Raw genomic sequence first — 72,089 nt, forward strand, 5'->3', positions numbered from 1 at the left:
TAGATGCGATGAGATGTGAATGGATATGAATGTGACGTGATGTAAATAGATGTGAATGGATGTGATGTGATATAATGTGAATCGGGATAGATGTGAATGGATGAGATGTGATGTGAATCAGGATAGATGTGATGTGGATGTGATGTGAATCAGGATAGATGTGACGTGGATGTGATGTGATGTGATGTGAATCTGGATAGATGTGAATGGATGTGATGTGATGTGATGTGAATCGGGATAGATGTGAATAGATGAGATGTGATGTGAATGGATGTAATGTGATGTGATGTGAATCGGGATAGATGTGAATGGATGAGATGTGACGTGAATGGATGTGATGTGATGTGATGTGATGTGGATCGGGGTAGATATAAATGGATGAAATGTGAATGAATGTGATGTGATGAGATGTGGATATGGGTAGATGCAAATGGACGAGATGTAATGAGGATAAATGTGAATAGATGTGATGAGATAGAATATGATGTGATTGGATAAGAATGGATCAAGGACGATGGGAATACATATGAGTGGACATGGATTAAGTAATGTGGATTGATGTGGAACAATGTGAAAAGATGATAGTTCGTTAGAAACTGTATTTATGACTTGTTTTTAAATGATTGTTTTATGTCAAGAATGCTGGGGAAGCATTTTGACCATCTTGTGAATGAGGTCGTGGAGACCTAAGTGATAAAGTTGCAATAGCTGATGGAGAGTCAATGGAGGATGTCTCGCGTAGCAAGGTCAACCGAGGTCTTGACCAGCCTCCGTTCGATTTAAATGGTGAGCTTCTGATACGGTGGATGAGCGACCAAGGAAGCGGCCTATGAGTGAAGCGCAAGTGACCTATGAGGGATTCTATAGGGTGCTGACCATACAGTGCTCGGGCTCTGGGTCGCCAAAGATACCTACACGTGTGTCGAGAAAGAAAATGGAACAAGGTGTTAGAGTTGTTTTTCGAACTCGGGCATGGATCTAGTTGATTGACCTTGGCTGGTCCTCAACAACGGATGAGTTCATGGCTCTTTTATATGGATCTGTTGGTTGATCTTGCTGATTTTCAACGGAGAGTCCATCTGGATTTTCTTATGTGATTATATTGCCGGGTACTATGAGCTAAGAACTATTGAAAAGGCCCCTGAGTGAACAGGTGGTGAGTATTCTGGTTACCAATGATACCATAGGTACACCGATGAAGGAATAATTGGAAATTAGAAATCAACTGGATATTTTGGAGGATTATGATACTATGGTTTCATTAAAAGATTGTTTTAAAGATAGCTAAATCTGTGAAAAAGGCGATTTCATATTGGGTGTGTAAGTGGCAATTTCATATGTGACTATCTTGAAGTTTGCATGAAGCACCAGCTAGGGGACCTGGGAACTCTTTTCCCTGGTACCCGGGACAAAACATAACCAATTTCTTAAATGGATCTTATCACTACAGTGGTTGGGCGGTTGGCTAACCCATGGTAGGCTGGACTGATGGATCCTTAAAATGAGACTCAATTTTGTTATGGTACGATAGATGAAGTAAATCCCGAATAGTTCTTATTCTATGGAAAAGAATCAACAGCTGTGCCTCTCGTGATGAGGAAAAAAGCATTGGTCTCTACGATCCAAGTACAAGTCTTTTCCTTGATCTGACCATGTGACTTACGGGTTCAGTCGGATCAGCTCGGTTAGTTAAGGCTCTTGACTACGTTAGAATAAAAATATCCTGGAGGAATTGCCCATGCTTTCTGGGTAGGGGAAGTTTTTTCGGGTTCGATTTTGGAAGAACCGAGGGATTAGTCTCTTGTTCGGATATCCATGGGTGAGGCCTCGAGTGAGAGGCTCTGCCCTGTGCAAGAAGTGCTACTTCCGCTGCTAGCACCCCGAATTCGTTGCGCAGAGGGGGCAGGGATCTTTCAAGTGGTATCAGAGCAAATTGGCTAAAGTGGATCAACCGAGAAGCCAAAAATGTCAAAAATTTATGAAGTAGCAGTAAAAGGTTGTAATTAAGTGATGAATTTCATACAAATTGATATTCAAAATGAAGATTCATAAATAGGTAATTGGGTCTTCAGATGGAAGTATCGCAATTGTATGGAATCCCTCACTTGCTTGAGGCCTAGACATGATGGTATTTACCTTATAATTCCAAGGACCGTGACTACCCGTATATATTGAGGGTATAACTAGAGCTCTTTACTGGTAGTATATACCGAGGGTATAATTGGAGCTCTTTACTGGTAGTATATACGAGTAAATCTAAGACCTTGAAATTATAAGCAAAAATGCTATCCAGATGATGAATTCGAATGCTGGTCGATATGATTTTAGAATTCTGCTTGTGAGGTGATGAGTTGATTTGGATTCTTATTGAAAGATAATGATTCCTGAATTCTAGTAAAACGAAGATAAGGTTAACAAAGCCACAACGAGGATGAATGGGACGAATCCTAGTGATGATGATAGTAACTAGAATGATGATTGTGACTTCAGCAAATCACTATGAGTGCTGACAGATTGCTGCTGTTTGACCCTTGATCCAGTGGATCTAACTAAGGCATGCCAAATTGAAAACCTGTATCACTGAAATTTCCATGGAGGAATGATCAAATGGAATTTTTGGTGTGATGGACCATTACTATGTTAAAAATATGAATCAATTATTCTCTCATAACGAGTTTTGTATGTTCTTTTGTTAGAAGGGATCTTTATCACATGGTTCTGTGGGGGGCTGACCAATCTAAAGAACCCCAGAATCAGTTGGATCTAAAGTCGGATTTGAATTATAAATAAAGAAACTTAACAAGAATTTTCGTATTGATAGGATCATGGATCGAGGTCGTCGTGATAGGAATGATAACCCCCAACTCGATGAGGAAGAACTCGACTTGGATGTTTGTAAAACTCTTCATAGATCACAGTCTGGACCTTTCAAGTGTGAAGGGGAAAACTTGGGTGAGGCTGTGGAGAAGTGGATCGAAGCAATGGAAGAATACTTCGATGTCATCGGGTACAACGAGAAAAGTAAAATGGCTCTTGTAAGGTTGAAGATAGATCTCTATTATTCTCAATGTTTTCACTTCTCAACCCCTCTCAAGCTTGAGAAGTTTCTAAATTAAGTGTTTATAATGTAAATCAAGCTTTTCTTAAAGAGTTGTAATGAATAATTAAGAAAAGTTTACATTTATGCTTAATTAGGATGATTTTTATGTTTATCTCTCTCTCCCCAAAAGAATGGTCATTCCTATGACCAATTCTCTATTCAAATGATGCTTCTCATTGATAAATTCTCAATTCACAAATCAAACTCTAGGCTTGTGAATCTAGAGGTTAAGAAAGTGGCTTTTTATACTTTTATGCTTCTAAAATTATGATAATCTTATGATTTGAATCCATAAATTGGATTTAAGTTTAGAAGATAGTTATACAATTAAATTATATTACTAAGTTTATCCTTTTCAAAAATATTAAAAATTATCAGTAATAGCAGCAGAGCTATGGCAAAATTTTTAAGAAGTTGATACATAATTCATTCTTATGCATAACGTGAAAAGAGGACTTCCTACCATATTCTAGGATTGGTCCTATGCTAAAAGAAAGATTTTCATCACATTCAATGGAAAACTAAATTTTAAGGTTTATGCATAATTAAATAATTAAGAAAAGAGAAAATTATGGTAATTTTATTTAAATGATAAAAGAGAAATTCCCATGACATTTGGAATTCAATCATTTAAATGGAAAAACTAGAATTCTTAGCATATTGAATTAATGGATATTTTTATTAAAATTCAAAGAGAAATTTTAGATAAATTTATTTCATGAATGAGAAATATTTAAATGATAAAAAAGGAATTCCCATGACATTTGGAATTCAATCATTTAAATAGTAAAATTGGAATTCTTGGCATATTGAATTAATAGATATTTTTATTAAAGAAAAGAGAAATTTTAGATAAATTTATTTGATGATAAAAGAGGATTTTCCATGACATTTAGAATTCAATCAATTAAATGTAAAAAGTGGAATTTCCATGATATTTGAGATCCAAGAAATTTAATGAAAAAAGAGAAATTTTGAGCATAATTCAAATTATGAGTATTTATCAAAAGTGGAATTTTGAGTATTATTGGGAAATATGGGTAGAATTGATTTTTGTAAATCCCATGATTCTTTTACTCAAAAAGAAGAATATTGAATATATTTCACTTGAGAAAATTAAGAAAGAATATGAAAATATCCATTGAGAAAAAGAACCTTTACCTAGGCCAAACAATTGGCAGAAATATTAGAAAAGTCTCATCGGTATCAAAAATAGAAAATGTTACTAAATGTGAAATGGATGTGGATGTGAAAGAAGAGATGAGAATGAGATGTGAGGATATGTGAAAGGATGTGATATAAATGAATATGGATGTGAATGAAGAGATGAGAATGTGAGGATATGTGAAAGGATGTGATATAAATGGATGTGGATATAAATGAAGAGATGAGAATGAGATGTGAGAATATATGTTGTGATGTAAATGAATGTGGATGTGGATGTGATAGGATGTGAAGTGATGTAAATGGATGTGGATGTGGATGTGAAAGGATGTGATGTGATGTAAATGGATGTGGACATTGATGTGAAAGGATGTGATGTGATCTAAATGAATGTGGATGTGGATGTGATGTAAATGGATGTGGATGAGATGTGATGTGGTGTAAAAAGGGATGTGGATGTGAATGTGATGAGATGTGAATGAAATGTGTTGTGATGTGAATATATGTGGATTTGAATGTGAATGATGGATGGATCCATATGTGATGTAATGTGGATAGAATGTATGTGATGGGATGGGAATGCAATGAATGTGATGGATGTGAATAGATGCGATGAGATGTGAATGGATGTGAATGTGACATGATGTAAATAGATGTGAATGGATGAGATGTGATGTGAATTAGGATAGATGTGATGTGGATGTGATGTGATGTAATGTGAATCGGGATAGATGTGAATGGATGAGATGTGATGTGAATTAGGATAGATGTGATGTGGATGTGATGTGAATCAGGATAGATATGATGTGGATGTGATGTGAATCAGGATAGATGTGAATGGATGAGATGTGATGTGAATGGATGTGATGTGATGTGAATGGATAGAAGTGAATGGATGAGATGTGACGTGAATGAATGTGATGTGATGTGATGTGGATCGGGGTAGATATAAATGGATAAAATGTGAATGAATGTGATGTGATGAGATGTGCATATGGATAGATGCGAATGGATGAGATGTGGATATGGGTAGATGCGAATGGATGAGATGTGATGAGGATAAATGTGGATAGATGTGATGAGATAAATGAGGATAAATGTGGATAGATGTGGTGAGATGGAATATGATGTGATTGGATGAGAATGGATGAAGGACGACGGGAATACATATGATTAGATGTGGATTAAGTAATGTAGATTGATGTGGAACGATGTGAAAAGATGAGAGTTTGTTAAAAACTGTATTTATGACCTGTTTTTAAATGACTATTTTATGTCTTGTGAATGAGGTTGTGGAGACCTAAGTGATAAAGTTGCAACAACTGACGGAGAGTCAATGGAGGACATCTCGCGTAGCAAGATCAGCCGAGGTCTTGACCAGCCTCGGTTCGATTTAAATGCTGACCTTCCGGTACGGTGGATGAGGGACCAAGGAAGCGGCCTATGAGTGAAGCACTAGGTGACCTGCGAAGGATCCTAGAGGGTGCTGACCATACGGTGCTCGGGCTCTGGGTCGCCAAAGATACCCACGCGTGCATCGAGGAAGAAAATGGAACAAGGTGTTAGAGTTGTTTTCTGAACTCGGGCATGGATCTAGTTTGATTGACCTTGCTGGTCCTCAATGGATGAGTCTATGGCTCTTTTATATGGATCTGTCGGTTGATCTTGATGATCTTCAACGGAGAGTCCATCTGGATTTTCTTATGTGATTATATTGCTGGGTACTATGAGCTAGGAACTATTGAAAAGGCCCCTGAGTGAACAGGTGGTGAGCGTTCTGGTTTACCAATGATGCCATAGGTACAACAATGAAGGAATGATTGGAAATTAGAATTCAATCGAATATTTTGGAGGATTATGATCAGTGATACTATGGTTTCATTAAAAGATTGTTTTAAAGACAGTGGAATCTGTGAAAAAGGCAATTTCATATTGGGTGTGTAATTAGTGTGACTATCTTGAAGTTTGCATGACTAGGAGGCCTGAGAACTCTTTTCCCTGGTACTCGGGACAAAACATAACCAATTTCTTAAATGGATCTTATCACTACAGTGGTTGGGCGGTTGGCTAAATCATGGGACTGGATGGGGTTAGGCTGGACTGATGGATCCCTAAAATGAGACTCAACTTTGTTATGGTACGATAGATGAAGTAAATCCCGGATAGTTCTTATTCTATGGAAAAGAATCAACGGCTGTGCCTCTCGATGAGGAAAAAAGCGTTAGTCTCTATGATCCAAGTGTAAGTCTTTTCCTTGATCTGACCATGTGACTTACAGGTTCTATTGGATCAGTTCGGTTAGTTAAGGCTCTTGACTACATTAGAATAAAAATATCCTGGAGGAATCGCCCATGCTTTCTCGGCGGGGGAAGTTTTTCCAGGTTTGGTTTTGGAAGAACCGAGGGATAGTCTCTTGTTCGGATATCCATGGGCGAGGCCCCAAGTGAGAGGCTCTGCCATATGCAAGAAGTGCTACTTCTGCTGCTAGCACCCCCGAATTCGTTGCGCAGAGGGGGCAGGGATCTTTCATGAATGAAGCTTGTGGTGGTTTGCTAGTACCAGGCTTAAATAAAGAAGGTCTCCAATCTTTTATGGGAAGAATTCATAAAAATGCCTCTCAATCCCTGGGTTAAACTTCAAAGGGAGTTAAAGAGTGTGGTACATCCCCATGTTTAACCATATGTCTCTAGCATTGATAAGCATATTCTCCCATGTGTAAGAAAGTTGCACTTTGTCTTTCTCAATTTTGGAGTAAAGTTGAAAATAAGTATCTAGTTTGGTAATCCAATCCTCCAACTCATGTAAAGTAGAACCATCACCCTTCAATTTGGAGAGGGACACCTTGTCTTTGATATACATGGAAGTGTTTGAAGAGGAATTCCCATTATATGGCTTGTTCTTTTGCGATTGCATGTAGAGTTGGCAAATTGAGCAAATTATTTGTACTCCTTCTTGATGAATGAATGAAACTCCATCCAACTATTTTGAGCTTCCACTTGTCTTTGTGCGAAAGACATGTGCTCCCAATTATGATCAGTCCCATCCTCATCCCAATGTATCTCTTCTACCATGATGGGCTGATTTGCTTTTCAATAAGATGGTACCCTCTTGGTATTCCCACCCAAGCTTTTCACTAAGGATTTGTAAGATTCCTCCCCAGCCCCTCAAGATGTCCAGTTTCTTCCCTTGTAATCAATCCCCTTTTCAGAATAATAAAAGATCTTGTTTCTACTTGTTTTGGCCTAGAGAGAGATAATTCAGTTTTTAGATATCTTTGGATGGAAAAATATCCTTTCTTATTAAAATAAATTCCCCCGAAACAGAAGTTCAAAAAAACAATTCCTAAGGTGCATTAGAAATAAATTATAATCTACACAAAAGACCTTAGCCTCAGGGTCCATATTTTTTGAAAATTTTGGATTAAGGTTCTTATGGACAGATAAGATTAATCCAAATGTAGGGAGGAGATAAATTGAAGAATAAAAGAAAAACCCCCAAAAAATGAGTAAATGCTCACATAAGATGAAGAGTGGACTAAGGACCAAAGAAAAGATTAAAAAAAACTGAATTTTGACATCTCAGAGTGGGGATCTCCCCTCATGAAGTAGGTGCCTTTTTCTCATCATTACCCCCCAATTTTAAATCAATTAAATGAGATATTTCATCTTTCCTCTCTCCTATTTCAAAACTAGATCCAAAAAGTAAGCTGAAGTGACCCAAAAATGGTCAAAAATTGACCAAACTGATCTGGAAAATTTTAGAATCAGTTTGCTTGGTTTGAGGCTCACTTTTTCCTATAAATAGAAGCCTCCCTCTTTGTAAAAGCTTAATGGTGTTTATGCACTGTTACTCTACTCTTGCCCTGAGCAATTTACATTGAATTTCTTGATAATTCAATTGTTTTTGGCCTAATCCTCTCCAAAGTGAATTGGTGGCCACTCTTGCTTCAAGAGTAGAACCCTCAATCCCTCAAGCCAAAGGAAAGCTTACAAGCTCCATGTAAGCTAATTTTTCTAACTTGTTTAATTTTTAAATCTATGGTTTTCTTGATTTTCATGTTTTACTGTTGATTAAATTAAATTCAAATGCTATACCTTTGAGGAAAAGGCCACCCCCTTCTCTTCTTTACATTCCAGCCTTTCTTAATCCTAGAAAGATTAACTAAAAGATTAATTAAACTTTTCTTATTGTTTACTCTCTTGAATTTTAAAAATTGTGTAGATTAGAGTCCTATACATCTAATTTGGGTTAATTTAAATCAATTAAAGAATGATAAAAATGAGAAATGGTCAGCCATACAAAGGAGGTTATGGGCAAATTTTTCTAAAATTTTGTGGAAAATAAATTTTATTTTTATGTTATTCCAAAAGAGTAATTCCCACCATTTTTGCATCTTAAAAAAATACTCTAATTACTCCATGTACATATTCACCTATGAATATGTATGGATATCACTCACATTAATTAATAAAATTGATTTCTATGCATAGAAAGATGCATAATGGAAATTGTTTTATTATAAAAGTATTATTTTCATTAAATTTAATTTCTATGCATAGAAAGATGCATAATGGAAAATTTTTTATTATAAAAGTGTTATTTTCATTAAATTTAATTTCTAATGGAAAGATGCATAATGAAATTTTTTTAATTATAAAAGTGTTGTTTTCATTAAATTTAATTTCTATGCATAGAAAGATGCATAATAGAAATTTTTTTATTATAGAAGAGTTATTTTCATTAAATTTAATTTCTATGCATAGAAAGATGTATAATTGAATATTTTTTATATTATAAAAGTGTTATTTTTCTTAAATTTAATTTCTATGCATAGAAAGATGCATAATGGAATATTTTTTATATTATAAAAGTGTTATTTTTCTTAAATTTAATTTCTATGCATAAAGAAAATTTTTATATTAAAAGTGTTATTCTTGTAAAAATTTGATTTTTTATGCATAAAGAAATTCTTTTTATTTTAAAAGTGTTAAAATTGATTTTATGCATAAATAGATGCATAAAAGGATTTTTTTAATGTGTTATTCCCATTGAAGTTGATTTTTATGCATAAATAGATGCATAAAGAATTTTTATATCAAAATTAAAATTCTCTTTAATTCTATGTTTAATTTCTATGAGTATTTGATAAATGAATAAGTAAATACTCTAAGAGAGAAATTTCTATCATTTTATACTCACACGGATTGTAAAAAGAAAATTCAAGAAATCTATCGAGATCAAAATATTCAAATAAATGATTAATTTATTCCTCATTTGGAATTCGTAACTAATTTAGAAATCAATTAAGTGAATATTCAAAGAAAGAAATTCAATAAAATAGTAACTGAATTATCAAACCTTTTCAAGAAAGATAGTCCAGGAAAAATCTTATCAGACTCAAACCTTGAATCAGACTATGACCAAGACCAAACTCTTTCGTCAGTTTTGAGGAAACAAGATGTGACCAGTTCAAGAGAATACACTCAAATCTCCTGCCAAATCTAAAACTTAGTTTGAGACCCTTTGAATTAATCTCTGGATCAAGGTTACAGAATTCGGGGAATTCTATTATGAAATTCAGAATTACGATCAAGAAGTTTTGGGGATACTGATTCAAGAAATACTCCTTGTATTCAAAAGAAAATCAAACTGAAAACTTGCATAGAAATCCTGTTTTCTTAAAGGACTGTCTTACGCCAGAATACTGGAGGGAGCATTTGGTATATGTTTTTCTAAGGGAAGTTCGGTTGCAACAGCTAGCGGGGAGTGTTCAAAGGACATCTCACATGGCAAAGCCTGCCCAGGTCTTGACCAGCCTCAGTACGGTTAAAATGGTACGCTTTCTATACGATGGACGAGGGCCGACGAAGCGGTCCCTGAGTGAAGTGCCAGGACACCTAAGGAGGATCCTGGAGGGTTCTGACCAGGCGATGCATGGGCTTGCGGTTCCTAGGACACCCATGCGTATGTCGTGGTAATGATTACTAGATCTCGTTTGCTCACCAGCTGATCTCAACGGAGAGTCTAGAGTGATACTGTTTTTTTGAGAAACAAGGGACTGGATGGAAATTTTGAGTTATGACATCTGTAACCAATAACTGTTTGTCAATGGATTGTTTTATAAGTTAAAGTTTTAATAAAGAGGAGTGTGTACGTATCTGTATTCGAAAGCAAAAGTTAAGAGAGGCATTCAATTATGGGTGGGTGAGTAATTATCTGGTTCTACCGATTCCAGTGGTTGGGTGGTGGCTAACCCATGGGCCAGATAGGGTTAGGCTGGAATCAGTGGAGTTTTAATAATGAAATTGAAATAATAGGAATACGCTTAGAATTTGAGTAGTTAAATAAAAACCTGAAGACTTTGTCAAATGATTAGATCAACAACTGTACTTGATTTCGATTAGGAAAAAAGCGTTGATTTCTTCAAGTTAAGTCTGTAATAGTTTTCAAGGTGGAATCGTCTCCGTTTTTCGAGCAAGGGAAATTTTCCCGATTTCGGTTTTGGAATGACCACCAGATTAGTCTCGTGTTTGGATATTCGAGGGCGAGGCCAGGCCTAGAAGAGAACATGCGCTATTGTAAGGCACCTGCCTCCTACTGTGCAAGGAGAGGCATGTGGGAAACCCTACCCCACGCAAGAGGAAGTTACTTCCGCTGCTAGCAAATCGAGAATCCGCCGGTGTGCGGAGGGGGCAAGGGGTCTCACAGGATTGGCAAGCTATAGAGGCAAGAATGGTTGAGTAATGATCATGGAAACTTAAGCACAATGAGGGAGAAGAGGCAAAACATGGAGATGCATAAATTTTCCTAATTTTGGTCCTTTATGATTTTCCCAAAAGTTGGTCCCTTGTCCCAAATTTGTTTAAAACATTGCCAAAATTGATTCAAACCTTGCCCAAATTCTCCAAAATCTTAGAAAATGCAGGAAGAAAGTATGTAGGAAATAAAAAAGATACCAAATTTACACAAAAAAAAAAGTCCATTTTCTTGCAAATCTCTTGCCATATTAGTGTCAAATTTCCCACAATCAAGATCAAAGCTTTGATACCATATGTAATGGAGAATCATATATTATCACAATCAAGATAAGAAATGGAACAAATCATCATGTAGACTAGCATGCAATTAGCAAGAATCACATGCATAGCACACATAATGCCTAGTTGATATAATGTGGATTCTTATATAGAAGAGGGAAAGTCAACCTTGTAGGCCAAATCACCAATCCTTTTGAGTACTAAGAATGGACCATAGTACCTATGAGAAAACTTAGGATTGGTAGACCCTTTGAGAGTGTTGCCGGCTCTTGGGTAGCTTCAAGAGTACATAATCTCCTTTTTGAAACTTCACATTGCACCTATGCTCATCTACATTAGCCTTCATAATTTCTTGGGATTTCTTCATATTTCTCTTACATAGTTTCTTCAACTCTCTTTAAAGCCAGTGGGTTGACCACCTTATCTTCTTGAAAGGTTATTGAAGGCACATGCACTTGATACCCATGAAGAGCCTCAAAGGTGAAAAGATGCAGGGGGAAGAGAGCTTGAGCTCTTGCAAGCACACACACACTCACAAAACCCTAATAGAGAACACACAAGGTGAGAGGCTGAAATCTTCTTCTTCTTCACTCAACACTCAACACACCATATACAAGAATAAGAGTACACACAATATGAAAGGTACTCAACCAAATATATACACGGGTTCTCTATAGTGTGAACCCGACTAAATGAGCTAGCGCTATAACTATGCCAGTCTCTAGAATGGCTGTCACACAGCCTGTCATCCCACTGGCCGCATATCACCCAAGATCTCACCACCAACCATGCCAGTGGTGTAAGTGTGGGGCCTATCCCCCAGGCGGGTCATCAGTGTCCACCGCCTTACTAGACGAGCTCGATATCTCAACACTCCCCCTTGAGCTCAACTCCATCTCATGTACACCAAGCGAAGCCCTGAATCTGCGGAGCTTCTCTGTACCCAATGCTTTGGTGAAGATGTCAGCTACCTGATCCTCTGTGCTGACATAAACAAGGTCAAGATCTCCTACCAAGACCCTCTCTCTGACGAAATGGTAGTGGACCTCTACGTGCTTCGTACGAGCATGAAAGACTGGGTTCCTGGCCAACTGTATACTGCTAATGTTGTCACAGAAAATGACAACTTGTCTATCCACTGATAGACCCAAATCTGCAAGTAGCTTTCTCAACTAAGCTACCTCACATGCTGCCATAGCAGCTTCTCTGTACTCGGCCTCTGTACTGGATAGAGCAATCATAGGCTGCTTCTTGCTGCTCCAAGTCATAGCAGCACTCCCCAAAGAAAACATGAATCCACTAGTAGATCTTCTATCTGAGATACTACCAGCCCAATCAGCATCTGTGTACCCATGTACTCGGCCTCTGTACTGGATAGAGCAATCGTAGGCTGCTTCTTGCTGCTCCAATGTACAAATATCTCTGTCCCAGTCTCATAGAATAGTCCACAATGCAAAGTAGACTTCACATATCTCAGTATGCGTCTCACTGCATCCAAATGCGGTTTCCGTGGAACCTGCATAAACTGACTCACCAACCCAACAGCATAGCTCAAATCTGGTCTGGTGATCGTCATGTAGACCAAACTTCCTACTATGCGCCTATACATAGTAGGATCCTCCAAGATCTCTCCTCAATCTGCACTCAACTTGCCATTCTGATCCAACGGCACAGAAATAGGCTTACAGCCTGTCATACCATACTTGGACAACATGTCCAAGCCATACTGTCTCTGCAGTAATCTAATACCATGTGGTGACCTAATCACCTCAATGCCCAAGAAATATCTGAGCTCCCCCAGATACTTCATCTCGAACTTCTATCTAAGCAAGATCTTTACATCAAATGTAAGATTCCTCCCCAGCCTCTCAAAATGTCCAGCATCTTTCCCTGTAATCAATCCCCTCTTTAGAAATATAAAAGATCTTGTCTCTGCCTATTTTCACATAGAGAGAGAATATTTCGATTTTAAATATTTTTAGATAGAAAAATTATTAGAATGAATTCCCCTGAAACAGAAATTCAAAAAGAACTTTCCAATGTGCAATTGGAATTTATTAGAAATGGGTATAAAGGACGTTAGCCTAAGGGTCTAGATTTTCAGAAATTTTTGGATTATGGTCCAATTAAGGTTCCTATGGGCCAATAGCATCAATCCATGTGTAGGGAGGAGATAAATCCAATTTGTAAAAGAAGATACCCAAAAATGAGTAAATGCTCACATAAGATGAAGAGTTGAAAATGTACAAGGTTTATTAGTAAAAAACTATGAGCAATATTAAAAATATGAGATATTTTGGGTATCCAAAAATGAGTAAATACTCACATAAGATGAAGAGTTGAAAATGTACAAGGTTTATTAGTAAAAAACTATGAGCAATATTAAAAATATGAGATATTTTGGGTATAATCATTCCATTTTGACACATATGTAAGGAAGGGGAGTCCATTAAAGGAGGTGCATATTTCACATGCTTGAATGAGTTTTAAACTCAAAAATAATGTGATATTTTTATCTCTCATCTCTCTTGAACCAAACCAAATCAAAAGGGAACCAAACCGAATCAAAAAGGAACCAAACTAGGTCCAAATCTAGTCCAAATTCAACCAAACCGAATCAAAAAGGAACCAAACTAGGTCCAAATCTAGTCCAAATTCAACCAAACCGAATCAAAAAGGAACCAAACTAGATCCAAATCTAGTCCAAATTCAACCAAACTAAATTTGGAAAATTCTAGAATTCAGTTAGCTTTGGTTAGAGCTTCCCTCTCCTATAAATAGAACATGAGTCCTTTGATAAAAGGAGGAGAATTTTACTATTCTAGAACTATGCTGAAATAATGCTAATATTTACTATTATCTAAAATTCTCTCCAATTTGTAAGAAATTGGAGCTTCCCTCTTTCTTCAATCTCCATTGGTGGCTCCTTCAACATACTAAACCAATTGATTGGTTAGGGGCCTCTACCGTGAACAAAGAATCAAGCAATTTGTAAGGTAAGTGGTGAATTTTGATCTTTTCTATAATTTCTCAATGTTTCTCTCTTATCAACCCCTCTCAAGCTTGAGAAGCTTAATTGGAATGGTTTTTGAATGCTATTGAAGTTAATTGATGAATAGTAGTGAAGAGTTACATAATTTGATGAATGCTATTGAAGTTAATTGATTAATGATAGTTAAGAGTTACATAAATTTCCATTTATGTTTAATTCAAATGGTTTTTATGTAATTTCTCTCTCTCACTCAAGAAATGGTCATACTCATGACCCATTCTCAATCCAAATGAAGCTTTTCATAAAGTTTTTCCTTAATCCAAGATTAATCTATACTTGAGGTCAAATTAATGGCTTTTTTCTATGCTTTTAGTTTATGTATTTCATGAATATTGATGATTCAATCCATTATGGATTAATGATCCAATTAGGGATCATTCTAATTATTTCCTTAATGATAAGTTTTATCCCTTAAAAAATTGAGATTTATCAGTCATAGCAGCGGAGCTATGGCAAAATTTTTATAAAAATTACGCATAAAATAATTTCATTCAAATCATGAAAAGAGGACTTCCTACCATATTCTAGGAATTATAATCCTAGATTAATTGAAAGATATTCATTGTAAGCCTAGAGAAATTGATTTTTATATTATGCATAATTGATTTTCATGCATAGAGGTATGCATAAAAGATTATTATTTTAACATAAAAGTGTTACTTTTATCATAATTAGATTTCATGCATAGAGGTATGCATAAAAGATTATTATTTTAATATAAAAGTGTTACTTTTATCATATTTGAAATTCATGCATAGAGGTATGCATAAAAGATGAATATTTTATTATAAAAGAGTTACTTTTAGCATAATTGAATTTCATGCATAGAGATATGCATAAGAGATGAATATTTTATTATAAAAGAGTTACTTTTAGCATATTTGAATTTCATGCATAGAAGTATGCATAAGAGATGAATATTTTATTTATGAAAGTGTTACTTTTAGCATAATTGAATTTCATGCATAGAGGTATGCATAAAAGATATGGGAAGTGATAAGATGTGATAAGATGCATATGAGATGAGTTAGGATGTGATAAGATGAGTTAAGACGTGATAGGATGTGTATGGAATGAGGTAAGAAATGTATGTGATGGGATAAGATGTATATGGGTTGTGATAGGGTGAGATTATGGATGTGAATGTGGAGGTGGATGTATGCATGTAGATGTGAATGTGAATGTGGATGCATGGATGTGAATGAGGATGTAGATGTAGATGCATGGATGTAGATGTGGATGTATGCATGTAGATGTAGATGTATGAATGTGAATGTGAATGTGGATGTGGATGTATGCATGGAGATGTGGATGCATGCATGTAGATGTAGATGTATAGATATGGATGTGAATGTGGAGGTGGATGTATGCATGTAGATGTAGATGTATGGATGTGAATGTGAATGTGGATGTATACATGGAGATGTGGATGTATGCATGTAGATGTAGATGTATGAATGTGGATGTGGATGTATGCATGTAGATGTGAATGTACGCATATAGATGTGGATGTATGGATGTGAATGTGCATGTAGATGTGAATGTACGCATATAGATGTGGATGTATGGATGTGAATGTGCATGTAGATGTGGATGTGAAAATAAATGCATGGATGTAGATGTGGATGTATGGATGTGAATGTGGATGTGGATGTGTATATATGTATGGATGTGAATATATGATATGTGATGTGAAGGAATTTGAAGTGATGAGATGGAAAATGATGTGATGGGATGAGTACACATATAAATGGAATGTGGAATAAGTAATGTGGATTGATGAGGGATAATGTGGAAAAATGAGAGTTAATATAGAAACTGTATTTGTAAACTGTTTGTAAATGACTGTTTTATGTCAAGAATGCTGGGAAAGCATTTTGACCGTCTTGTGATTAAGGTCGTGGAGACCTAAATAATAAAGTTGCAACTGCTGACGGAGAGTCAATGGAGGACGTCTTGCGTAGCAAGGTCGACCGAGGTGACCAGCCTCGGTTCGATTAAAATGGTGAGCTTCCGGTACGGTGGATGAGGGACCAAGGAAGTGACCTATGAGTGAAGCACTAGGTCACTGTGCGAAGGATCCTAGAGGGTGCTGACCATACGGTGCTCGGGCTCTGGGTCGCCTAGGATACCCACGCGTGCGTCGAGGAAGATATTGGAACAAGAAGTTTCTTTATCTCTAGGGGAGTATAAGTAGTTATCCCCCAGATATTGTGGACCAAAGAAAGTAGGTGACTTAGCATACGAACTTCTTTTATCTCCTCATCTCAAAGTTCTTAATGCCTCCTATAGAAATATGTGCCAAAACCAAATCATGGAAAGACGGTAAAACTTCAGTGGCAAGATACCATTAGCTTCTAGGTTACACTAGCTCCTTCCTTTATATAAGTCGTAACTTTTACTTGTCGCTCATAGTAATCTTACTTTCATCGATCTCCTTTCTTTCTTAATCTCCTTCATGGCTTGGCAACAGGAATTAGTTTTATCCATGATGATTTCTCACCTTCAAGACGCAAGCAAGTCTGTGAAGAAGGATTTTATAGAACTGTATGAGTGCTCACTTTTCCCTCACTTGGGAACTTCTGTAGCTCAGACCAAATGGCAGACCTATCAAGACATAACTAGGGTAACACCCTGGGGTCAGCAGCACTTTTGTAACATTGTCCACTTGGCCATGGTTATTGAAGCCTTAGGTTTGGGTCCCCAATACTACTGCATCATGAGATCAAGGCATCTTGGTTTTTCTGAGCGGGTCTTCTTACTGGCGTGTTTTCTTCCTCATCAGAAGATATACCTTTACCCCATTTTTGGCTTGCCTCTCAGAGGTCCTTTTGTTAGATCACCTCATACCACTGAGATAGGTGCGGCAATAACCAACAGAATTATTCCCATAGATGAGTTACCTTATACGTGCGCAGCTTGTGAGTGCTGCTTTTGTGATCATATGATGAACGGACTTATGAAAGTGTAAAGAGTTCTTCTATCTTTACTGTATATGTTCCAAGAATGAATAAAGTTTAAATCTTGTTCTTGTCTTGACCCTTACTCTCTTTGAGACTTTTTTATTTGGTGGTTAATCTTAATTAAATTTTTCTCTAAGTTTCATGTTCGTGCATCTTGCGAAATTATCCCAAGTTTGCGAGATGAGGACATCTCGCGTTTTTCAAGTGGGAGAGAATGTAAGCCTCCCCAGCCTCTCAAAATGTCCAGCATCTTCCCCTGTAATCAATCCCCTCTTTAGAAATATAAAAGATCTTGTCTCTGCCTATTTTGACATAGAGAGAGAAAATATTCTAGAGAGAGAATATTCTGATTTTAAATATTTTTAGATAGAAAAATTTCTCATATTATTAAAATGAATTCCCTTGAAACAGAAATTCAAAAAGAACTTTCCAATGTGCAATTGGAATTTATTGAAAATGGGTATAAAGGACCTTAGCCTAAGGGTCTAGATTTTCAGAAATTTTTGGATTATGGTCCAATTAAGGTTCCTATGGGCCAATAGCATCAATCCATGTGTAGGGAGGAGATAAATCCAATTTGTAAAAGAAGATACCCAAAAATGAGTAAATGCTCACATAAGATGAAGAGTTAAAAATGTACAAGGTTTATTAGTTAAAAACTATGAGCAATATTAAAAATATGAGATATTTTGGGTATCCAAAAATGAGTAAATGCTTACATAAGATGAAGAGTTGAAAATTTACAAGGTTTATTAGTAAAAAACTATGAGCAATATTAAAAATATGAGATATTTTGGGTATAATCATTCCATTTTGACACATATGTAAGGAAGGGGAGGCCGTTAAAGGAGGTGCATATTTCACATGATTGAATGAGTTTTAAACTAAAAAATAATGTGATATTTTTATCTCTCATCTCTCTTGAACCAAACCAAATCAAAAGGGAACCAAACCGAATCAAAAAGGAACCAAACTAGGTCCAAATCTAGTCCAAATTCAACCAAACTAAATTTGGAAAATTCTAGAATTCAGTTAGCTTTGGTTAGAGCTTCCCTCTCCTATAAATAGAACATGAGTCCTTTGATAAAAGGAGGAGAATTTTACTATTCTAGAACTATGCTGAAATAATGCTAATATTTACTATTCTCTAAAATTCTCTCCAATTTGTAAGAAATTGGAGCTTCCCTCTTTCTTCAATCTCCATTGGTGGCTCCTTCAACATACTAAACCAATTGATTGGTTAGGGGCCTCTACCGTGAACAAAGAATCAAGCAATTTGTAAGGTAAGTGGTGAATTTTGATCTTTTCTATAATTTCTCAATGTTTCTCTCTTCTCAACCCCTCTCAAGCTTGAGAAGCTTAATTGGAATGGTTTTTGAATGCTGTTGAAGTTAATTGATGAATAGTAGTGAAGAGTTACATAATTTGATGAATGCTATTGAAGTTAATTGATTAATGATAGTTAAGAGTTACATAAATTTCCATTTATGTTTAATTCAAATGGTTTTAATGTAATTTCTCTCTCTCACTCAAGAAATGGTCATGCTCATGACCCATTCTCAATCCAAATGAAGCTTTTCATAAAGTTTTTCCTTAATCCAAGATTAATCTATACTTGAGGTCAAATTAATGGCTTTTTCTATGCTTTTAGTTTATGTATTTCATGAATATTGATGATTCAATCCATTATGGATTAATGATCCAATTAGGGATCATTCTAATTATTTTCTTAATGATAAGTTTTATCCCTTAAAAAATTGAGATTTATCAGTCATAGCAGCGGAGCTATGGCAAAATTTTTATAAAAATTACGCATAAAATAATTTCATTCAAATCATGAAAAGAGGACTTCCTACCATATTCTAGGAATTATAATCCTAGATTAATTGAAAGATATTCATTGTAAGCCTAGAGAAATTGATTTTTATACTATGCATAATTGATTTTCATGCATAGAGGTATGCATAAAAGATTATTATTTTAACATAAAAGTGTTACTTTTATCATAATTAGATTTCATGCATAGAGGTATGCATAAAAGATTATTATTTTAATATAAAAGTGTTACTTTTATCATATTTGAAATTCATGCATAGAGGTATGCATAAAAGATGAATATTTTATTATAAAAGAGTTACTTTTAGCATAATTGAATTTCATGCATAGAGGTATGCATAAGAGATGAATATTTTATTATAAAAGTGTTACTTTTAGCATAATTGAATTTCATGCATAGAGGTATGCATAAAAGATATAGGAAGTGATAAGATGTGATAAGATGCATATGAGATGAGTTAGGATGTGATAAGATGAGTTAAGAAGTGATAGGATGTGTATGGGATGAGGTAAGAAATGTATGTGATGGGATAAGATGTATATGGGTTGTGATAGGGTGAGATTATGGATGTGAATGTGGAGGTGGATGTATGCATGTAGATGTGAATGTGAATGTGGATGTATGGATGTGAATGAGGATGTGGATGTAGATGCATGGATGTAGATGTGGATGTATGCATGTAGATGTAGATGTATGAATGTGAATGTGAATGTGGATGTGGATGTATGCATGGAGATGTGGATGCATGCATGTAGATGTAGATGTATAGATATGGATGTGAATGTGGAGGTGGATGTATGCATGTAGATGTAGATGTATAGATGTGGATGTGAATGTGGAGGTGGATGTATGCATGTAGATGTAGATGTATGGATGTGAATGTGAATGTGGATGTGGATGTATACATGGAGATGTGGATGTATGCATGTAGATGTAGATGTACGAATGTGGATGTGAATGTATGCATGTAGATGTGAATGTACGCATATAGATGTGGATGTATGGATGTGAATGTGCATGTAGATGTGGATGTGAAAATAGATGCATGGATGTAGATGTGGATGTATGGATGTGAATGTGGATGTAGATGTGGATATATATATGGATGTGAATATATGATATGTGATGTGAAGGAATTTAAAGTGATGAGATGGAAAATGATGTGATGGGATGAGTACACATATAAATGGAATGTGGAATAATTAATGTGGATTGATGAGGGATAATGTGGAAATATGAGAGTTAATATAGAAACTGTATTTGTAAACTGTTTGTAAATGCTGTTTGTAAATGATTGTTTTATGTCAAGAATGCTGGGAAAGCATTTTGACCGTCTTGTGATTAAGGTCATGGAGACCTAAATGATAAAGTTGCAACTGCTGACGGAGAGTCAATGGAGGACGTCTCGCGTAGCAAGGTCGACCGAGGTCTTGACCAGCCTCGGTTCGATTAAAATGGTGAGCTTCCGGTACGGTGGATGAGGGACCAAGGAAGCGGCCTATGAGTGAAGCGCTAGGTCACTTCTGTGAAGGATCCTAGAGGGTGCTGACTATACAGTGCTCGGGCTCTGGGTCGCCTAGGATACCCACGCGTGCATCGAGGAAGATATTGGAACAAGGAGTAAGAGTTGTTTTGTGAAACCGGGCATGGATCTGGTTGATTGACCTTGCTGGTCTTCAATGGATGAGTCCATGGCTCTTTATATGGATCTGTTGGTTGATCTTGCTGATCTTCAACGAGAGTCCATCTGGATTTTTATAAGTGATTATATTGCCGAGTATTATGGGCTAGGAACTATTGAAAAGGCCCCTAAGTGGACAGGTGGTGAGCGTTCTAGTTGCCAATGATGCCATAGATACTCTGATGAAGGAATGATGGGAAATTAAGAATCAACCGGATAATTTGGAAGATTGTGATCAGTGATATTATGATTTCGTTAAAGGATTGTTTTAAAACTGACTGAATCTGTGAAAAAGGCAATTTCATATTGGGTGTGTAAGTGGTGTGCCTAGTTTTATTTTTGCATGAATATCCGGCTAGGGAGCCTGGGAACTCTTTTCCTTGGTACCCGGGACAAAACCTAACCAAATTCTTAATTTTTTCTTTTATGCCAAATGTCTGTGTCTGTAACAATTCCTGAACCATTTGCAAACATCGCAGCACTCATTTCAGGCATGTCTACATTCAATGTAAACATTCTGTCCACTCTGTTGCCTTTTGCAACCAACCTGCACTTGTCTTTAGAGTCTTGAACATAACAACCATCAGGGTTAAACCGAATCTACAAACCCTGCTCAATCATCTGGCCAACTGAAACCAGATTCTTTGTTATGTTTGGTACATGAAGTACATCTGCAAGGTACTTCACTTTTCCATCCTGCATAGACAATGGCACATCTCCAACAACATGGGCAATTGGATGAGCAGTGTCATCCCCTATTTCCACAAAACCTGGTCTTTCTAGGTTTTTCATCTCCTTGAACCACTCCCCACATGACTCGTCATGTGGTTCGAAGCGCCTGAATCCACATACCATACATTATCTTTTTGTGCTGCATCAACATTTTCAGACATGGCATTCACGACATGCTGCATAACAAACAACCTTTCATTATCCTCATTATTTCTGCTTGAGGATGCATAGTTGTTTTGCTGCACTTTTCCATTTTGCATGTCAGCCTGCTTCTTATAACATTCTACCTGCACATGTCCAGGCTTACCACAATAATAGCATTCACGTGCATCATTATATTGCCTTTGCCAATTTCCACGGCCTCTTTGACTCCCCCTGCCTCTGAATTTGCCTCTTCCACCTGCGTGTTGTTGTTGTTGTTGATTCTGGGACTGTTGTTGTTGCTGCTGCTGCTGGCCATAATTCTGATTACCTGTTCGGCCACCTCCTTGACCGCACCACGGCCTCCTCTGCCTCGTCCTCTTCCTGAACTCGTGTAGAAGGCCTGTTGCTCTGAACTGTTTTTGCTTTCTGAAGACTGTTGGTCTTCACCCAAGCTCTTCTCTTCGATAATCAGCATAGACACCAAATCTGTAAAGTTGGGAATGTTTTCCCAAGTCTGAATAGATGTCTTGAACGCCTTGTATTGTGGCCCGAGACCACGTAGACAGACTTCCACCTTGTCATCATCATCATCTACTGACACACCAATAGATGTAAGGGATTCCACAATACCCTTTATCTTCAGCGCGTAGTCATTCATAAACATGCTTTTTTTCTCCACAGTATGAAGTTCATTCCTCAACTGTATCTTACGTGCCTTGGTATTTGTTTCATAAAGCTTTACCAAGGTGTCCTACGCCTCCTTGGGGGACTTGGCATCCTGAATGTGCCCAATCATGGTGTCCTGTATACTAATGGAGAGCCAATACATGACTTTCCTGGCTCCTTGGTTCCAGTCTTTAAACTCTTTCACATCTGCAGCAATAGGATTTATGTCCAGTATCTTCGGTGCCTCTTCATGCTCACCTTCTATGTAGTCCCAATAGCCTTTTCCCATCAGGAAATTCGTCAACCTGAACCTCCAAGCATGGAAGTTGTTCTTATCCAGCTTCTCAGCAACAATCTGTGTTATGCCATCATTAGACATCTTGCCAAACACACAATTTTACCAGAAATTGCACTCTGGTTTTTCCTGCACAACTGCTGTATTTTCTGCAGCGGTACTGAAGTAGACTCAAATGTCACAACCAGTGACCTTAATGTGCATACATACACCCAATGGCAACTGTTGACCTCTTTGCAGCACCCACAGTGTCTGCACAGTCAATCTGTCTTCCTGCAGTTCTTAAAACAGAGTTCTGCAGAGAATCGATGACTTACCCGCAGTGCTCGAAATCGCCTGCTTTCTGAAAAACGGAGGTCCAGACGCGCCCGAAACGTGTTTTCGGCCCAGAAAATGCTGTCCGATAGGACGATGTAGTTTCCCTATAGCTTTATTCCCACGAAGAAAGCTCCTTAATCAGAGATCGTTGTCGGTGCCTCCCGTAGAGCTCCCGACAAGGGTGTAGTCACCAACACAAATAGGGAAGAATAGTTGAAGCTCTTACCCTTGTACCGCTTCTTGTGGTTCTCTTGCTTGCAGCTCAGCCCTTAGCATGAACCAGGCTCTGATACCATGAAAAGATGCAGGGGGGAAGAGAGCTTGAGCTCTTGCACACACACACTCACAAAACCCTAATAGAGAACACACAAGGTGAGAGGCTGAAATCTTCTTCTTCTTCACTCAACACTCAACACACCATATACAAGAATAAGAGTACACACAATATGAAAGGTACTCAACCAAATACATACACGAGTTCTCTATAGTGTGAACCTGACTAAATGAGCTGGCGCTATAACTATGCCAGATGCCAGTCTCTAGAATGGCTGTCACACAGCCTGTCATCCCACTGGCCGCATATCACCCAAGATCTCACCAACCATGCCAGTGGTGTAAGTGTGGGGCCTATCCCCCAGGCGAGTCATCAGTGTCCACCGCCTCACTAGACGAGCTCGATATCTCAACAAAAGGCATACATCCCAATGCTCAAATACTTGCTTGAAGTATGGCAAAATTCAGCAAGATGCAGCTCTATTCATCCGTGAAGCTTGTATATCATGACAATAATTCCTTAAGTACACCTCAAACCACTTGTTGTACACTCCATTTGCCTAGCTGTTTGAGGGTGATAGGTTGTAGATGGGGTGATTTGCGTGCCCATTTTCTCACACAAAGATGCAGCTATTCATCCGTGAAGCTTGTATATCATGACAATAATTCCTTATGTACATCTCAAGCCACTTGTTGTACACTCCATTTGCCTAGCTGTTTGAGGGTGATAGGTTGTAGATGGGGTGATTTGTGTGCCCATTTTCTCACACAAAGATACAGCTATTCATCCGTGAAGCTTGTATATCATGATAATAATTCCTTATGTACATCTCAAGCCACTTGTTGTACACTCCATTTTCCTAGCTGTTTGAGGGTGATAGGTTGTAGATGGGGTGATTTGCGTGCCCATTTTCTCACACAAAGATCTCAAAAAAGTCCCATGAACTTGGTGTCTCTATCACACACTATGTTGAGTTACAAACCGTGCAACTTGAATAGATGCTTCATATGTGATCTTGGAAGCAATGAAGTGGGTTGATTTGGTAAGCTGATGAACCACCACAAATATTTGATCCCACCCATGCTTAGTCTTGGGAAGACCCGTAATGAAATCCATTGATATGTGGGTAGAGGATGAAGTAAACCATCAGGTAGTTGTCTGTCCTTGTTCCTTTGATATGGACATTCCATAAAACATTTCTTGACATCCCTCCATATGCCTTTCTAAAATAAACCTTTACTCACTTTTTCATATGTCTTCAACACACCAAGATGGCCCACAAGTGGAGAATAATGTATCTCATGAAGCACCTTTGTATGTAGGATGAGTTAGGAACAAGATACACTCGGTCCTTGTACCATAAGAGGTTGTTGTGAAGCTTGTAATGATAACCTTGTTGTAATTTTCTTTAAATATGGACAACACCCTCATTTATGAGGTATTCCTCTTGAATTCCCTTAATCCAATCACTATAAACCTCCATAATTAATACCATAGTGCAAGCCACATTCTTGATAATGCATTGTGCCACTACTATATTGTCTTTGCCCGGTGTGTATAATATCTCAATATCATAACTTGGAGTGGCTAGTTACCTCTTTTGCTTGGAAGAGAGAGTTGGTTGGGATATAAAATTTTTTCACTTCTCACCTTGGAGTGGAAACCATATAAGTTATGATGCCACTTCTTGATAACATGAGATAGCAAGCATCTCTTTCTCATAAACATGCAATGCCATCTCCTTTTTCCAGTAAGGTTTCTACTTCCAAGGTTACACCATGCTCTTGATACAAAACAGCCCCAAATCCTCTTCCACTTACATCCCCTCTCACATAGAAAGGCTTGGAGAAATCGGGACAAACAAGAATGGGGGTTGATGTAAACAAAGCTTTGAGCTCATTGATGCTTTTTGGCAATGTAATCCCAAAATAAAGTGTCCCTCTTGAGAAGATTAGTAAGAGGTGCCATTGATGCATAATTCTCCTTGAATCTTCTCTATTGAAAGAAGATAAGCCCAAAAATCCTCTCATTTGAGTGGAACTACTTGTTGTTAGCCAATATTTAGCACATGCCACTTTTTTTGGATAAACTCTTATGCCATTCTCTCCCACCAAATCCCCAAGATATTCATTCTACTTCATTGACCATGAATGAGCATTTGTTCTCTTTTGCATATAGCTTGTACTCCCTCATCACTTCAAACACTTGCTTCACATGAGATAGAAGATCTTTCTTGCTCTTGCTATATATCAATATGTCATTGAAGACCACTAGCGCAAATAAGCAAGTCTCAATGGTGCTTAATGACTTCCAATCAATCCATTGCAATTTTTAATCAAACTCCTCAATCTGTTGTTAGCTTCTATAATCTATAGCTAGGTTGAAATTTCACTCTTCTTGCAACTCTCGACACCAAACTTGTCACATATGCAAGATCTTCACTCTAACGTGCCTTGATGATCTTCAAAAACCTAATCTCTAGATTATCCTCACTAATTACATAAGCTTTATGACTATGTGTTTGTGTTAGTGTTTTGTATAAGATATTGCATGGCATTGATATGTACTGGTTGACAAGTATTCCAATGCTTTAATCCCCCATTTGATCTCTTCCAATTTACCATTATAAAGTAAGTAAGCCATTTTGCAAGTTGTCTATCTTTCATGCTTTGCTCTTTTCTTCTCCAAACTCTTATATGCACATATGGAACCCCAAGCACCAGTTGTGCATTGGTGCTTGCATCATAAGGGTTGCGTTTGATATGTAATGGGGTTATACAATCATAAATCCTATTTATTACGATGTTGTGAAGTTGTAATCCTCCATTGCCTGTGTTAATTTATATGTTGTAGCCTTTGCATAAGTCAAGATGTCACCACTGTCAACACTAATCTGTACCAAGATTTACTTCTTCTTGTTGTCAATCACTTTCTTGATTAATAAGACCTTAGACTTCAATTGATCACCCGATGATGCAAAAGATGTCATAAAATATTGCAAGAACTTGATCAATCTTACACCATTTCCACAAAGATTCACTAATATTTCTTTTCTTATATCAAATTTGGTAAGAATCCAACAGGCGCTTTTCTTGCTCAAGTTTTCAAAACTATTCATGGTTTCTTGAAGTTTGTAGAAATTTCTTTTAAAGAAACATGATTGCTTGCAATAAATAATCAAGATTAGAAAATATTTTATCAAGGAATCACTCACTAATATTAAGTCTACTCAAGATTTGTTTTCTGCACTTAACCTTTGTAAACTTTATAAATGTACACCAAGATTCCTCTAAACTCCACTCTAAATGGCAAACTCTACCTAAATCTACAGAACTATAAACTACACATAAATCTATTCAAATCTATAATAGAATTGCATTTTGCACATAAGTTTGATCAAATTTGCATAGAACTGCAATCTGAGACTTTCTGCACCAAGATTTGTACGCCCAGCTACAACCAATATCTCCCAAACTTCCAAGAACTAAGGAAACTACGCAAATGTTAAAGAAAACTAGGATTTATGAGAAGAAAATCACTAAATCAAAGAAGTTGTACACTAAAATCAGAGAATAGGATAGTGATGAGTGTATATCTAAAAATGATTAACACTAATCTTATTATTAATCCCCACAAATCAAGATAAAAGAAATCTTAAAAAATTGTGTAAAATTAAATCTAAAAGTGAGTAAGTCTTAATCACTATTCTTATTATTAATCCCCACAAATCAAGATAAAAGAAATCTTAAAAATTTGTGTAAAACTAAATCTAAAAGTGAGTAAGTCTTAATCACTACCAAGATCAAAGCCAAAAGCTTTGAGACCAAATGTAATAGAGCAATCACTTGTGCACATAAAAGCTAAGATTAGGGAAAATAGCGGAATCACAGTGAAAGCTTACATGTAATCAAGGTAGTAATCACATTCAAATACATGATACATAAGTGGTTTAGCCTCTCTCCATGAGGATGGAAATATCCTTCCATAAGCCAAATCAATGTAAGCCACACAAATGTTGCCAAGTAAGCTATGAGAACTAATAGTAGTGATATCGTGAATGTCCCCCACATGTGAAAGTCCTAGGAGAATAGCCTGACATCTAACACAAGAAACTTAGGCCTATGTTCATAGGTATCCTGTGACTCCCCATGAAAAGTATCATCAAACTAATGTGAGTACTAATGGATGTAATGGATGCATCACTAATCGAATGCTAGACCATCACATGATCATTAAATGCATCCCTATGATCCCCAAGAAGGTAGATACGCCTAGCTATCATAATGCTTGATGCTATCCCTACCCTCGAGATCATGCCCACATGATCTAACTCATGCACATCATTATTAATTTGTGCCTCCTTCACAGCTCCTCAAGCTTCTACTTGCATCCGAGAACTAATACATGTAGTATTCAAAAGCTATTCCAAGATTTCTATGTTACTGGTCTCATTTCTTGGTTTTATGTTTGTATATAAGCTTTCTCTTCCCCGTGGTTTTCCATATAACTTTGAAATTTGCAAACCAGCTTGGTTAGTGATCTCGTGCTACCTTACCTACCAACTCATTTCTTCCTATGTAATCTTGTATAATTGTTTGAGCTTCTAAATGCTCCAACAAACTTTTGTGAGCCCTTAGGAGGTCTTCTTATGAGTTCATTGCAATATCTCTAAGAAATTTTCTTTGATATGAGGATCTTACAAGTTCCCATGATCTCTTAAGAGATTACAAGATAGGCATGGCCTCCCATGACTAACAAGGCTCGATGGACTCTATGATTTGATTTTATGAGGTTCTAGTTTTTTGTTGAGGTTGTGGATATAGGCACATGAAAGGATAAATGTTGAAGTGTGCAAGGGTTCCTAGTTATAGGGTATTTTCAATATCCTCGTACTTTGTTGAAGTGTGCAAGGGCTCCCAGTTATAGGTTATAAATGGTGAAGTGTCCAAGGGTTCCTAGTTATAGGGTATTTTCAATATCCTTGTACTTTGTTGCTCGATTGGCTGACTTGCTTTTTACCAAACTTCACAAACCCTAGCATTAAACCGCCAAGTAGTCATGACAAGCATATGAGTCTATGTGAAACATCATATGTATCATTTACTAGAAAATGAAAAAGGAAATTCATGATTATATTTCTTATGAGATTTATTCTTCACATCCATCCATTATTAACAAACATCAATCAAATATATAGCATCACACAATATTTAGGTTCAATCCCTTAATACTTCCAAGCAATAAGTTTGATCCAACATCACTCTATAGGGCCTTTTTACAAGTTTGTTCCAAACAACTTTACATTGTCTAAGAAACAAGCCACCTCATCTTGATTTGAAACGTGTTCATTTGACATTGTAATTCCTTGTTCTTCCATTTAGGGGATGGATGCAAAATCCTTTTAGGGTTTTTCTTTTAATGCCCCTTTACCCTATGACACATATACAAGAATATGGCACCATGAAAAAAGATAGCAAGACAAAGCACAATAGACAATGCAATAGATACACAATGGAGAGAATTTAAAATTCTGATTATACCAGAGGTACAAGTGCTATCCACCCGTGTGCTCTCAAGTAGATCTTAGATGGCAATCTAGACAGAGTCTGGATGGAGTATGTACGAGGTGTAGAAGGGGATGGATACTCACAAGCATTGGATACCTTAGCTCATGGTGGCAACATGTCCATCTATACTACTATAGCCAGTGTGGTAGACGCGTATACAATGAGGGAGGTTACACTGCATAGACACGGTCATTACCCACGTATCAAAAACATGGCTCACCGACCACCGACCACCACCCACTAATGGTGGACCTAGTATCTAAGGGAATATTCCTCATACCATCGCCTCAGGGGGGATGCTAGCCCCCTTGGGACCCCCCAGTCGGGGCAATGTCCCGGACCCCAGCTAACGCTTGTAACCCTAACCATCATCAATGGTCACAATAATGACCCCATCGGCATCGAGGTTCCCACTAAAGACATATGCACCATGACTACTCCTCATAATGGGGGCCTAACAAATGTGCATTATACATCAAAGTGAGATACATGCTGAGAGGTGGACATTGAGGGTATACTAACACCCCCCCTCAATGTCCACCCGAAAGATGAACTAGGTTTTTGGCCCAACGCCAAGTCGATGAAGATGCCAAGTGAGCTGGTCCTTCCTAAGAGCCTTGGTGAAGATGTCGGTGCAATTTTTCTATGTAGAGCAATACTCGAGGTCCACTATCTCATCCTCTATTAGCTCCCACACATAATGATACTGAATCTCAATGTGCTTCGTGTGAGCATGAAACACAGGGTTCTTGGAGATAGCCATGCAACTCTGATTGTCACACCTCAAGATTGTAACCTCCCTGATCTGAACTCCCATGTCAACCAAGATTCTCCTCAACCATACTACCTCACATGTAGCAAAGCAAGCTGCCTTATACTAAGCCTCTATGGAAGAAAGTGCCACTATAGGTTGCTTTTTGCTGGTCCAAGAGAAAGCATCAAAACCAAGCGAAAAACAATATCTAGAAACTGATTTCCTAGAATCACAATCTCTTGCCCAATCTGAGTCACAATAACCTGTTAGAGTGTCACCCATGCTGTAAGTGATGCCACACTGAAGAGTACCTTTGATGTACCTAAGTACCCTCATCCCTTCCTTCCAATGACTCTCTCGTGGCTTGTTGGAAACCTGCTCAACACACCAACTGTGAAGCTGATATCAGTTCTAGTGTTAATGAGAAAGATCAAACTCCCCACCACCAACTTCCTATACTTCCTGATGTCAACAAGTGATGAAGAATCCTCTGCAGAAAGCTTCATGTTCACTTCCATTGGCGTAAACACAGGCTTGTAGTTTGTCATCCCAAATGCTTTGAGAATCTCCCAAGCATACTTTTGCTGTGAAATGAAGATTTTACCTGACTCTTGCCAGACCTCAATCCCCAAACACAAATGCATAAGACCCAAGTCTGTCATCTCAAACTCATGGCTCAGCATATCCATTGTCTTCTGGATCATCTCTTCATTATTACCTGAAATGTTTAAGTCATCTACATATAAGACAACCAAAACAATCTTGCCATGACTTTTTAGAACATACAAGTTAGCATTAGAAGCACTTCTTATAAACCCAATCTTTTTGAAAAATTGGTCTATCCTATGATACCATGCCCTTGGGGCCTGTTTCAGCCCGTACAATGCCTTCTTCAGCCTACAAATTTTGTTTTTTGATCTGGGCATCTTAAAACCTGGTGGTTGAGCTACATATACCTCCTCCTTGAGATGGCCATTTAGAAATGTTGATTTGACATCCATGTGAAAGACTGGCCACTTTTTGTGAGCAGCCAAGGCAAGTATTGCCTTGATAGTTGTCATACGAGCTGTGGGAGCAAAGGTCTCATCAAAGTTGAAACCCTCTACCTATGCAAATCCCTGTGCAACCAACCTAGCTTTGTATTTTTCAAGTGAGCCATCAGCCTTATACTTAGCTTTCCAAACCCATTTGGTACCAATTACCTTTCTGTTTGGTGGTCAATCAACTAGATCCCAGGTGTTGTTCTTTATGACGTTGTTATACTCAGACTGCATCATGGCTTTCCACTTTGGATTTGCTAAGGCTTCATCCAAGGTGGCTGGCTCCTTCACTGTTCCCATTATCTCAGTCCCACAAGGCCATATTGACAATGAGATCTGATGCTCTTCTCTGCTCCTCTATTCTCCTTGATCTGCATGGTCCATCTGCTAAAGATTCTAGCTTCTCAGGTACTAGATTATGCTCATCAAAGAGCTGTTGTGTCCACTTTGGAAGTGGCTTTCCTTGTGGTGTAGCAATAGACTGTTGTGATGTGTGAGAGTCTTCATCCTCTAAAAACTCCTCCTCCTTTTGAGAGGAAATTTGACTGGTGGGTTGGTGGACTATTTCTTTGGCTCTGATGATAGAGTGGACGAACCTCCTTCCTCCACTGAGTGTGGCTGTTCTGTAAATACCACATCTCGGCTGACCACAATCTTCTTTGCCTCTATATCATAGAGTCTATATGCCTTCGACTCTTGACTACATCCAAGAAAGATACACTTCTTGCTTTTGGCATCTAGCTTGGTCGTGGATGCATCTGGAATATGCACATAATATTCTCAGCCAAATATACGGAAATAAGAAACTGAAGGTTTCTTACCAGAGTAGGCCTCTTGAGGTGTAACATCCTTGAGCGCCTTTGTGTAGCTCCGATTGAGGACATACACTGTTGTGTTGACTACTTCAGCCCAAAATGTATTGGGCAAACCCTTTGCCTTCAACATGCATCAAGCCATCTCCATGACAGTTCAATTATTGCGATGTTCTACAGCACCATTTTGCTAAGGTGTGTGAGCATGGTGAGTTGGCGCTTGATGCCATTCTCCTTGTAGTAGTTGTCAAATTTCGTTGAAAGGAATTCTCCTCCTCAATCTGTATGAAACTTCTTCACCTTTTTTCCACAAGCTCATGCCACTGTTTGAACTTGCCAAAAGCTTCAGCCTTATCCTGAAGGAAATAAACCCACATCTTTCTATTGTAATCATCGACTAACAGCATAAAGAAAGAAGATCCCCCTAATGTAGTAGTAGACATTTTACCACAAAGATCAGCATGTACCAGCTCTAGAGGAGTCTTTGCCCAATTGGTTGCTTTCTTGTGGAAATGCCTTGCGTTGTTGCTCCCATCATACAAGTTTCACATGGTTCCTACAATTCTGAAAATGAAAGCAAATTAGCTACTATACCCTTTTTTTGCATCTGCTTTAGCACGGCAAATCCAATGTGATCAAATCGCTCAAAGCTTGCTTGTGCTCTTATCTGTAGACATTGTAAAAGGACACTTAGCTCATAGAGATTGTTGCGCCTTACTCCTTTGCTGACTACCTTGCCAACAACATCTAGAATTTTTGCTTCAGTTTTCTTGAAGCGTACTTCAAGCCCACGATCCATCATCGTAACAATTGATAGTAGATTTCTCTTTATTTAGGGTACATAGAGCACATTTGACAGCTTCTTCTCTTCACCTATAGTTGCCACAAAAAGATATGGTTCTAGACCCTTTGGCTTCCAAGAACTATACTAGCCCAACAACAACACTGATGGGTTCTTGTAGAGGCTTCCAGGAACTATACCAGCCCTTCTTACTGGTCATGTGTCAGGATGCTCCAATATCCAAAATCCATGAACCATGAGCAGATGAACATGCCTCTTCAATGGCAACCCAAAGTTCAAGCTCGGTCTTGACATTGTTGAGACTAACTCCTTTCCCTTCCATGAAGACTTCAAGGTGTCGTTCTTCTCGTCAGCTTGCTTCTTTCTACAATCTTTGACAGCGTGACCCTTCTTGTCACATAGTAATAACAGCTCCCTTGAAACCTCTTTCTTATTTGGCTTCTTCTTCTTCTTCTCATCAGAAGATGTCGTGCCTTCTCATCAGAAGATGTCATACCTTTGCCTTTAGCATTGGCCGAAGATGCAGTATCACTACCATCTCAGATCTTCAACCGCATCTCCTCCTCAAGTAGCATAGCACTAAATTCTTCAAATGATAAAGATGGTACTCTAACCTGAGTGTTTAGTGATGTAGCCAAACTGTCATACTTTTGTGGAAGCATTCAGATGCACCTCTGAGCAAACTCCTGTGTGTAATCTCTATAGCAGCCATTTGATCTCGTAAATTTTTGATCCACGAGATAAATGCTTCAAATGATAAAGATGGTACTCTAACCTGAGTGTTGAGTGATGTAGCCAAACTGTCATACTTTTGTGGAAGCATTCAGATGCACCTCTGAGCAAACTCCTGTGTGTAATCTCTATAGCAGCCATTTGATATCGCAAATTTTTGATCCATGAGATAAATGCTTCAGCAGCTTCTCATTCAGTAAACTTTTCAGCAGCAAGCTGATTCTCCAGGTTCAAAATCCTGGTCTGATTGCGAATCTCATATACTGATTTCTCAATATGATCCAAGCCTCTGTAGCCTTGGTAGTATTGAATCAAAGTGAGAACATAATCACTTATGCTATTGACGATGGCATAAAGTGCATCAGCATTGCACCTTCTCCATTCCCGAAGAAGTGTAGCATTTGGCGGAAGCATGTTTGTAGGGTTGTTGGGGTCGGGACTTCCCACTGGTTCTACATCCCCGTTCCTAGAACAGTTTCTAGGAGCTCATAAGAGTCTAGAATGGCATTCATTTTCAAAGAGTATAGTGTGTCCCATCAAGCTTGCCTTCCGTGAAGGCAGGTGGACGAATGCGCAAGACTAGTGCAACAGCAGAGCAGCAACAAAGGTAGAAGCCATCACTCCTAGGATTCTATGCAAAGAAAGACTAAAGTTTATGCACTATTCTTGCTAAGAGCACCTTTGCTCTGATACCATATAAGAATATGGCACAACGAAAAGAGATAGCAAGACAAAGCATAATAGACAATGAAATAGATACACAATGGAGAGAATTTAAAATTTTGATTATACCAAAGAGGTACAAGTGATGGTGTTATCCGGATACCCGTGCGCTCTCAAGTAGAGCTTAGATGATGATCTAGACAAACTCTAGATGGAGTATGTATAAGGTGTAGAAGTAGGTGGATACTCACAAGCATTGGATACCTTAGCTCATTGCAACCATGTCCATATATAGTACTATAGCCGATGTGGTAGACGTGTATACAACGAGGGAGGATACATTGCATAGACATGGTCACCGCCCGCGTATCAAGAATGCGGCCCACTCACCATTGACCATCGCCCACTGATGGTTCATCATACTATCACCTCGGGGGCTCCCGCCCCCGAACCCCAGCTAATGCTCATACCCCTGACCATCTCCTAACCATCATCAATGGTAACAAAAATAATGACCCCATCGGCGTCTAAGCCAGGGCTCCCACTAAAGACATATGCATCATGGCTACTCCTCATAATGGGGGCCTAACAAATGTGCATTATACATCAAAGTGAGATACATGCTGAGAGGTGGACATTGAGTGTATACTAATAACATATAGGTTTATCTCAAAGATAGATTACCTCTTAGTATATGTTTTGAAAAGTGTAAAATAATGATGATCTTTTTATACATAGTAAAAGTGGAAAAATAAATATGTTGATAGCAATAGTTAATATAATGGATTGAAGTCCATTGCTTCTCTCTTATGGCATTTTGTGAGCTCTCATATATTTATAAGTACAATTACAATATCCTATTTTTAAGCAACATAATGACAGCTTGAGAGAAGAGATATATAAGAGAAAGAAATGACACTAAGAACGTAAACACCTTGGAGGTGATTTTAGATGACTATGTCCTTATTGTGGTAGGATCCTAAATGAAATTTGTTTTCATTTGAGGTCACATATGGTCATATGATTCCAAATGATCCCAACTGCCTTGATTTGAAGATATAGGACCTCAATTGATTATCTTTATCTCTTAGTCAAGCTCAAATGAGGTAATGCAACTAGAAATAAGCTCTAATGCTTTCAAATAAATTTGTGGTCTCGTTTAATGTTATTTGGCTTTTAAATAAGGTGACATGCAAGATTACCAAACATCTAAGTTAGATCTTAATTTTGTGAATATTATTAGTACCAAAAGACTCAAAGGTTATGAATCTCTCAAAGGTTTTGAGAGCTTAAATATAATTGAATGTCTTCAAAAACAATATCCTAGGTCCTCACTTTATGTCAATAAAGCCATAAGGCCTCAAATCTGTTTAAATCTTGGGGTGGTCACTTTATATACGTAACATTTGCACCTAAGTGAAATACTTCATCAAGTATGAAAAATAATATAAGAGAGAGAGAGAGATTTTAAACCAAACCAGGTGGAAATCTCAACCAGTCTTGTACCTTGTGCTGGCAACAAGGTTCGATATGAGTAGTGTTGAAATGTCAAGCTCGTATACAGCTGGAGGATAGCACATGGGTGCTGACAGAGTGATTGACAGAGTGACAGTATGGTAGATAGATATCGTGTGGTGTGTTTATGACCGCGTCCAGCTGGTCATGTGTGGTGAGGACATTACATTAGGTTTACTTTGTAGTGTGGACATAACACTATGTTGTGTTCCCCTTTGTGTGTGTGAGAGAGATGGTGACTATGGCTTCTCTCCTTCTTTATGATTGATGGATATGGATTAGGGTTTGCTTCTCTTGTGTGTGTTTCATCCTGCTTCTGTTTTTTATCATGGTATCAGAGCCAAGAGCTCATTAGCTATGTTGTGAGAGTGAGTGAGAGAAGAGGGAAGAAGAAGAAAAAGCTGTGAAGGAAGCCATTGGAGCTTGGAGCAAAGGAGAAGCTGTGGAGCACACACCGGCATCAGATCTGAGAGCTAAGGACCATTGGTAAGTGTAGCAAGACCCCCTCTGCGGATTGCACGTATCAAAGAGCAAGTTCAGTGAAGATTGAAGTGCATAAAGCAAGCAGAAAATTTTTGGTTTTGAAGCTTTCATGGAAGCTTGTGAAGGAATGTATTTTGACAAAAGTATTGGTGCAAATACAAAGGAAACACAGAGGTTCTCATGTATTGTGAAAGGGCACATGTATTAGCAACACTGGAGCAAACCATTGCATGAAAATTGATGCATTACAGGCAATTTGTGAAGAAAAAAAATTCTGGTTTTTTGGACTCTACAAAAAACAGAGAACATATGCCCGGTGGAGGATCGATTGCGGAAGCTAGAGGAAGAATTGAGCCAAACCCTTCAAGCACATGTTAGTTTAGGTCATTGCTAAGGTGCTGATGATGTCAATGAGCATTTGCCCTTCTTCTACAGCCCTCAGGAGCAGGCGGCGCATAAAGAAGCAGATACTTGGACAATTTACAATGATTAATGTCTAATTCACTCATTTGGACACCAAATTGGATGCTTTAATGCTTGGAGTACTTAGCAAAAGTGTGATAGAGAGCTAGATAACATTTGGGGCAGCTCACTTGATGTATCTGGAGCTCATTGAAGTGATTTATCAGAGGTGTGCAGGTTTGCAGAAAGTCTGTCCAGAAACAGAGCATTTTTAGTCAAAGCATTAATCCCTGTCTATATCAAATTGGCCTAATTCCTTTGGTACAAGTAAATTCCTATGAGTTGCTAAACTTTTGATTCAAAAAGTTTTGGATTTGGATGAGATTTGAAGGAGATAGAGCACTTTTAGTGAGAGGTGGTACCTGACAGATGCAGAAAAAAGCAAACCAGGGAGCTACAAAAATTGGTGGTTTTCATTCATCTTGAAGAATTTGATCAAACCCTTCTAGGATATGTTGGAGCAATGTGTTGGGAAGCCAATGCAAGTTGAATCATTGAATTTGGACAAGATTTGAAGGATTTAGAGCATAATCTTGACTGGTTACTGGCGAGAAAAAAACCAGAAAATTTTTTGTGAAGGAGTATCATTTGGTTTCAACTTTGATCGAGTGTACATTGTTGATGCATCATTGTGGGATGTTAATGCACACAATTTGCAAGAATTTGATGTGATTTGGAGAGATTTGAAGCTTTACAGGTCCGGCATACAACTTGTCAAAGGGGTACATCTACTATATTTTTTGCAACAATGGGAGATGGTCCGATACAGATTGTTGGAGAGAAGCTTGATCGCACTAACTTTCAAGTGTGGAAGTTTCGAATGAAGAGTTTTTTGAAAGGCAAAGGTTTATGGAGTCTCGTCTCGGAGGAAGACCCGGAGCCATACCTACCTCCTCAACCAAATAATGCTCAGTTACTGGCTCACAAGCAATGGGTAGAGCGGTCTTCGAAGGTGTTGCATTATTTTTCCATATGTGTAACAGATGCCTTGCTTATTCACATCCAAGATGCAGATACACCGAAAGAAGCATGGGGTATATTGTGCCGAATGTATGAGACAAACACTGGTGCAAGGAAGATGCAACTAAAGCAACAGATTCACAGTGTAACACGAAGGAATAGGAGTATACATGAGTATGTTCAGGAAATCAAGGGTTATGCAGATTCCTTGTCATCAATCCATGCCCCAATGGATGATGATGATTTGGTTGCTCTCACATTGCGTGGTTTAGGCAAAGAATACAAATCTTTTGACACTTCCATCTCAGTAAGGTTGGGAGGAATGCCAGACTTTAATGAGCTTGTGTCATTGCTCATTGTGGAAGAATTGAAGCTTGGTCTTGGTGGTATGAGTGTTACAGGTGGTGCATCCTCGTCAAGCAATGATGAGCATGCAAGGAATCAGGCTTTTTACTCATCTAGAGGCTTTCGAGGCAAGGGGAGATTTACCCCTCGAGGCCGTGGAGGACGTGGTTGGAATGACAGGTCTACTCAATCGCAATCAAATCAGAATTTTCAGAATTCACAGTCATCATTTGGATCACATGGAGGTCGTGGATTTCAATCCCATAGGGGGAGATTTGGAACATGTGCTCGTGGTAGAGGACGATGGCAAGGTCCTCAACAAAATTTGAATGGGATTGAATGTCACTATTGTGGCAAACTTGGACATATGGCAAAAGATTGTTACAAAAAGCAAAATGATGTCAGGAATGGAAGACCACAACATGGAAATTATGCATCTACCAGTAACAATGATGGGAGTTCAAATCATCTTTTTGCAATGAAGCACGTTATGGGGACAATGGATTCTCAGAATGCAGGAGATGAGTCATGGTATATGGATTCAGGTGCCTCAAACCACATGACATGTCATGGTGAGTGGTTTGAGAAGATGCAACCATTGGATACAAATGGTTATGTGGTCATAGGAGATGATACTCAGCATCTTATAACACATGTTGGCAGTGTGCCTTTGAGGATGCATGATGGAAATGTGAAGAATATGTCAGAAGTGTTATATGTACCATCCATCACAAAGAATTTGGCATCAGTGGGCCAAATGGTTGAGCAGGGATTACAAGTAAGATTCAATGAGAATGGCTGTTTTGTGGAAGACTTTAAGCATGGCTGTAGATTGATTGCCAAGGGCAAGAAGGAAGGAAGGTTGTTCAAATTGGATGTAGGAATACCAGAATTGAGCTCAGCCATGTTTTCAAAGAGCAATGGGATTGTGCAGGACATTGACATGTGGCACAAGAGGATTGGACATGTCAATATACAGAGATTAAAGAACATGCAAACAAGAGGCATTGTCAGTGGATTGCCTCGATTTAAATATGATGGACATATGTATGTTTGTGAAGCCTGTCAGTTTGGAAAGCAGGCAAGGTTGAGGTTTCCTAGAGAAGGAAATATGAGTAATAGGCCACTTGAGATAGTGCACAGTGATGTATGGGGCCCTGCACAAAACCCATCTATCAAAGGAAGTCTATACTATGTGACATTTATAGATGGCTTCAGCAGGATGACATGGATATATTTTTTGAGAGAGAAGAGTGAAGTGCTGGAAAAATTCATGGATTTCAAAGCTCTTGTAGAAAAACAATATGGCTGTTGGATTAAGTGTATGAGAACAGATGGAGGTGGTGAATACACCTCAAAAGCCTTTGAGCATTTCTTGCGGAAGCATGGGATAAGAAGACAGTTGACTGCAGGTATACACCTCAGCAGAATGGTGTGGCTGAGAGAAAGAATCGAGTCATATGTGAAGTGGCAAGGGCAATGCTCAATGAAAAGAGCATGCCAGATTACTATTGGGCAGAAGCATGTGCTACTGCAGTGTATATCCTGAACAAAACACCTACAGCAGCCATTCATGGAAGCACGCCAGAGATGCGGCTTACAGGTTACAGGCCAGACATTGGACATCTCAAAGTCTTTGGGATGCGTAGCTTATGTTCATGTGCCTGATGAAAGAAGACGGAAGTTGGATCCTAAGGCAGAGAAATGTGTATTTGTTGGATATGCACAGGATCGAAAGGCCTACAAATGTTATAACCCTCAAACTAGACAAGTAGTCATCTCACGTGATGTGGTGTTTGATGAGCTTGCTAGTTGGTACAAAGCAAGAGATGAGGGAGTCATTGACACACTTGAGGCTAATGTGCCTGTGAACTTGCCATCACAAGCAAGTTCTAGTTCTACTACTATGTCTGGGCCAGCAGAAGCTGAGAGTAGCAGTGTACGTCCATGGTCAGGACGTTTGAGGCATGAGAGTGTGAGCACTGGGAGTAGTGCTATGGATAAAGGCAAGAAGAAAGTCAAAGGAATTGGGATCACAGGTTATGAGTCATCTAGTTCTGAGAGTTTGGATGAGGAGCTCGGCATACCTGTTTTACGCACACCTGGTGCTAGGCAGGACAGATATGTGCCACCACATGCTCGTGTTATAGGTGTACAGAGTGACCCGCATGCATTGCGGAGATCCCAGAGAGTCAGATATCCAGTTGAAAGATTGACATATAGAGATTTTGCTATGCACTATGCATACATGACATCTATGGTAAAGCATGTGGAGCCTACATGCTATACAGAGGCTATTGGAGAGCATGTATGGGAGAAAGCCATGGATGAAGAGATGGATGCTTTGGACAAAAATGATACATGGGAATTGGCTGAGTTACCTCAAGGAAAGAATGCAATTGGTTGCAAATGGGTGTATAAGGTAAAGTGCAAGTCAGATGGCAGCCTAGAGAGACATAAGGCAAGGCTGGTTGCTAAAGGATATGCACAAACTTATGGTCTTGATTATGATGAAACTTTCAGCCCAGTGGCTAAGATGGCTACAGTGAGGTCTATCATTGCATTAGCAGCACAAAAAGGTTGGGCTTTACATCAAATGGATGTAAAAAATGCTTTCTTGAATGGTGAACTACAAGAAGAGGTGTACATGGAACAGCCAGAAGGATATGTACATCCAAAATATCCGACTTTTGTTTGCAGGTTAAAGAAAGCAATCTATGGTTTGAAGCAAGCACCTCGTGCTTGGAGTGACAAGATCAGCAGATATCTTGTCAGTATTGGATTTGTGGTTGGAAATGCAGACTCTTCACTTTATGTGAAGAAGACACATGATGGTATCGTGATGATAGTCATTTATGTTGATGATTTGATTATCACAGGTGATTGTGGGAAAGGCATTGATGAGGTTAAGGCCTCTTTATGCAAAGAGTTTGATATGAAACACCTTGGTGATTTAAGGTTCTTTCTTGGCATTGAGGTGATTAGAACAAGCAAGGGTATATGGTTGGTGCAAAGGCAATATGCACTTGACATGCTGGCAAAGTATGGTATGACAGTATGCAAACCAATGTTGACACCATTAGAGCAAAACATGAAGCTTAGGGCTGATTTGGGTGATGAGCTTGATGATATCACCATGTATAGGAAAATGGTTGGTAGCCTTATCTACATGACCATTACGAGGCCAGATCTCAGTTATGCAGTTGGTTTGGTGAGTCAGTTTATGCAGAGTCCTCGTAAACCTCACTTGGATGCTGTGAGACGGATTCTAAGATATGTCAAAACTACCGTGCATTATGGTCTTTTCTATGAGGCAAGAAAAGACATGCATGTCTATGGATATACAGATGCAGATTGGGCCGGTAGTGCATACGACAGGAGGTCTACCAGTGGCCATGTTTTCAGTTGGTAGTGGAGCTGTGAGTTGGAGCAGTAAAAAGCAACCTACAGTTGCTTTATCTACCACAGAGGCAGAGTATCGTGGAGCAGCCATAGCTGCATGTGAGGCAGAGTATCGTGGAGCAGCCATAGCTGCATGTGAGGCTATGTGGTTGAAGAAGTTGCTAGATGATGTCAGGTTACCGAGTGATATGCGCGTTGTCATTCATTGTGACAACATGAGTAGTATTCAGCTTGCTAACAACCCAGTTTATCATGCCAGGACCAAACATATTGAGGTCCACTATCACTTCATCAGAGAGAAAGTGCTAGATGGGCATGTTGATTTGACATATGTGCAGACAGATGAGCAGGTTGCAGATATCTTTACCAAAGCACTTGGTAAGGAGAAGTTCGAGTATTTCCGTACTAGATTGGGAGTCCTAGAGATGGACATGTCGAGCTTGAGGGGGAGTGTTGAAATGTCAAGCTCGTATACAGCTGGAGGATAGCACATGGGTGCTGATAGAGTGACTGACAGAGTGACATTATGGTAGATAGATATCGTGTGGTGTGTTTATGACCGCGTCCAGCTGGTCATGTGTGGTGTGGATATTACATTAGGTTTACTTTGTAGTGTGGACATAACACTATGTTGTGTTCCCCTTTGTGTGTGTGAGAGAGATGGTGACTATGGCTTCTCTCCTTCTTTATGATTGATGGATATGGATTAGGGTTTGCTTCTCTTGTGTGTGTTTCATCCTGCTTCTGTTTTTTATCAAGTAGGAGTGAAAAGATGCTATAATTCCACTCGAACATCCTTGGATTCTAGCCTAAGTGGCCATGAGGGTGTGGATGATATCACTCCGAATCTTGCATATGCATTGTCTCATAAACCAAATTTCCCTGAATGGCCTTAGTGTATCTAGCCTCTAAATGTGCCAAGTAGTAATGGCAATAGTCTCCCATGCACTATCCAAGCTCTATGCTGGGGAGGCATATCCTAATGCCAGCATGTCCTCAATATGGCACTACCAAGTAACTCCTTGATTAATCATAATGACTAGATCCATGACGTTCCCCTTATACCTGAGTTGTGGGCCCGGCTGTGTTAGCCAAATGATAGCACCAAAAGAAATGTAAGCACCCTTCCTCTCATACTTCTAAGGAGATGTGCTTCCATGCACTCCCGGGTATTTCCCTAGTCGTAGGGGTGTTGACCGTTTGTGAATCGGATAGGTGTTGACCGTTTGTCAATCCGACACCCGGTTGTGCATTTATTAAGGTTTAAGTTTGCCATATTTTAAGTGAAAATAACTATAAATTTATGTATAGGCTCGATCTAGTGTCCGTTTTGAATGTTGTAAAATCCTATATTAGGGTAAAATCATGTGCAAATTTTGAATGTCGACTCAGAATTCTAAGATTCTAAGTGGAAACAGCTCATTTATTAAAATTGTTGATTTTTTTACATCACAAAAGACTATAAATTCATGGGTTGGTAGTACTATTGTGAATATATATGGGCATGTTACATCCTTCCCTCCTTAAAGAAAACGAGATGTCCTCATCTAGTCATGGATTCAGGGTAATCCTTTAAGAGTGTCGCTTCTTCTTCCCAAGTTGCATCTTCTTCAAGGTAATCTTTCCACTATACTAGATGTTCTACAAGAGTTGTATTACAGAGTTGCCTTTCTCTAGAATCTATGATCCTACTAGGCTGTAACTCAAGACTCCCTGAGTTGGGATTACTACTTGTCTATCATCAAGAATATGATCTAGACTAGGTACATAAGGCTTAAATAAACTTACATGAAATACATTGTGGACCCTAATATGTGCTGGGAATTGGAGCTTATAGGCACTTTTACCCAAAAACTTAATATAACTGTATAGGGTCCATAATACCTTGGGCTGAGTTTCTTATATTTCCCAAGTGATAGAGAACTATGCTTGGGTCGCACTCATAGAAGAACTTTGTCTCTTTCCTTGAAGATCCTTTCAGATCTCCTTGTGTTAACATAATGCTTTTGCCAATCTTGAGCAGCTTTAATATCTTTTTTGATTGTCTTGGTATGTTCATCTCTTCGAGCTTTTTTCTGGATGCCTTAACTCTTATTGTTGGATCAGAGAAATTTAAAGGAGTTAAAGATTCTTTCCCATAGAGTGCTTTCAATGGTGACATTCCTATGCTGTGATGATAAGATGTATTATAAGCGAATTCTATAAGAGGAAGGTATTGAATCCATCTTCTTGGTTCCCGTACATAATATGCCCTAAGAATGTCTTCAATTACTTGGTTGACTCTCTTAGTCTGGCCCCCATTGGTCTCTAGATGATAAGATGTGCTAAAGCAAAGTTGAGTTCCCAAGGCTTAAAATTAGGATTGCCAGAACTTTGAAGTGAAATCAGAATCCCGATCAGTGAATATCCTCTTCGCAAGACCATGAAGCTTGAAGACCTTTTTGATGAATAACTAGGCAACATTAGAAGCTTTGAAGGTTTTCTTTGCTGGTATAAGATGAGCTACTTTGGTAAGCAAGTCCACCACCACTAATATGGAAGCATATCTTCCTTGTACAGTGGGGAGACTTATGACAAATTCCATGCTTATGCATTCCCATTTCATTTGGGGGATATCCAAGGGTTGAAGCTTCCCAGGCATCTTGACTCTTTCAGCTTTGATCTTTTGACATGAGAGACATTGATTTTTTAATTCAAGGTTTCCTACAGAATGTTGAGATACTACCTTCTTCCCACTAGCTAGTTCTATAACCATTCTTCTAGCTGGTTTTTGACTCAACTTTAATTTTTGTAAACACCTTGGAGAAAGAAATGAATGGGTACTTCCACAATCAACCAAGAGCTGGAATGGCTTATCGTGATGAGTGGATGGGGTTTGAATAACACCAAATTGTTGACTTGGATCTTGGTGTTCTACTACCGCATGGACTATGGCACAATCAACCAAGAGCTGGAATGGCTTATCGTGATGAGTGGATGGGGTTTGAATAACAACAAATTGTTGACTTGGACCTTGGTGTTCTACTACCGCATGGACTGTGGCACGTTCTTCTTCAGCTATCTCTAGAGTTGGTTCTTCGCTTATAGCACAGGCAGTGCAAGCAATTGTTCCACGGCCTCTACCATGTCCACCACACCTTGCACCTTGATGGATGGGGGTTCCACAGCCTTGATTTGATCTACCATTTTGATGTAGAGATGATACTAGCTTGGGACAATTGACCCTGAACTGTCCTGGCTCATTGCATTTGAAGCAGAGAGGGGTCTCTCTAGAAGTAGTAGCATATGAGCGGGGAACAAAAGAATTGGCTTGCCGCCCTCAATTGTAGTAGGGAACATTCTATGGGGGCATCTTGTAAGGTTGATCTTTAGGGTTTACTTCAAGGTAAGATCTCTTCTGAGGCTTGGCTTTACTAGACTTTAGTCCTTTCACAAGAGGCTTTGCTCGTATAAGAGCATCTTGCAACGTACTTGTCCTCATTGCTTCGAGGCGAGAATCCAAGGGTTCATTCAAGCCTTGGCAGAAATGAGCCACTTGCTGAGAAGACGTCATGGCCGGGGTATACTTTCGAAGAGTGATGAATTTAGAATAGTACTCTTCCAAAGTTAAGCTGAACTACTTAAGACTAAAAAATTTGTTCATCTTGATGGATTCATGAGAAGGTGGGAGAGATCATTCCTTCACAGCCTTCTTGATATCCTCCTAGGTATGGGAGTGTTTAGTGACTCCTTTGTCCATACCATTGTTTCCACCAGAGCTTAGCATCCCCGGTGAGTCAAAATTGTGCAAGCATGGACTTGTTTGCCGCTCCAGTACCGACGACTAAGAAATAGTCGTCCATTGCTTCGATCCAAACTTCAACATCCTTCTCAATCTTTGAACCTTCCCCCTTATTAAAGGAGGGAGGTTGCATTTGCTTGATCTCCTAGGAGCTTCTTCTCTTGGACGTCTGTATATAATGCATTGGGGAGTGGAGGTTGGCCGTCCTGGTCATTCATCGATTAAATTTTTAGGATTACAAGACTCATACTTCACATTATGCTCATGCTTTTAAAAGTAAAACTTTTGAAATCATTTTATTTCTCAAATATTTACAAGGACAAGTTTTATTACAAATGTTTGAGACTAATATAATTAGTCTTATTTATCGTAAAAGAAAAATCCTAGGCTCAACTAGACATGATACTAGAGCGGTCCCCATAGGTGAAATATGGGGGTTCCGTCGTAGTATCTAAGACACGGAAGACTGACGGCAGTACGGGTGGTAGACTCTAGATTGGGCTGTCCCAAAATGGCTACCCTATCAGCGGGTAGTACCTGCATTACTTGGTCATATACCCAGCGGTCCTATGATATGCGATTCCCATCTACGGTTACGGAACTGTCAGGCTTGGGAGTACCCACAAATCAAAATAAACGGAGCATCTTTAAATTTTCGATCCAATGAATCCGCTTTAAATCGGTGCTGATGTTCCCAGTTTAGTCTACCCTGATGAAAAAATACCTTGGCCCGCGACTCCAAAGGTGATCTCTACACCACACTCTTTGGATACGAGAGGTATGAGGGAGAGACAATCTCTCAAGTATCTGCACCATAGTATCACGGAATTTGAAATTTAGAGAGAGACATGCCATCTAGAAGATGCACTGGATGACTAAGAATCTTGAGTAGGCAGCATCACCCTCTTCCTACAATCATTCAATCACCAATTCAAATTATTCTAGTAAGTTAATTTATAAATCAGCATTAGGTAAAACATATGTTCCAAAACAATCTCTATTAACAAGTCCTATGAACTAAGATCAGCTATGATACCACTTGTAAGGTCCCCGAAACAGGGAAAACCTTTAAGATAGTTTACTAAGTCTAACTTAGGGTAGTTTCCTGCTCATCGCGACACCTTGAACATGTAAGATACAAGGATACAATTAGTAGGTATGACCTAGTTCTATCTCCTAGGGGAAGCGTGGTCTTTTAAAAGGGTTTCTAAAATCAAACCACTTATAGAGTGATCGACTTTAATTTGGGAAACCTCTATTCCTTACTTCTAGAAACAATGATGTTTTCCTTATCTATGCAAGGCACAGCCATTGACCTAGTCCTCTAGAATAGGGTTGCCCAGATCTATTTATCTAACGTAATTCTTTAATTAATTTATTAGAAAGTTACCTTACTAATCGAGTCCACCCATCCATAGGATGTTGTCATCAGGGCATGTGTCTCATCCTCCAACTTTCCACCCAACTCACGTGTCAATTTATTTTCTAATTAATCCTACCACACTATTTGACATAAATAAACAAGTTCCTTAATTAAAAACCTTACACATGGTTCGCTTAAACAGTCTTTATCAATTGTACACAATGTTTACAAATAAAGTATTATAAAAAAATAGGTACAATGTTCAAAATTATTCATAGCCAAATCTAGGCTCTTTACTTTATTTTGCCGATGATTTAGGATTTGACCTTCCAACCTTTACGGACTGGGCATTTCCCTATGGGACCATACACCTCATTGCTGGTGAGGACTCGAGCTGGCCTGTCATCCTCCCGCTCCTCAAAGAGATGTCTACATGCTAGGGAGGGCTTATTCACCGCACTAGCCTGGGCCCGCAGAATTACACAGCATCACAATATTCGCCTCCATTAGCGAAGTCTTATTCTCCCAATGGTATGAGGGATACCTTAGGTCGACTCCGGGCCTTGCTAACGTCGTCGACCGACTACACAAGTATGGAAATGGGGTTAGCATTGAGACAAGAGAAGAATATACTTATACTTCTTAACTCAATTAAGATAACATTTTATAAACAGAATTCTAGAACATGATAGATTTCATCACTTTCCTTGAGAAAACAACAATTTCACCGCGAATTTTGGTATAAAGAAGAATAACCTCTCTTTCTTATGTCTTTAAAGTTAACATTTAAGATTGATAAAAAATAAAAATATTATTTTAAACGATGACCATGCCAACCTGGTCATTATTTCTTTGTGGGGCTCCAAGGGGAGGGATGGGGCGGTATCTGGAGTGAAAGATCCTTGCCCCCTCTGCGGATTTGGGGGTGCTAGCAGGGGAAGTAGCACTTCTTACGCGGGGTAGTGTCCCTCACTCGGGGCCTCACCCACGGATATCCGGACAAGAGACCAATCCCTCGGTTCTTCCAAAACCAAACCTGAAAAAACTTCCCTCGCTCGAAAAGCACGGGCGATTCCTTCGGGATATTTTTACTCTAACATAGTTAAGGTCATCACTAACCAAACTGATCCAATCAAACCTGTACAGACACTCGGTCACATCAAGGAAGAAACTTGCACTTAGATCATAGAGACCAACGCTTTTTTCCTCATTGAGAGGCACAACCGTTGATTCTTTTCCATAGAATAATTTTTATTCGGGATTTATTTCATCTATTCGGGATTTACTTCCCAGGCCCCCTAACTGGATATTCATGCAAATTTAAAGCTAGTCACACCACTTACACCCAATATGAAATTACCTTTTTCACAGATTTAGCTATCTTTAAAACAATCATTTAATGAAATCATAGTGTCACTGATCATAATTCTCCAAAATATCCGATTGAATCCTAATTTCCACTCATTCCTTCATCGGTGTACCTATGGCATCATTGGTAACTAGAACGCTCACCCACTGTCCACTCAGGGGCCTTTTTGATAGTTCCTAGCTCATAGTACCCGGTAATATATTCACTTATAAAAATCAAGATGGAATCTCCATTGAAGATCAGCAAGATCAACCAACAGATCCATATAAAAGAGCCATGGACTCATCCAGTTGTGAGGACCAGCAAGGTCTATCAGCCAGATCCATGCCCGATTTCACAAAACAACTCTTACTCCTTGTTCCAATATCTTCCCCAATGCACGTGTTGGTATCTTTGGCGACCCAGAGCCCGAGCATCGTATGATCAGCACCCTCTAGGATCCTTCGCAGGTCACCTAGCACTTCACTCATAGGCCGCTTCCTTGATCCCTCATCCACCCTACCAGAAGCTCACCATTTAAACCGAACCGAGGCTGGTTAAGACCTCGGCCGACCTTGCTACGCGAGATGTCCTCCGTTGACTTTCCGTCAACTGTTGCAACTTTATCAGTTAGGTCTCCACAACCTCATTCTCACAAGACGGTCAAAATACTTCCCCAGCATTTTTGACATAAAACAGTCATTTAAAAATAGGCCATAAATACAGTTTCTATAACAAACTCTCGTCTTTCTACATTGTTCCACATCAATTCACATTATTTAATCCACATCCATTTCATATGTATTCCCATTCTCATCCAAATCACATTATTTTCTATCTCATCGCATCTTTCCTCATTTATTCTCATCCAAATCACATCATTTTCCATCTCATCACATCTTTTCTCATTTATCCTCATCAGATCTCATTTACTCACATCTACCCATATCCACATCTCATCACCTGCTGACATTCATTCACATCTCATCCATTCATATCTATCCCGATCCACATCACGTCACATCACATCCATTTCACCTCACATCTCATTCATTCATATCTATCCCGATTCACATCCCGTCACATCTCATCCATTCACATCACATATCATCCATTCACATCCATCACATCACATTCATTTATATCCATCACATTCATTCACATCTATCCCGATTCACATCCCATCACATCTATCCATTCACATCCCATCACATCTCATCCATTCACATCACATCTCATTCATTCACATCTATCCCGTTTCACATCACATCACATCACATCTCATTCACATCACATATCATCCATTCATATCTATCCCAATTTACATCACATCCATCACATCACATTCACTCATACATTCTCATCACCATCCCATCACATACATTCTATCCACATTACATCACATCCACATTCATGTCTCATTCATACACATCTCATCTCATTCATCCACATCCATCCAATCGTTCACATGTATGACTACCCACATCTATCTATACATTCACATTTATCACTTCACATCCACATATATTTATATCACATCACATCACATTCTTTCACATACACATCCACATCCATTCTTCACATACACATACACATCCACATCCATTCTTCACATACACATTCACATCCATTTACTTCACATCTCATCCACATTCATTTTCATTACACCACATCCTATCACATCCCATTTACATCTTATCACCTCTCATTTACATCTTATCATATCCATTCACATCCTATCGCATCCCGTTTACATCTTATCACATCCATTCCACATCCTATTCCCATTTAGTAGCTTTTCTACTTTGATACTGATAATGGGACTTTTTCTAAATCTTTACCAATTGCTTGGCTTAGATAAAGATTCTTTTTCTCGTCGACGATTATTTTCATATTCCTTCTCAATTTCTCAATTGAATTATATTCAATATTCCTCTTTTGAATAAAAGAATTCATGGGATTTACAGAAATCAATTCTACCCATATTTTCACTTTTGATAAATAATCATAAATTGAATTATACTAAAAAATCTCTTCTTTCCATTTAATTTCTTGGATCTCAAATACCATGGAAATTCCTCTTTTTGCATATTATTATTTGCATTCCAATGTCATGGGAATTCCTCTTTTATCATCAAATATTTCTCATAAAATAATTTCATATAAACTAAAATACCCATTAATTCAACATGATAGGAATTTCTCTTTTCCCCATCTAAATGATAGAATTCCAAATGGCATAGGAATTCCTCTTTTACCATTTAATTATTTCTCATAGATAAAATAAATTTATTTAAAATTTATCTTTTAATTTAAATAAAATATCCAATAATTCCAATATGCTAGGAATTTCTCTTTTTCCATCTAAATGATGAAATTCCAAATGTCATAGGAATTCCTCTTTTACCATGTAATTATTTCTCATAGATAAAATAAATTTATCTAAAATTTATCTTTGAATTTAAATAAAATATCTAATAATTTCAATATGCTAGGAATTCCTCTTTTCCCATGTAGATGATGGAATTCCAAATGTCATAAGAATTCCTCTTTTACCATTTAATTATTTCTCATAAAAAAATAAATTTATCTAAAATTCATCTTTAAATTTAAATAAAATATCCAATAATTCTAATATGCTAGGAATTTCTCTTTTTCCATCTAAATGATGGAATTCCAAATGTTATAGGAATTCCTCTTTTACCATTTAATTATTTCTCATAGATAAAATAAATTTATCTAAAATTTATCTTTTAATTTAAATAAAATATCTAATAATTCCAATATGCTAGGAATTTCTCTTTTCCCATCTAAATGATGGAATTCCAAATGTCATATGAATTTCTCTCTAATCATAAAAATGAATTACTAGAAATTTCTCTTTTTGCCAATTAACTATTTATGCATAAACATTAAAATTAATTTTTGCATGGTTATGATGAGAATTTTTCAATTAACCTAGGATGATTAATCCTAGAATATGGTAGGAAGTCCTCTTTTCATATTATGATAAAATGAAAATGATTTATGTGTTAATTTTTCAAAAATTTTACCATAACTCCGCTGCTATTATTGATAATTTTTAATAATTTTGAAAGCATAAAGTTTAGTAATACCATATGATAGAATGACCATCATTAGGATCAATATCCAATTATGGACTTGATTCCTAAGTTTTTCATAAATTAAATAACATAAAAGTATTAAAAAGCCACTTCTTTAGCCTCATATTTGACAAGATTAGAAATCACTTTTAGATTTGAGAATTACTTCATGAGAAGCATCATTTGAATATAGAATAGGTCATAGGAATGACCATTCTTTGGGGGAGAGAGAGATATGCTTTAAAAACATTCTAATTTAAGCATAAATATAAAATTTATAAGATTTATCACTAGAATGCTTGAGAGGGGTTGAGAAGTGAGAAACATGCTGAGATTTAAGAAAAAAGACCATAAACCACACTTTACCTCTTAATTTGCTTGATTCTTTAGTCACTGAAGAGGCTCCCAACCAATCAATTGGTTTGGTATGTTGATGAAGACTCCAAGGAAGGTTGAAGAGAGAGAGAAGCTCCAATCTCTTTAATTTGTAGAGGATTTTTAGAGGATAATAGAAAATATCATTATTTCAGTATAATACTGGCATGGTATAGTTCTCATATTTTTTAACAAAGGGCTAAGGGTCTATTTATAGGTGAGGGAGGCCTCTAACCAAGTCCAAGTAGTTTCTAGAATTTTCCAGGTTCAGTTTGGCTGAATTTGGCCAAGATTTCGACCAGTTTGGCTCCCTTTTTTATTTGGTTTGATCCAGGAGAGAGGAGAGATAAAAATATCTTATTATTTTTGAGTTTAAAACTCCTCCACACATGTGAAATAGGTGCCTCCTTGAAGAGCCCCCTTCTCCTTACACACACCAAGGTGTCAAAAATGTATCATTATACCCAAAATATCTCATTTTTTTTAGTAATATTCATAGTTTTTTTACTAATAAACTTTGTACTCAGTCAACTCTTCATCTTATGTGGGAATTTACTCATTTTTGGATATTTTTCTTTTATAAATTGGATTATTTCCTCCCCACACTTGGATTGATCCTATTGGCCCATAGGAACCTTAATTGGACCATAATCCAAAAATTTCAGAAAATCTAGACCCTTAGGCTAAGGTCCTTTATACCTATTTTCAATTAATTCTAATTGCACATTGGAAACTTCTTTTTGAATTTCTATTTCAAGGGAAACCATTTTAGACACTAGGAGGATTTTTTAATCAAAAAATATCTCAATTTTGGATTACCTCCCTCTAGACATTTTGGCTTGAGTAGGTGGGAGAATTTCACCATAATACACTATTTGGAGGAGCATAGGACAATGGTGGTGAAAATGTTGACAACTATGGTTTTTGCCTCTCTAGTGGTACTAGAAGTAATGGATCTCTACGTCTAGATGCAGGATACTTCGAAGACACATTCAGAGATAGAGACATTGTCTTCTATATGGAGACCCATTAGTGTGCAAGGAGTCGCCTCCCGATAGTGTGCGGATATACATGGGAGTCGGTTTATCGCCCCCACCCACGTACACCAGGTAGTAGTACTAGAGGATCAGGCGGAGTGGCTGTGTTATTTAGAGAGGAGGTTTGGGATATGGTTCATGTAGTACATAGAGACACAGATGCACGATATATGTGGATTAGAGTTCGCACAGAGAGGCTACAGGACATATACATTGCCGTATGCTATTTTCCTCCTGCCTACTCGGGATATACACAATAGGGTGAGTCACCTTATTTGCCATTGTATGAGGAAATCATATGCTTTACTAAATTGGGAGACATTATTTTGCTCAGAGAGGGGAATAATTATAAGATCAGAAGGGGAGGTTCTTACACCTGTACACCTCAAAAGCTATAGGGAGGAATCTTACATGGAGTAACTTCTCGAGACTTGTTGATGTACACGGCTCTCAGGGTGATATTTTGGTGCTTTTGTGAAGGAGCCATTCTAATTGCCTTCTTGTAGACTGTGATGCCACAAATCCAACGCTTATCACAATTTGGAGCTCGTTTGCTCAAGTTATGAGCAAAAAACCCCTAGGTGTGAATCACCTCTATAAGAGACTGAAATCCCTTACTAAAGTCATTTCGCTAATGGGGGGTGAGGAGGGAAAAGGTGTCCTTAAACTGAATTTGCAGGGAGGTGGCTACAACAAGAGGGAGAGGAGGAGGATTCCTCCCCTTAAGTCTATTCACACTGAGGGGAGGGGGAGAGCAGCTAAGGACACTCCATCGGTGAGAGGAGGTAAGAAATATTTGCAGAGGCCTTACTTGGAGATGGTCGAAAATGGCTTTCTAGAAGGCTACTGGGTATAGTACGTCGATTCAACACTGTGCATGGAACTGGGTGTAGACACTGGCAGAAGACGCTGGCAGAAGGACAAGTACGAGTACAGAAGTGGGTTGGGGTCTGTCGGCCATGAGGTACTGGGGGGTTTATATAGGTGCAAGTACGGGTACGGGTGCAAGGAAAAGGAAAGCAAAGCGTGCGTGCAAAGGATGGTGTACAGTGAAAGTACATCAGCTTGTGGTATGCATAAGCTTGGGGGAAGGAGTGGTGCCTGTGAGTGGACAAAAGCTATGGTACGCATGTACCTTCCGGGTCAGAGGCAGCATGGGCATCCATGTGGTGGTCTATGTGGACCATACACTAGGGCGGTTGGCTTTTGGTCCTTGCACGGGTGCCTGAGTGTGTGTACGACATCTTTTTGGGACAGGGACCCTTGATTTAGGGCATTGGCCTCGATATGTGTGCCGAAGTGCCAAACGGTGTGAAATTTTTTTTGGCAAAAATGTCCAGGGTATTTCCCTAGTCGTAGGGGTGTTGATCGTTCGTCAATCAGACACCCGGTCGTGCATTTATTAAGGTTTAAGTTTTTCGTATTTTAAGTGAAAATAACTAAAAATTTATGTATAGGCTCGACCCAATGTTCGTTTTGAATGCTATAAAATACTATATTAAGATAAAATCGTGCGCAGATTCCGAATTTGAACTCAAAATTCTAAGATTCTAAGTGGAAATAACTCGTTTATTAAAATTGTTGATTTTTTAAAATCACAAAAGACCATAAATTCATGGGCAGGTAGTATTGTTGAAGATGGGCATGTTACATTGCATGACTTCTTGGGAAAATCCTTTTTCTAATTTGTTCCTTTGGACATTTTACCAAACATTTTGTAGCCTCCTTTGTTGAAGAAAGATCCTTTCAAGTTTCTTGCCTTTTCTTCCACGTCTATCAAATTTGGTGTGACAAGTTTGTGAGTGTGGTAACAATGTTACCAAACTCCTCTTGGGGTAGCCTCTTCAAAAGAATAGCTATGATCACATCTTCTTCAATAGTCTATTTGATCCCTACAAGCTGGGTGAGAATACTTTTTATATAGTTGAGATGAGTCAGAAGTGACTCTCCTGGTTTAGCTTGGACTTGAGATGCTTTCCATCTATGGATTCACAAGAGGAAGGTATGATTAAACTATATTAGTCAAGGATTAATTCTCCATCAGTCAAATGTTAGAAAACTCACTATTTTGGGACATCAAAATTGTGGCCCCTTCCTCGAACAATTAGACAAAATTCTTTAAGAGGATGCTTTAGTAATGGGTTGACATGATCCTTAAATCCCTAAACATAAAATTAGTCTTAATAAAGATGCCTTAATCCCTTTATGCCAGGGTGTCTCTCCAAGAACTGCACAAGGGTCGTTCTATGGATGTTAATTTGAAAAACAAATTTGCCTTGCCCAAAACCACTTGGGGGTTAGAGCAATTAGACAATAATGTGGCTCTATAGAGACCGATCTTAGGTTTTCCCCCAAATTTGAAGGCAATTGGTCTTTTCTTCCTCCCGAGCTACTGTGCGTATCTTCCCCCACTCTAAACCTCCACACCTCATCGCCTTTGAGCTAGGAAGAGCTCCCAGAATAAAGCTTTGTTTTTGGTTGGCTAAGGGTGGAGAAATCATGCCTCCATGGTATGTGGGTGTTGGAGGGTGGAGAAGATGAAGCAAAATAGTGATTTTGACTTAGATAATGATTAACACTAATTATAATTAGTATAAATGATAATCTAGGGTCAAAGCTAAAGAAGGGACTTTAAATCTAGGCTCTAATACCATGTTGGTATGAGTATGATGATTAAATTCATGGTGTAAGGATGGAAGTAAGCTAAGCTAAAAAGAGATTAGTACCTAATTGCATGCTTAATCAAATGGACAGCATAATGACTCAATGAGATAAGATAATAGTGGTGTAGTATTGTATTATATAAATTCCTTTAAATAGGTGGAGTACAATGGATTAAGGGCATGGTTAACCCTAATTTATCCTTGAAGTGAGCACCTCCAAGATCTCCAAAATCCCCTAGATTTGGGTGCAAGTTTGAACCTCTTTCCACTTGCAATAGGCACCTAGAATGTATTCTCCTTTGAGAATAGTAAAGCATATGTATGAAGGCTATAAGACCATTGAACCATATGCCCATATCCCTAATGTCACTCGTAGATATTTTGCTGTATTATTTCAACAAGGAAGAGATGGAGAGAGAGAGAGAGAGAGAGAGAGAGAGAGAGAGAGAGAGAGAGAGAGAGAGAGAGAGAGAGAGAGAGAGGATTGACGGGTTGGGTGAGCCAAGTTGGCCGGGCTAGGGGCTGGGAGTAGGAGGAAAGGAGAGAGAGAGAGGAAGTATGGAGGTATGGGTATAGAGAGAGAGAGTGATTGTTAAAAAAAGCTCACTTCAAGCTCACATTCAAGGGAATTTTGCATTTTCCTTGGCATGAGAAAGATTTTTTAGATTTAAAATTTTCAAAGTTGGATGAAGATTATACCTTTTGAGATTGCCATTTGTGAGGCTATATTGGCTAGTCTCACATTAGCCTTTGATTTGGCTGACAATTTGGAGACACAATGACTCTTGTACTTGTACTTGAGTTTGGATTCTAAACCTTCTTCTGGAAGTACAAAATATAGGTTTATGGATTGGCATTGTGGACTCTTGGATTTGTTTTTTGGGAATTATTGATTAAATTTTATGTTAAAAAGAGTAATCCCCATCGTATGAGTATTCTTAAAGGGTTAATTTTCATTCCAGGCATAGAAAAATGTATACTAGAAATACTTTATTATAAAAGTGAGATTTTTATCTCATAAATCATTTTATGCATAAATTAGATGCATAAAAGAAATTCTTTTATATTAAAAGAATGCTTTTCATCATAAATGAATTGTATGCATAAACCTATGCATAAAGGATATAATTTTTATATTAAAAGTGTGATTTTCATCATAAATGGATTTTATGCATAAATAAGATGCATAAGAGAAATTTTTTTATTCTAAAAGTGTAATTCCTACTAAATTGGATTTATGCATGGATAGATGCATAAAGAATTTAAATTAATCCAAAGAGTGTTATTTTTATTAATTCTTATTTTATGCAGAGAAAGATGCATAAAGAATTTTATTTTTAATTCAAAAGAGTGATTTTCATCATAAATAATTTTATGCATAAATTAGATGCATAAGAGAAATTATTTTATTCTAAAAGTGTAGTTTCTACTAAATTAGAATTATGCATAAAAGATTGATTTTATTTCGAAAGTGTTATTCTCCTTAAAATGGAATTTATGCATAAATAGATGCGTAAAGAAATCTTATATCAAATATAAGAATTCTCTTGTATTCTATAAATAGATATTAGGATGTGATAAGATGCATATGAGATGTGATAAGATGAGTTAAGAGTTATATGAGATGTGATAAGAATGAGTATGGGATAAGTTAGGATGTGGATGTATGACTGTAGATGTGGATGTATGGATGTGAATGTGGATGTGGATGTGGATGTATGGATGTAGATACAGATGTGGATGTATGTATGTGGATGTGGATGTATGAATGAGGATGTGAAAATGGATGCATGCATGTAGATGATGTATGGATGTGAATGTGGATGTGGATGTGGATATATGGATGTAGATACGGATGTGGATGTATGTATGTGGATGTGGATGTATGATTGAGGATGTGAAAATGGATGTATGCATGTAGATGTGGATGTATGGATGTGAATGTGGATGTGGATGTGGATGTATGGATGTAGATACGAATATGGATGTATGTATATGGATGTGGATGTATGAATGAGGATGTGAAAATGGATGTATGCATATAGATGTGGATGTATGGATGTGAATGTGGATGTATGGATGTAGATACGGATGTGGATGTATGTATGTGGATGTGGATGTATGAATGAGGATGTGAAAATGGATGTATGCATGTAGATGTGGATGTATGGATGTGGATGTGGATGTGGATGTGGATGTGGATGTGGATGTGGATGTGAATGTATGGATGTAGATACGGATGTGGATGTAGGTATGTGGATGTGGATGTGGATGTATGAATGAGGATGTAAAAATGAATGTATGCATGTAGATGTCGATGTATGGATGTGAATGTGAATGTGGATGTGGATGTGGATGTATGGATGTGGATATGGATGTGTATGTATGAATGCGGATATGGGATTGGATGTATGATGTGGATGTACGAACATGGATGTGTATGTAGAATAATGAATGTGAAAGTGTATGTGAAATAATGTGTCGTCGATATGAGTGATTGGATGAGAATGAGTACACATATGAATGGAATGGAATAAGTAATGTGGACTGAGGAGGGATAATGTGGAAAGACGAGAGTTCGATATAGAAACTGTATTTTGTGACCTGTTTGTAAATGATTGTTTTATGTCAAGAAAGCTGGGGAAGCATTTTGATCGTCTTGTGGATTAAGGTCGTGGAGATCTAACTGATAAAGTTTCAACTGCTGACGGAGAGTCAATGGAGGACATCTCGCGTAGCAAGGTCGACCGAGGTCTTGACCAGCCTCGGCTCGATTTAAATGGTGAGCTTCCGGTACGGTGGATGAGGGACCAAGGAAGCGGCCTATGAGTGAAGCACTAGGTCACCTGCGAAGGATCCTAGAGGGTGCTGACCATATGGTGCTCGGGCTCTGGGTCGCCGAAGATACCCACACGTGCGTCGTGGAAGATATTGGAACAAGGAGTAAGAGTTGTTTTCTGAAACCGGGCATGGATCTGGTTGATTGACCTTGCTGGTCCTCAACGGATGAGTCCATGGCTCTCTTATATGGATCTGTTGATTGATCTTGCTGATCTTCAACAAGAATTCCATCTTGATTTTTATATGTAGAAATATTGCCGGGTACTATGAGTTAGGAACTATTGAAAAGGCCCCTGAGTGAACAGGTGGTGAGCGTTCTAGTTTCCAATGATGCCATAAGTACACCGATGAATGAATGGTTGGAAATATGGATTCAACCAGAGATTTCGAGGATTGTCATCAGTGACATAATGGTTTTATTAAAGGATTGTTTTAAAGTTAATTGATGCTGAGAAAAAGGCAATTTCTTATTGGGTGTGTAAGTGGTGTGACTAGTTTTATGTTTGCATGAACTTCCGGCTAGGGGGCCTGGGAACTCTTTTCCCTGGTACCCAGGACAAAACCTAACCAGGATCCTATCACTACAGTGGTTGGGCGGTTGGCTCTAACCCATGGGCCTGGGAACTCTTTTCCCTGGTTTTGTCCTGGTACCCAGGACAAAACGTAACCAGGATCCTATCACTACAGTGGTTGGGCGGTTGGCTAACCCATGGGACTAGATGGGGCTAGGCTGGACTGATGGATCCGTAAATCGAGACTCAAATTCTGTTATTACGATAGATGAAGTAAATCCCGGATAGTAATTGTTCTATGGATAGGAATCAACGGCTGTGCCTCTTGATGGAGAAAAAAGCGTTGATCCCAATGATCCAAGTGCAAGTTTCTTCCTTGATCTGACCGAGTATCTTTATAGGTGCAGTCAGATCAGCTTGATCAGCAATGGTCTTGACTACGTTAGAGTAAAAAAGTTATCCTGGTGGAATCGTCCGTGCTTTTACGGGTAAAGGAAGTTTTTGCGGGTTCGGTTTTGGAAAAACCAACGCATTAGTCTCTTGTCCGGATATCCATGGACGAGGCCCCGAGTGTGGGACCCTGACCCGTGCAATAAGTGCTACTTCCGCTGCTAGCACCCCGAATCCATTACGCGACAGGGATCTCACAGTTGGTATCAGAGCAAATTGGCTAATAAAGATCAACTGAGAAGCCAAATATGTCAAAAATTTATCAAGAAGTACAAAAAGGTTGTAATTGTGTGATATAATTCATACAATTTGATATTCAAACTGAAAATTCGTAAATTAGTAATTGGGTCTTCAGGCCTAGACATAATGGTATTTACCTTATAGTTCCAAGTATCATGACTACCCATATATACCAAGGGTATAACTGCAGCTCTTTACCGACAGTATATACGAGTAAATCTAAGACTTGAAATTATCCAGATGATGATTTCGAATGTGGTTGATATGATTTTTAATTCTGTTTGAGAACTGATGAGTTGATTTGGATTCTGATTGAAAAATGATGATCCCTGAAAATTAAGCTGAGCGAAACCACAATGAGGATGAATGGGACGAGTCCCTGTGATGATATTCATAACTAGAATGATGATAATGATTTCAGCAAATCACTATGAGATTAGTGGATTGTGCTATCAAATTGCTATTGTTAACACTTGACACGGTAGATCAAGTTAAGGAATGACAAATTGAGAACTTGCTTGATTGAAATTCCCGTGGAAGAATGGAAGAATGTTCAGAAAGAAATTTTTCGCTCTAATGGACCATTATCGTGTTAAAGATATGAATGATATGATCTGAATGAATTGTTATTTAATGATGAGTTCTACATAAGGGATATTTATCCCAGTATTCTGTTGGGTTGACCAGAATATAAGAACCCCAGAATAAATTGGATCTTAAGAAAAAGAGTTGTCCTCTACTTTGCAAGATGAGGACATCTCACATTTTTTAAAGTGGGGTAGAATGTAAGATTCCTCCCCCAGCCCTCGAGGTATACAAGAGTAAGAACCTCCCTTTGTGATCTTATAATTATTCCCTCTCTAAAATAAAAGAAAGATTCTGTTTAAAAAGGAAGACCCTTTCCCCAGAATACTTTCTCAGGAGCCCCACCTGTTTTAAGAATCCAGAACGATGAGTTCAGAAGTGAGAACCGGTGTTTTGGATGCCAAGGTTTTGGTCATGAGTTAAAAGACTGCCCGACTCCTGCCATGTCAAGGGCACAGGGAAGTCAAGACCCCCAAATTCAGAGACCAATCCCTTCATACCAGTCTAATCAGGGTCCGTCTTGCCCAAGCCATAGTAATTCCAAAAGAACTCCAGCTCATCCATCTGCCTCTGTCCAGAATAACCTCATAACTCCTTTCCAGAACTGGGACAACCAAAGAGAAAGAATTTCGCCTCAGATTGCAGCAGCCAGAGCAGTCACAATTTCAGATGTAGTAGGAGAGGAAAAAGGACAGATCTGTGCTACAATTGAAAACCAAGGGCCTAACCGACAATTCTCAGTCATCCATACTCCAGCGGAGTATTAGGGTAAGCCAAGTAATCGAAGATATACTTCGGTCATGCTGTGGCAGGGAACCCAAGAAGTGGCTAAGCTATCTGCACCTAGTCAAGTTCGCCTACAATGCTTCGTATCACAGAATTATTGGGATGAGCCCTTTTAAATCTCTATTTAGACAAGATTGCTTTACTCCATTAACTAAGTCCCACCCATTGATTAGGGTCAAGATATCCAGACAAATGGTTGACGACATGGAGCAGCAGATGAAGGCAATTCATAAAGATAAAAAAGCTGCCCAGGATCGACAGAAGCAGTATGCAGATAAGAAGAGGACAGTCAGAGAATTCAAAGAAGCACATATGGTCTTCATTCCCAAAAGAAGTTCTTTATCTCTTGGGAAGTATAAGAAGTTATCCCCCAGATATTGTGGGCCATATTTGATTTCAAAGAAAGTAGGTGACTTAGCCTACGAGCTTCTTCTACCTCCGCATCTCAAAGTTCATATTGTATTTCATGTAAGCCTTTTAAAGAAATATGTGCCAAGCCCAAATCTTGGAAAGACGGTAAAACCTCAGTGGTAAGATACGCTGTCAGCTTCTAGGTTTCGCTAGTTCCTTCTTTTATATAAGTCATAACTCGCTCGCAGTAATCTTACTTCCATCGATCTCCTTTCTTTCTTAATCTCTTTTATGGCTTGGCACAGCAGGACTTGGTTTTATCCATGATGATTTCTCACCTTCAAGATGCAAGCGAGTCTGTGAGAAGAAGGATTTTATAGAACTGTATGAGCGCTTACTTTTCCCTCACTTGGGAACTTCTGTAGCTCAGACCAAATGGCGGACCTATCGAGACATAACTAGGGTAACACCATGGGGTCAGCATCACTTTCGTTTAACAATGTCTACTTGGCTATGGTTATTGAAGCTTTGGGTTTGGGTCCCCGATACTATTGCGTGATGAGATCAAGGCATGGTGGGTTTTCTGAGCGGGTCTTCTTACTTGCGTATTTTCTTCCTCACCAGAAGATATGTCTTTATCCCATTTTTGGCTTACCTCTTAGAGGTCCTTTTATTAGGTCACCTCATACCAATGAGGTAGGTGCTACAATAACCGGCCGAATTATTCCCATAGATGAGTTACCTTATACGTGTGCTGCTTGTGAGTGCTGCTTTTGTGACCATATGATGGACGGGCTTATTGAATTGTAAAAAGTTCTTCTATCTTTGTTCTTGTCTTAAGTCTTGCTTTCTTTGAGTGGCTAAAGTTGAAATCTTTGTTCTTGTGTTAAGTCTTGCTTTCTTTCAGACTTTTTTTGGTGGTTACTCTTAATTAAATTTTCTCTTAGTCTCATATTCTTGCATCTTGCGGGATTACCCCCAATTTGCGAGATAAGGGCATCTCGCGTTTTTCAAGTGGGAGAGAATGTAAGATTCTTCCCCAGCCTCTTAAGATGTACAGCATCTTCCCCCTGTATCAATCTCCTGTAATCAATCCCCTCTTCTTCAGAAATATAAAAGATCTTATCTCTGCCTAATTTTTCAAGTGGGAGAGAATGTAAGATTCCTCCCCAGCCTCTCAAGATGTCCAGCATCTTCTCCCTGTAATCAATCCCCTCTTCAAAAATATAAAAGATCTTGTCTCTGCCTGTTTTGACATAGAGAGAGAAAATATTCTAGAGAGAGAATATTCAGATTTTGAATATTTTTAGATAGAAAAATTTCTCATATTATTAAAATAAGTTCCCCTGAAACAGAAGTTCAAAAAGATTTTCAGAAGGTGCATTAGAAATTAAGTATAATCGATTCAAGAGGCATTATCCTAGGGGTGAAGATTTTTTTCGAAATTTCAAATTAAGGTTCCTATGGGCCAATAAGATCAATCCATGTGTGGGGAGGAGATAAATCCAATTTGTAAAAGAAATTACCCAAAAATGAGTAAATGCTCACATAAGATGAAGACTTGACTAAGGACAAGGCTAATAGTTAAAAGGAGAGATATTTAGAAGTAATGATGCATTTTTGACACCTCTGCATGGGGATTTTCCCCTCATGAATGAGGCACCTACTTTACATGTGCAATTGAGTTTTAAATCTTCAAAAATTGAGATATTTTTATCTCTCCTCTCTCTTGGATCAACCGAATCAAAACCGAATAAAAAAGGAACCAAACTAGGTCCAAATCTAGTCCAAATTTAACCAAACTGAAATCTGGAAAATTCTAAAAATCACTTGGTCTTGGTTAGAGCCTCCCTCTCCTATAAATAGAACACGAGTCCTTTGAAAAAAATAGGAGAATTTTACTATACTAGAATTATGTTGAAATAATGCTAATTTTTACTATTCTCTAAAATTCTCTCCAAATTGAAGAAATTGGAGCTTAATTTTTACTATTCTCTAAAATTCTCTCCAAATTGAAGAAATTGGAGCTTCCATCTTTCTTCAATCCCCATTGGTGGCTCCATCAACATACTAAACCAATTGATTGGTTGGGGGCCTCTACCGTGAACAAAGAATCAAGCAATTTGTAAGGTAAATGGTAAATTTTGATCTTTTCTATAATTTCTGAATGTTTCTCTCTTCTCAACCCCCTCTCAAGCTTGAGAAGCTTAATTGGAATGGTTTTTGAATGCTATTGAAGTTAATTGATGAATGGTAGTAAAGAATTACATAAATTGATGAATGCTATTGAAGTTAATTGATGATGAATGATAGTAAAGAATTACATAAATTTCCATTTATGCTTAATTCTAATGGTTTTTATGTAATTTCTCTCACTCACTCAAGAAATGGTCATACTCATGAGCTATTCTCAATCTAAATGAAGCTTTTCATAAAGCTTTTCCTTAATCCAAGATTAATCTATGCTTGAGGCCAAATTAATGGCTTTTTTCTATGCTTTTAGTTTATGTATTTCATGAATATTGATGATTCAATCCACTATGGGTTAGTGATCCAATTAGGGATCATTCTAATCATTCTCTTAATAATAAGCTTTATCCTTTAAAATAATTGAGATTTATCATAGCAGCAGAGCTATGGCAAAATTTTTGTAAAAATTACACATAAAATAGTTTCGTTCAAAGTATGAAAAGAGGACTTTCTACCATATTCTAGGAATTATCATCCTAGATTAATTGAAAGAATTTTATTGTAATCATGGAGAAATTGATTTTTATGTTATGCATAATTGATGAATTAAGAAAAAGAGGATTTCTAGTAATTAAATTTTATGTTAAAAAGAGTAATCCCCATCGTATGAGTATTCTTAAAGGGTTAATTTTCATTATAGGCATAGAAAAATGTATACTAGAAATACTTTATTATAAAAGTGAGATTTTTATCTCATAAATGATTTTATGCATAAATTAGATGCATAAAAGAAATTCTTTTATATTAAAAGAATGATTTTCATCATAAATGAATTGTATGCATAAACCTATGCATAAAGGATATAATTTTTATATTAAATGGATTTTATGCATAAGAGATTCTTTTATTCTAAAAGTGTAATTCCTGCTAAATTGGATTTATGCATGGATAGATGCATAAAAAATTTAAATTAATCCAAAGAATGTTATTTTTATTATTTCTTATTTTATGCATAGAAAGATGTATAAAGAATTTTATTTTTAATTCAAAAGAGTGATTTTCATCATAAATAATTTTATGCATATATTAGATGCATAAGAGAAATTCTTTTATTCTAAAAGTGTAGTTTCTACTAAATTAGAATTATGCATAAAAGATTGATTTTATTTCCAAAGTGTTATTCTTCTTAAAATGGAATTTATGCATAAATAGATGCGTAAAGAAATCTTATATCAAATATAAGAATTATCTTGTATTCTATAAAAAGATATTAGGATGTGATGAGATGCGTATGAGATATGATAGGATGAGTTAAGAGTTATATGAGATGTGATAAGAATGAGTATGGGATGTGTTAGGATGTGGATGTATGAATGTAGATGTGGATGTATGGATGTGAATGTGGATGTGGATGTATGGATGTATGAATGTAGATGTGGATGTATGGATGTGGATGTGGATGTAGATACGGATGTGGATGTGGGTGTATGAATGAGGATGTGAAAATGGATGTATGCATGTAGATGTGGATGTATGGATGTGAATGTGGATGTGGATGTGGATGTATGGATGTAGATACGGATGTGGATGTATGTATGTGGATGTGGATGTATGATTGAGGATGTGAAAATGGATGTATGCATGTAGATGTGGATGTATGGCTGTGAATGTGGATGTGGATGTATGGATGTAGATACGGATGTGGATGTATGTATGTGGATGTGGATGTATGAATGAGGATGTGAAAATGGATGTATGCATGTAGATGTGGATGTATGAATGTGGATGTGGATGTATGGATGTAGATACGGATGTGGATGTATGTATGTGGATGTGGATGTATGAATGAGGATGTGAAAATGGATGTATGCATGTAGATGTGGATGTATGGATGTGGATGTGGATGTGAATGTATGGATGTAGATACGGATGTGGATGTAGGTATGTGGATGTGGATGTATGAATGAGGATGTGAAAATGAATGTATGCATGTAGATGTCGATGTATGGATGTGAATGTGAATGTGGATGTGGATGTGGATGTATGGATGTGTATGTATGAATGCGGATATGGGATTGGATATATGATGTGGATGTACGAACATGGATGTGTATGTAGAATAATGAATGTGAAAGTGTATGTGAAATAATGTGTCATCGATATGAGTGATTGGATGAGAATGAGTACACATATGAGTGATTGGATGAGAATGAGTACACATATGAATGGAATGGAATAAGTAATATGGACTGAGGAGGGATAATGTGGAAAGACGAGAGTTTGATGTAGAAACTATATTTTGTGACCTGTTTGTAAATGACTGTTTTATGTCAAGAATGCTGGGGAAGCATTTTGATCGTCTTGTGGATTAAGGTCATGGAGACCTAACTGATAAAGTTGCAACTGCTGACGGAGAGTCAATGGAGGACGTCTCGCGTAGCAAGGTCGATCGAGGTCTTGACCAGCCTCGGTTCGATTTAAATGGTGAGCTTCCGGTACGATGGATGAGGGACCAAGGAAGCAGCCTATGAGTGAAGCACTAGGTCACCTGCAAAGGATCCTAGAGGGTGCTGACCATATGGTGCTTCGCCGAAGATACCCACATGTGCGTCATGGAAGATATTGGAACAAAGAGTAAGAGTTGTTTTCTGAAACCGGGCATGGATCTGGTTGATTGACCTTGCTGGTGCTCAACGGATGAGTCCATGGCTCTCTTATATGGATCTGTTGATTGATCTTGCTGATCTTCAACAAGGATTCCATCTTGATTTTTATATGTGGAAATATTGCCGGGTACTATGAGTTAGGAACTATTGAAAAGGCCCCTGAGTGAACAGGTGGTGAGCATTCTGGTTGCCAATGATGCCATAAGTACACCGATGAATGAATGGTCGGAAATATGGATTCAACTAGAGATTTCGAAGATTTTCATCAGTGACGTAATGGTTTCATTAAAGGATTGTTTTAAAGTTAATTGATGCTGAGAAAAAGGCAATTTCATATTGGGTGTGTAAGTGGTGTGACTAGTTTTATGTTTGCATGAACTTCCGGCTAGGGGATCTGGGAACTCTTTTCCCTGGTACCCGAGACAAAACCTAACCAGGATCCCATCACTACAATGGTTGGGCGGTTGGCTAACCCATGGGACTGGATGGGGCTAGGCTGGACTGATGGATCCGTAAATCGAGACTCAAATTCTGTTATTACGATAGATGAAGTAAATCCCGGATAGTAATTGTTCTATGGATAGGAATCAACAGTTGTGCCTCTTGATGGAAAAAAAAGCGTTGATCCCAATGATCCAAGTGCAAGTTTCTTCCTTGATCTGACCGAGTATCTTTATAGGTGCAGTCAGATCAGCTTGATCAGTAATGATCTTGACTACGTTAGAGTAAAAAAGTTATCCTGGTGGAATCGTCCGTGCTTTTACAGGTAAAGGAAGTTTTTCCAGGTTCAATTTTGGAAAAACCAACGGATTAGTCTCTTGTCCGGATATCTGTGGATGAGGCCCTGAGTGTGGGACCCTGACCCGCGCAAGAAGTGCTACTTCCGCTGCTAGCACCCCGAATCCATTACACGACAGGGATCTCACAGTTGGTATCAGAGCAAATTGGCTAATAAAGATCAACTGAGAAGCCAAATATGTCAAAAATTTATCAAGAAGCACAAAAAGGTTGAAATTGTGTGATATAATTCATACAATTTGATATTCAAACTGAAAATTCGTAAATTAGTAATTGGGTCTTCAGATAGAAGTACCGCAATTGTATGGAACCCTCACTTGCTTGAGGCCTAGACATAATGGTATTTACCTTATAGTTCCAAGTATCATGACTACCCATATATACCGAGGGTATAACTGCAGCTCTTTACCGGCAGTATATACGAGTAAATCTAAGACTTGAAATTATAAGCATTAATGCTATCCAGATGATGATTTCGAATGTGGTTGATATGATTTTTTATTCTGTTTGAGAACTAATGAGTTGATTTGGATTCTGTTTGAACTGATGAGTTGATTTTGTTTGAGAACTGATGAGTTGATTTGGATTCTGATTGAAAAATGATGATCCTTGAAAACTGGTTGAAATGTAATAAGCTGAGCGAAACCACAATGAGGATAAATGGGACGAGTCCCTGTGATGATATTCATAACTAGAATGATAATAATGATTTCAGCAAATCACTATGAGATTAGTGGATTGTGCTATCAAATTGCTACTGTTAACACTTGACACGGTAGATCAAGTTAAGGGATGACAAATCGAGTACTTGCTTGATTGAAATTCCCATGGAAGAATGGAAGAATGTAAATTTTCGCTCTAATGAACCATTATCGTGTTAAAGATATGAATGATATGATCTGAATGAATTGTTATTTAATGATGAGTTCTACATAAGGGATATTTATCCCAGTATTCTGTTGGGTTGACCAGAATATAAGAACCCCAGAATAAATTGGATCTTAAGAAAAAGAGTTGTTCTCTACTTTGCGAGATGAGAACATCTCGCATTTTTTTAAGTGGGGTAGAATGTAAGATTCCTCCCCCAGCCCTCGAGGTATACAAGAGTAAGAACCTCCCTTTCTGATCTTATAATTATTCCCTCTCCAAAATAAAAGAAAGATTCTGTTTAAAAAGGAAGACCCTTTCCCCAGAATACTTTCTCAGGAGCCCCACCTGTTTTAAGGATACAGAACGATGAGTTCAGAAGTGAGAACCGGTGTTTTGGATGCCAAGGTTTTGGTCATCAGTTAATAGACTGCCCAACTCCTGCCATGTCAAGGGCACAGGGAAGTAAAGAACCCCAAATTCAGAGACCAATCCCTTCATAACGATGAGTTCAGAAGTGAGAACCGGTGTTTTAGATGCCAAGGTTTTGGTCATCAGTTAATAGACTACCCGGCTCCTGCCATGTCAAGGGCACAGGGAAGTCAAGAACCCCAAATTCAGAGACCAATCCCTTCATACCAATCTAATCAGGGTCCGTCTCGCCCAAGCCAAGGTAACCCCAGAAGAACTCCAGCTCATCCATCTGCCTCTGTCTAGAATAACCTCATAACTCCTTTCCAGAACTGGGGCAACCAAAGAGAAAGAATTCCGCCTCAGATTGCAGTAGCCAGAGCAGTCGCAATTTCAGATGTAGTAGGAGAGGAAAAAGGACAGATCTGTGCTACAATTGAAAACCAAGGGCCTAACCGACAATTCTCAGTCATCCATACTCCAGCAGAGTATCAGGGTAAGCCAAGTAATCGAAGATATACTTCAGTCATGCTATGGCAGGGAACCCAAGAAGTGGCTAAGCTATCTGCACCTAGTCAAGTTTGCCTACAATGCTTCTTATCACAGAAGTACTGGGATGAGCCCTTTTAAAGCTCTATTTGGACAAGATTGCTTAACTCCATTAACTAAGTCCGACCCATTGATTAGGGTTGAGATGTCTGTGGTAAGATATGCCGTCAGCTTCTAGGTTACGCTAGTTCCTTCTTTTATATAAGTCGTAACTCTTACTTGTCGCTCGCAGTAATCTTACTTCCATCGATCTCCTTTCTTTCTTAATCTCTTTTATGGCTTGGCAGTAGGACTTGGTTTTATCCATGATGATTTCTCACCTTCAAGACGTAGTCGAGTCTGTGAAGAAGGATTTTATAGAACTGTATGAGCGCTTACTTTTCCCTCACTTGGGAACTTCTGTAGCTCAGACCAAATGGCGGACCTATCGAGACATAACTAGGGTAACACCATGGGGTCAGCATCACTTTCATTTAACAATGTCTGCTTGGCTATGGTTATTGAAGCTTTGGGTTTGGGTCCCCGATACTATTGCGCGATGAGATCAAGGCATGGTGGGTTTTCTGAGCAGGTCTTCTTACTTGCGTGTTTTCTTCCTCACCAGAAAATATGCATTTATCCCATTTTTGGCTTACCTCTTAGAGGTCCTTTTATTGGGTCACCTCATACCAATGAGGTAGGTGCTGCAATAACCGGCCAAATTTTTCCCATAGATGAGTTACCTTATACGTGTGCTGCTTGTGAGTGCTGCTTTTGTGACCATATGATGGACGGGCTTATTGAATTGTAAAAAGTTCTTCTATCTTTGCTGAATACGTTCCAAGACTGTATAAAGTTGAAATCTTTGTTCTTGTCTTAAGTCTTGCTTTCTTTGAGACTTTTCTTGGTGGTTACTCTTAATTAAATTTTCTCTTAGTCTCATATTCTTGTTCTTGCATCTTGCGGGATTACCCCCAATTTGCGAGATGAGGGTATCTCGCATTTTTCAAGTGGGAGAGAATATAAGATTCCTCCCTAGCCTCTCAAGATGTCCAGCATCTTCCCCCTGTAATCAATCCCCTCTTTAGAAATATAAAAGATCTTGTCTCTGCCTATTTTGACATAGAGAGAAAAAATATTCTAGAGAGAGAATATTCAGATTTTGAATATTTTTAGATAGAAAAATTTCTCATATTATTAAAATAAGTTCCCCTGAAACAGAACTTCAAAAAGATTTTCAGAAGGTGCATTAGAAATTAAGTATAATCGGTAGGGATGAAGATTTTTTTGAAATTTCAAATTAAGGTTCCTATGGGCCAATAAGATCAATCCATGTGTGGGGAGGAGATAAATCCAATTTGTAAAAGAAATTACCCAAAAATGAGTAAATGCTCACATAAGATGAAGACTTGACTAAGGACAAGGCTAATAGTTAAAAGGAGAGATATTTAGAAGTAATGATGCATTTTTGACACCTCTGCATGGGGATTTTCCCCTCATGAATGAGGCACCTACTTTACATGTGCAATTGAGTTTTAAATCTTCAAAAATTGAGATATTTTTATCTCTCCTCTCTCTTGGATCAACCGAATCAAAACCGAATAAAAAAGGAACCAAACTAGGTCCAAATCTAGTACAAATTCAACCAAACTGAAATCTGGAAAATTCTAGAAATCACTTGGTCTTGGTTAGAGCCTCCCTCTCCTATAAATAGAACATGAGTCCTTTGAAAAAAATAGGAGAATTTTACTATACTAGAATTATGCTGAAATAATGCTAATTTTTACTATTCTCTAAAATTCTCTCCAAATTAAAGAAATTGGAGCTTCCCTCTTTCTTCAATCCCCATTGGTGGCTCCATCAACATACTGAACCAATTGATTGATTGGGGGCCTCTACCGTGAACAAAGAATCAAGCAATTTGTAAGGTAAATGGTAAATTTTGATCTTTTCTATAATTTCTCAATGTTTCTCTCTTCTCAACCCCTCTCAAGCTTGAGAAGCTTAATTGGAATGGTTTTTGAATGCTATTGAAGTTAATTGATGAATGGTAGTAAAGAATTACATAAATTGATGAATGCTATTGAAATTTATTGATGAATGATAGTAAAGAATTACATAAATTTCCATTTATGCTTAATTCTAATGGTTTTTATGTAATTTCTCTCTCTCACTCAAGAAATGGTCATACTCATGAGCTATTCTCAATCTAAATGAAGCTTTTCATAAAGCTTTTCCTTAATCCAAGATTAATCTATGCTTGAGGCCAAATTAATGGCTTTTTTCTACGCTTTTAGTTTATGTATTTCATGAATATTGATGATTCAATCCACTATGGGTTAATAATCCAATTAGGGATCATTCTAATCATTCCCTTAATGATAAGCTTTATCCTTTAAAGTAATTGAGATTTATCAGTCATATAGCAGTGGAACTATGGCAAAATTTTTGTAAAAATTACACATAAAATAATTTCATTCAAAGTATGAAAAGAGGACTTCCTACCATATTCTAGGAATTATCATCCTAGATTAATTGAAATAATTTTATTGTAATCATGGAGAAATTGATTTTTATGTTATGCATAATTGATGAATTAAGAAAAAGAGGATTTCTAGTAATTAAATTTTATGTTAAAAAGAGTAATCCCCATCGTATGAGTATTCTTAAAGGGTTAATTTTCATTCTAGGCATAGAAAAATGTATACTAGAAATACTTTATTATAAAAGTGAGATTTTTATCTCATAAATGATTTTATGCATAAATTAGATGCATAAAAGAAATTCTTTTATATTAAAAGAATGATTTTCATCATAAATGAATTGTATGCATAAACCTATGCATAAAGGATATAATTTTTATATTAAAAGTGTGATTTTCATCATAAATGGATTTTATGCATAAATAAGATGCATAAGAGAAATTCTTTTATTCTAAAAGTGTAATTCCTACTAAATTGGATTTATGCATGGATAGATGCATAAAGAATTTAAATTAATCCAAAGAGTGTTATTTTTATTAATTCTTATTTTATGCATAGAAAGATGCATAAAGAATTTTATTTTTAATTCAAAAGAGTGATTTTCATCATAAATAATTTTATTTTTAATTCAAAAGAGTGATTTTTATCATAAATAATTTTATGCATAAATTAGATGCATAATAGAAATTCTTTTATTCTAAAAGTGTAGTTTCTACTAAATTAGAATTATCAATAAAAGATTGATTTTATTTCGAAAGTGTTATTCTCCTTAAAATGGAATTTATGCATAAATAGATGCGTAAAGAAATCTTATATCAAATATAAGAATTCTCTTGTATTCTATAAATAGATATTAGGATGTGATAAGATGCGTATGAGATGTGATAGGATGAGTTAAGAGTTATATGAGATGTGATAAGAATGAGTATGGGATGAGTTAGGATGTGGATGTATGAATGTAGATGTGGATGTATGGATGTGAATGTGGATGTGGATGTGGATGTATGGATGTAGATACGGATGTGGATGTATGTATGTGGATGTGGATGTATGAATGAGGATGCGAAAATGGATGTATGCATGTAGATGTGGATGTATGGATGTGAATGTGGATGTGGATGTGGATGTATAGATGTAGATACGGATGTGGATGTATGTATATGGATGTGGATGTATGATTGAGGATGTGAAAATGGATGTATGCATGTAGATGTGGATGTATGGATGTGAATGTGGATGTGGATGTGGATGTGGATGTATGGATGTAGATACGGATGTGGATGTATGTATGTGGATGTGGATGTATGAATGAGGATGTGAAAATGGATGTATGCATGTAGATGTGGATGTATGGATGTAAATGTGGATGTGGATGTGGATGTATGGATGTAGATACGGATGTGGATGTATGTATGTGGATGTTGATGTATGAATGAGGATGTGAAAATGGATGTATGCATGTAGATGTGGATGTATGGATGTGAATGTGGATGTGGATGTGAATGTGAATGTATGGATGTAGATACGGATGTGGATGTATGTATGTGGATGTGGATGTATGAATGAGGATGTGAAAATGAATGTATGCATGTAGATGTGGATGTATGGATGTGAATGTGAATGTGGATGTGGATGTGGATGTATGGATGTGGATATGGATGTGTATGTATGGATGCAGATATGGGATTGGATGTATGATGTGGATGTACGAACATGGATGTGGATGTGGATATGGATGTGTATGTATGATGTGGATGTACGAACATGGATGTGGATGTGGATATGGATGTGTATGTATGAATGCGGATATGGGATTGGATGTATGATGTGGATGTACGAACATGGATGTGTATGTAGAATAATGAATGTGAAAGTGTATGTGAAATAATGTGTCGTCGATATGAGTGATT

The sequence above is a fragment of the Cibotium barometz genome, chromosome 15, assembly GCF_041138505.1.
Source record: "Cibotium barometz isolate CiBa-2024 chromosome 15, ASM4113850v1, whole genome shotgun sequence".
NCBI lineage: Eukaryota > Viridiplantae > Streptophyta > Polypodiopsida > Cyatheales > Cibotiaceae > Cibotium > Cibotium barometz.